The sequence below is a fragment of the Microchirus variegatus genome (assembly GCF_963457635.1).
Source record: "Microchirus variegatus genome assembly, chromosome: 7".
Classification (NCBI taxonomy): domain Eukaryota; kingdom Metazoa; phylum Chordata; class Actinopteri; order Pleuronectiformes; family Soleidae; genus Microchirus; species Microchirus variegatus.
In genome coordinates, this window is record NC_139808.1 from 5,480,264 (window position 1) to 5,552,352 (window position 72,089).

Here is a 72,089-nt window from a genome sequence, read left to right on the forward strand (position 1 = left end):
GAGACTCGTGGGGCAGGGCGGTGTGGAATGTGGGGTTGTCACTGTGCCCGACAAAGAAGTCACCTTTCGAAGGGATATGAATCTTAATAAGGTGGGGGGAGGAAGTAGAGGAGGTGGAAGCAGATGCATGCTTGCTGCTGCTGTTACACTCTGTGTGTATTTGTGCGTGCGTGCGTGTGTGTGTGTGTGTGTGTGTGTGTGTGTGTGTGTGTGTGTGTGTGTGTGTGTGTGTGTGTGTGTGTGTGTGTGTGTGTGTGTGTGTGTGTGTGTGTGTGTGTGTGTGTGTGTGTGTGTGTGTGTGTGTGTGTGTGTGTGTGTGTGTGTGACAGATGGGGAGTTGTGGAGTGCTGACAGCCCCTCTATGCTTTCCTGGCTGCCAGATTATTTTTTGGTAATTTATAACCATTGTTGCTTAAAGGTGCTTTTATCTCCAACTGTTCCTGATACAACAACAGTCCAACAGCGGCAGTGCAGTGGCCTGTCTCCATTTATTTGTGTCTTTATGCTTCCCTTTGCTTTGTGTGGTTTGTGTGTGGTACATTGCTGAGGGCAGAGGTGCTCTCACTCATAGAAATGAGATCTTTGTGAGAAGGTGTGCTGATAAAGACTGTGTGTGAATACTGAACATAAAGGCCAATTGACTTGTTTGCTTGTGATCACCGCTGTTACACAGCATGGAGTTAGTTTCACTGAAGTCACTTTTCCTTCTGCTCCGTTTATGCGTTACTATCACCGGGTCATTTTCACCACCAGCTGACTGTTAACTTTTATTCACATGCATGCAGATGTACGTGCGGTGCCACTTTTATACGCAGACTTTTCCTGTCGTAAGAAGATGACTCAGGCTATGCGCGTCAGCCGACGCCAAGTTCTACCAGTACCAGTGTTTAGCTGTCATGAGTTGTTCGAATCATGCTGATTTTATCAAGACGTGTTTTTGGGTCCAATACGAAAGAACATGTACACGACGGCTCAAAAGTTTGGGGTCACTTAGAAATGTCCTTATTTTTTTCCAATGAATATAACATTAAATGAATCAGAAATACACTCTATACATTGTTAATGTGGTAAACGACTATTCTAGCTGCAAACGTCTGGTTTTTAATGGAATATGTACATGGGTGTATAGAGGCCCATTTCCAGTGTTCTAAGGGTACATTGTGTTTACTAATCGTGTTAAAAGGCTATTGGATGAATAATAATCATTCTTTCTTATTATTTTCTATTCATTTTGCAACTCTTTTGATGAATAAAAGTGTAACTTTTAACGGAAAACACAGACAAATTGTGAGCCCAAACTTTTGAACGGTCGTGTATGTGGTTTTAAAATAGCTGCAGTGAAACAGGTATATTATGCCTGGTGTATTTATTACATACACATGTGAAACTCATTGACCAAATTTCAGTCACATCATCCTCATCCGAAACACTGGCAGTTCTTTGATAACTGAATCTCTTTTCCTATGTTTATCTATTTATTTATTTCAAAATTCCATCCATTCATTATCTATTCTGCTTTTACTTTGAAGGTCACTGGGGAGCTGGAGTCAGTCACAGCTGACACTGGGTGAGAGACGGGGTTCAGCCAGATCGGGTCACCAGTCTATCACAAGAAGAACAGGTAAATTCCACTCAGACACATAATATAAACCAAGAATCTTCTTACCTCTAACCACTGACAAACCGTGTCATTTCCTTTTGTTAACCTTCCTTCAAAAAGATAATTTGGCCACAGCCTCTGTTTTAGCGCAAATGTATCATTCTGGCGTGCCCAGGCATTCATACCTGAGCCCACATTCTATTTCGCTCCAGTATTTTTGTCATACCTGAAGCATGCAGAGTCAAAGTATGTGGTCTGCATGGTCAAAGATTCTCAGGCTGCAGGTGGGTTCCCTCACAGGGTTCAATGCATGCCGTCACAGACGCGGGTGAATGTGGAAATTAGCATCATGAGAACCATAGCAGACACAGAAACTGTCCTTCACTGGGTCCTGGGTCTTGTTTCACCTTTGTCTTAATTCGTGAAATGTGTCATATTTAGCGACAAGAGAAGAGGTGATGTCATGTTGGAAACCTGAGCTTCCACGTTGTGTTAATGACACTCTGAAGAAATTCCATTACCAGCACCAGACGTTTTATCCGCCACAGAACAACACACATAACCTACAAAACAGCAGAAATCAAATTTAAGCGCCGTAGAAAATGCAGTGTATTTTAGAGTCAGACGGAGTAATGTGATTAGCTTTGATCAAAGTGATTTTTAGATTTATTTACACTTATCAGACATTGAGAATGATGGATGACCAACGCGTTGACAGGTGAGTGTGATGTTGTACACGGTCTGATGCATTTGGACACATCATCGATGTAACTTGAGGTCACTGAGTGTTTAGAGAGAGCTTTCAACATTAGACGGGCCGAAAGCAATCAGATCCCGGGCCTGTGTCCAAATCTTGTCTGTTACTCCAGGTATGAGCCTTCATTATCCATGGCCGTCTGACAGCCTTTAAGAACATCGGATGATATTTCTTTTGAAAAACACACACGAAAAACAGACGTTTGTCTTTAGTTGGTTATTAGTTTCAGAGTTTGAAGTCAACACAAAAAAAAAACTTTTCTCATGTTGTTTCTGTCTGTGAAAAAACAAGCATGCATCCCACAGTAAACATTTTACTGCTGCCAATACATAGAGGCATAAGATGTATTGTATTGGGTACATGTGCACCATGTGATTGACAGCTAGTGTCATCCAAAACAAACCTGGTTGCAGGTGTCACTCGACTCCCCTCACTCCCCACTTTTCACAGCTCTGACCAAAATGCTAAACTCAATGCCTCAATGTTTACAGGTTTCTGGTTTCAAGGTAAGGTTCTACTTTCCGGGTCACATAGCATTAGAAATAACTTATGTCAATAAGTTTTCAATCTGATGGTCCTATTTGGATATTTAATGTTTCACGTCTACCTGAAGCAATATTCCTCCACCAGGTTCTGCATTACTGATGTTGATGCCAACATGCTCAAAGAATCAAAAGTCATACTTACAGTATATACTGTTAGCCCAATGATGCTGCTAGGCTAGAAATAAAAAATGCTGACATTTTGCATTTCTAACGTTAATGACATTCAGCATCAAATGTAATGGAGAAGAAGAAGAATAGCCTTAGCAAACAAAATAAGCACCAAGCTGGAGAGCTAAAATCTGCTGCACCCCTGCACGCCGCCATCTTGAACATGTCAAGCTAATGGGTTAGCTTGCGATGGGATCGTCCCTATGTTTTCCGGGTCCTATGTTCCCCACATTCCCCCAAAAGGACCCGCATGGAGAAGGCAGTGCGGGTAGGTTTAGGGCCAGGATGACATAGGGAGGCCATGTAACCATGGAAATGATGGTGGAAAAAATAATCCCTATATATTATTGGAGCTAGTGTATTGGACCCGTTAAGGAATAGCGGGGAACATAGGACCTGGGGAACATATAGTAGGCACGCTCCCCTTGCAGAGATAATAACTACTTACCACTGAACACTAGGTGACGTTGAATATCAATAACTTTATAATGTTGCACATGTTACAGGATCACCAAAGGTTAGCTCATAGGGTTTTGAGTCGTTTCCCGTCTCCGTCGTCTTTACGGCGAACTTTTTAAAAACGGCAAAGAAAAAGATTGTCTACGTTTCGTGCCGTTTCCGTCTGGACGTGGCCTAAAGTCTGGGATCCCCGAACACATCCTCTGGTTGTTAGGACATCTGCATATGTTTGGGCCAAAGCAGTGGGATGACATATCACGGTTGAGCCAGAAAAACAATGCGAGGACAATTATCATTCCAAAAGTTCCTTCGCATCGGACCAACTTCACAGCGAGGCATGCACATTGTGACACTGTGAAAATAATTCCAGCTGCATATTATGTCCTGTCCTGCTCTGACAGACAGACGTAATCAAATCCAATTATTCCACTTCTCCCTTTGCTCCCCATTACAGCTCATCTCCTATTCCCCTCTCAAATTCCCTTCCTGCAACAAATCATTTGAATGACAATGGCACACAGTCCTGACACCCACAACAGACACGCTGCTCATGTACCTCTTTCTCGCCCTCTATCCATCCACACGTTCCCCTTTTCTGAAATCGATAGAAAGGGAAAACAAAATGACAGGGTTTCATATCATATCTGTGATACCCCGAGACTACACAGGGAAATTACTATTTCCACACACAAAAGGCTCCATTACTGCTCGGCGACCTCTCATCATTGTGTTCCTTAACCTCGGAGTTAGACACCCCAGGATCAGCGTTTCGATGTATGTGTTAGCAGGTGTGTGTCTTTGTGTCTTTTGTGTGTGTGTGTGTGTGTGTGTTCGTGACTGAGCAATGTAATTGTGTATGTACCACGGCGCTTCATGCACTGACAAGGAATCTGTCATTCATTCTGACTTTTTCCCCCCTCACACTCTATTTGCTGTCATTCCTGCGATGACTGCACATCCGTCTATTTTTAGCAATAAATATTTCAGCCTTTAAAAAATGTCAGAAATCCACGGCTAATTACACTTTGTCTCTGTCCGTGCAGCTACTCGTGGTTATGTTGATTAAATGTCTTGAGCTCATTAAGAGCACAGTGGACTTTGCTTTTACTTGAGTGTTTTCCAACTCTGCAAATGTGACTAATGTTGCTTCAGTAAGTTTTATAGGCACTGGCACTGGGTTGATGTAGTTTAGAAATAACACAAAAATAATGTTTTGGTTTAACCTTAATGTCAGGCTGATTTTCACATTCTTTTGCTACTTCTTCCTTTACCTCCATCTCCACCTCTCCCACTCCTTTCCTACTTCTTTTGCTTTGTCCCTATTATCCCATTGTTTCATCAAGCTCACAGTCATTAAAAGAAGGTGTTTAGTGTGTAGATACCTGTTGTTGACTCACCCTATGTTTCCAAGTGTGTAGGAGAACCTTCACCAGGCCAGAGTTTAGCCCAATTTATACTCCTGCGTTAAGTGCTCTGCGTCGGTTACGGAGACCCCTCTATGTCGCCGGAGAGCCTGTCGGAGAGCCTCTCCGTCGTCTCCGGCTGCATGAAATATTTTTTAAGTGTCCGTCAACGGGACAACGGAGACAACAAGGGCTGCGATTGGTCCTCAGGACAGGCCGAGATAACGCATGCTCTGTGCCGGCCACTGTTCACGCCGAGCGTCCACAGAGGCGGAGCTGATCACCGCCGACAACGTCGCTGCCAAACTATAAATACGTCATATCTTAATACACAAACACACGTTTAGACTCTTAATGGCTAATTTCTCGCCTCAAACGATCTTAAAACTGAGTTCCGGGACACTGAAAAATATTTATTTAAGGTGAGAAACGGCCACTGTTTCAATGTTATTCAGCTGCAACAACAACAACAACAGCCTTTCTCTCTCAGACGCCATTGCTCATTGTAGCCAGAAGCACAACAACTTTGCGTAGCGACCCCTACTGATCGGGCGGGAAATTGCAGCGCGTATCCGGCACCACGACGGAGAAGTGTGAAGGCTCGAGGGGGTCTCCGTGGTTACACAGTCGGATAACGCATTACGCAGTCAGAGAAGTATCGTCGTATAGTGTCAATGATTGCTTTGTCCATTCCTGGAACCAAACACTAATGAAAACATACTTCTGTGACTGTGAACTGTGAAGGATATATTCTATTTCTGCCTCAAAATGGGGTTTTGTTATTTTTAATTTAATTAAAGAACAGGAAGCTTTCCTTTACCTTGTTACCTGGACTTTTGTTTTGCTCATAAAAGGGCCGGAAATGTTCTGTGAGTAAGTGCTTATGCCCATTTTCTTTTAGCAGAATAACTTTCAATATCTGTCAGTTTTTTATAATTTACAATTTACTGCGTGTTAAAATAGGGCAACTACAGTATGTACAGGTGTTTTTCCAACTCTCTCCTCTCTGGTGACAAAGACGCTGATTTGCCGGCTTCCTGCAAAAGGATGAGTGAAATTATGTAAATATGTATTTGATGTGCAGCTTTCAGACACCGTTGGAATTTTTCCGATAGCGCCAACCATCGCATAATTAAGGTTAAGCAAATGTGTGCTTGTGCAAAAGTGTCATCTGTGATACACTCAGTGTACGCCATATGTACGATTTATCCCGTCTAAATTCAGCCTCATGTGTTTCCTTCTGTCCCTCCCTCTTCTCACATGTTGTGACCTCTTTACCACGGCAGCATTCGTCCTCTCGACTCCCTTTCTACTTCTCGCTTTCCTGTTCCAGCCTGCTTCCATCATACTCTGAATGTTGTCCTCCTCACAGATCCTTCTTCACCAACCCTGTCCCCCCTCCACCTGCTCTTCTGCTTAATCCGTCAAAAAAAGAGCTAATGGTTACGTGGTTTTATTGAGCACATAGTGTGTGTGTGTGTGTGTGGAAGACAAGATGCCCTTGGTCAAGGCTGGAATGTATGGTCTTGTATTATACAAACTTGTAATTTCTTCCCAAAGTTGAAGTCTATAACCACGAGCGGCTGCAAAGTGTGCAAGTTTGGAGCTGCACGTCTAAACTTTCTCCAGATATTTGGAGAGGAACAAGAGGAATAGTGACGCGACGATGATATTTGCGAAAAGCAGATGCATTCGGCTCTCGCTCGGCGCGTGTTCATTCATTTAGTATAACCATGTGGCAACCGAGAGACTCGGAGCAAGAGCATTGCCGCTAAGTGGAACAGAGAAGGGGAGCAGCTGGGCAAAATTCACCTGCCACTTCCAATGTGGATCAGAAATTGCTCTCACACCAGCGTCGCTGCTCCAGTAGTCGGGCGAAAAAATTAGGGGAAACTGGAGGACAGACTGTGCTGTGGCCATACAAATCACAGACTGCAGATTGAAAAAAAAAAAAGGCCTGTGATGGAAACGGGAAATGGTCGCGTTCTTTGAGGCCAGCTGTGCTTGATAGACAGGTTTTCATGGTCGACTGAAGATGAAGCAGTGGGTGTAACACACTGATTTACAGCAGCTGGAAGACTGACATAAACCAAAATGGTACTGAGACGTTTTTTTATTCGTTATAATAGAGGAAACATTAAGTTGTGTCACTTCTTTGAGATTTATTCCCACCCATTCTCCTTTGGTATTGTATTTCTGGACCTCATTCGTTTGACCAAATACACGATAAGAGGAGCTGTCATTTCTTCTTGTACGGAGGCAACTAATTGGTAAGAGGTGTTTAAAGCTCGAGTCTGCGATTTGTTTCTGAAACACTTTGCATTTGCTGAACTTATTTTCTTGCCCTGATTGCAATCAGTAAATAAAGTTGGGGGGGGGACAAAAACATCGTAATGTCATGTTTCTGCACAGATTATCATATTAATGCTCGTGTTTTTGACACTTTTTAAGAAGCAAAACAACACTTTATGAGTTGAGCAAACAAAAATGAACCAAAAATATTTTATTTTGAAAACACACTTTTTGTTTGCAATGATCGGAATTTTCTTTGCTCCACCTCCGACAGCTCAATGGACCGGAAGTAGTCACAGGCTTGTGGAGAGGCTGTACGTCTGGAACTCTTTCCCTGGGATTTCCCGCTCGACATCCGGCAGAAATGGTAAGTATCTAACTTTTATAATCTGACAAACTTGAAAGGCGCCATATGTAAGAATGTGGCCAAAAACGGTTACTGCACTCAAATTCAAAATACCGAGGTCTTTTAGGTTTTTTCGTTTTCTCCGCCATTGTAGCTCGGACGTAACTGGCAACCCGTGGTTGCTCGGCAGTTGAGATTCTACTGACTGCAATGATTGATAAACGGCGGTAGGTGGCGCCACATGCCAAAACAGGATTTCAAAACATAAACATGATTTGCCGTCCGCAAAATATATATATTTTTTGTACTGTTGTTGTAGGTGAGTTCAGTTTGTTATATGAACATTATTCCTGAGTCTCTGTGACATATTAGGAGGATTTTATGGCCAGTTGCTTTAAGTTTATTACATAACGCACCTTTAAGCTACTTACAATTATTTTGTAGGAGTTCCAGACAGACATCGACTCCAAGTCCGTGACTACTTCCGGTCCATTGAGCTAATGCACCAAAACTCAGTAGCCAATCAGCAGGCCGCATCCTAAGTCCCGCCCAGGGTCAGAATCGCAAACAAAAATAACAAATCAGGGAGCGCAAAGAAATGTTTTGATTTTGTGGTTCATTTGTATTTGCTGAATTCATTACATGTTGCTTGACACAAATCTATTTCCATATTCTTGCCGGTGATTCAGACTTGATGAAGTCGACAAAGCTGTCGTCGCATCGCTCTCTCTCTCTCTCCTCGACTCTGCGTCTCGCGGTTGTCAGGCAGCGCACGTTTTACGTGTTTTGAAGCTAATGGTTTTGACAGGAAAGGGGGCGGAGCGTTGCACGAGTCGCAAGTTTAACTTGCTGATGTTGGCTTTTCCAGGCATGTGGACCCAGCTTTAACAAAACCCAGGATCCACGTCTCATGTTTCGTTTGAGTTACTAATGCCTGACTGTGTGCAGTGGGTTTACGAGCTTATTGTTTTTGGTGCCTTCACGCGATTAATCACGCTTTTGTTTTCTCCCAAGAGAAGAATTTCATGGGAAGGGAAAGAATTTAAAGGGGGAAAGACGGGCACTTTACAACTTGTACGGCATCATATAAACGGGCGTTTAAAAGGGCACGCAGGAGTGATCCTTCTCCTGTAAAACTACGAGCAAATTACTCTGAATACTTACTCAGCCACTTAAAATGTGTATATCACTGTTACTGGATCTTAGAGGACCACCTTTAAATAATTACACTGGAAGAACAATGGTTTCATGGCTGCACAACTGAAACTGTGCTACTAGGAAGGACTGTGTGCTTCAGCATAGATTTTTTTGTATATCATACCCTAACTAAGTCTGAAATATGTTGTCCTCCTCCCTCCCTGGTGGAGGACACAGCGGTGTGTTTGCCTCAGCCTGCAGTGACTCCTCGTCTCGCAGGGAGGCAGCGCTGCGTCACTCACGCTGCCGAGAGCCGCACATGAGCTGCAAGAGCGTCTGCATCTCAAAGAGTGATAACAGTTTGCTAACACACAAATACATATACAGTGACACATCACCTCCTGCAAAGTGGCCCCCACTCACCCACCACCCATCTCCATCTGTGACCCACCACCTTCACCACCTCACCAGCACCGTGTGAACACGGCATGCCTGTCAATGCGATGACTTATAAAGAAGTGTGAGGAGATTCCACAGGTGAGCAACAATAATCCCTCAAGAGAAGAAGAAAAAGAAGAAGCTACTGCAATGTTTGCGGTTGATCTGTAGATCTCTATCGGCCAAAATCTGTTGTTTGTATTCACAGGAGAGATTAAATCTACAGCAGACATTTAGAGAAAAGGGGAGGAGAGAGCACAGAGCAGTCGGAAATTGAATCCTCATGGGTGAGAGAGGAGAATAAGTGCACTTGTGGGAATGGTTCTGCATATGAGCAATAAAGATCAGGTAAAGTTGGAGATGGAGGGGGGGAAACAGATGCTGAAGACAGCGAGAGAGAGATGTGTTGAAGAAAAGTGACATTTGGGAAAACAAAGAGGCGTTCAGCCGGTCACTCAGCCGCTCTTACGATCATAACGAAGGCGCATGCTTTATCTTACGCTGACAGAAAGTCGAGATGAAAGTGATTATGTTTATAAAGGAGAGGTCTGCCAGCTCGGTCACATAATACATGACTGATTCACGGAGTTACACAATGCTACACAGCGACACACACCTGCGCTGATCTGCACACAGAATAACTTGCGAGACAAGCAATTGAACAGCATGCATTCCCCACATCAGTCCATGTTTAAGGATGGCCCAGGCAGGCAGCAGCTGGGCCTGGCCATCAGGGAGAGATGTGGGGGCCACGCTGACCTAATATATCCAAGCAACATTAATATTTCAAAATTGTTTTTCGGGGAATTTATAGTCTGGCTAGCTTGTGCTGTTCGTCAACCGCTCGCTCGCACAAAGCTGTCAAGGTTCTTGTCTCTGTGTGAGATAATTGTTCTGCGTTTGATGAAACCTAGGACAGTTTTTTTTTTTGTTGCCACACAGCGAGGCAGAGTCACAGATTTGTGGTGTGAACTCCAGTGACACATACTGTTCTAATTCTCCAGCTGCTGGTGCGGAGGCTTCAGCTCGAGATGTTCTTAATTAGTTATTTTTATTTGACGTCTCGTGTATGATTGTTTTTTTTGCACAAAGGGACCTGCGAATAATAAACACTTTGAGAAGTTGAAATTCAGCATTTATATCAGTTATTAACGCACAGATGATGTTTCATGTTGATTGAGTCTTGTCGACGTTGTATGTATTAGAACTGCAGAATTGATGAAAGTTAGTGGCTAATGAAGTTGTAGCTATTTTAGATTAATCTTAAAACTAATTCTCGTCTTAATGGTGTCACCAAGCCAAACATATTCACTTTATTATCATTAAGCAATGAATCATCATCACATTGAACATGAGTGGTGCATTTGGCATTTCGACTTAAATAATGACCTCAGTACTATTATTATTTTATTACGGAAGAGTGTTAGTGCCACGTTTAAAAACAATTAAATAAAACACCATGAGTTCTGAGATTATAGTCAGAATTCTGACTTACTTTTTTTCCTCAGAATTCTGACTTTAATCTCAGAATTCAGACTTTAATCTGAGAATTCTGATTGACTTATCTCAGAATTCTGACTGACATTAATCTGAAAATTCTGACTTTAATCTGAGAATCCTTACTTTAATCTGAGAATTATTATTTTAATCTGAGAATTCTAACTTTAATCTCAGAATCTGACTGACTTTAATGTCAGAATTCTGACTGACTATAATCTCAGAATTCTGGCTGACTTTAATCTGAGAATTCTGACTATAATCTCATAATTCTGACTGACTATAATCTCACAATTCGAATGACTTTAATATCAGAATGCTGAGTATAATCTCAGAATTCTGACTTTAATCTCAGAATTAATTCTGATTTACTATAATCTCAGAATTCTGACTCTAATCTCAGAATTAATTCTTGATTGACTATTATCTCAGTATTCTGACTTTAATCTCAGAATTAATTCTGATTGACTATAATCTCAGAATTCTGACGTTAATATCGGTATTCTGACCGACTTTAGTCTCGGATTTCTGACTTTAATCTCAGACTTCTGACTGATTTTAATCTCATAATTCGACTGACTTTAATCTCATAATTCTGACTATAATCTCATAATTCTGACTGACTATAATCTCACAATTCGACTGACTTTAATCTCATAATTCTGACTATAATCTAACAAACCTAACAAATCTAATTGCCTGATATTTCCACATGAAGCACATGAAACAGTTAATGCTATATTTTAAGGCAACATTAACGAGGTTAAACACGGTTAGTGGCTTCCTTCCTGATTTAGTTCCTGGATAAATGTTTAACCTCATCATCTAAACACCGGCGGGAAAGTGATCTGCGTGCAGTTGCGGTCAGTGTGGTGTGGTGTGTGTGTGGATGAGCTGCTGTGCGCCGTAGCGCGCGCGTGGAGAGGGAGTGGAGGGGCGTCAAGGAGAGAGAGAGAGAGAGAGAGAGAGAGAGAGGTAGAGTGCGAGAGAGAGAGAGAGATAGGGGGGGACGGTGAGAGCGAGATCTCGTCTCTCCAAATCCACCACCACTCACTGTCCTAAAACACAAGAAAGCGCATGTGATCTTCAGTCAGAGCCGCTCTTCGCCTTCACCTTCCCAAACTAAAGCCACGTCTCCGCGCAAACTTCCAGCCTGAGCGAAGGCAAACACCATGGATGTGCCACACGAGGCGGAGCGGAGCAGCTGAAGCCACCGCTCAAAGTTTTGCCAGTAGAAATCCGACAGTGACCGAACAAATACTCAACTTTTACGCGCGCTGTCCCTTGTGTGTGTGTGTTTTTTTTGCCCTGACACTTTTTTGTGTGTTTTTTTTTTTTTTTTTTTTTACTTGTAGCAGCTGTCACCTGGGATTGCTTGGATTCCGCGTTGTGTCTTTTTTTTTTTTTTATGTTCCGCAGGGGAGACGTGTAGTTTTTTTCGGGGTGGTCCGCTCTCAAGGAAGGTGACATGCAGGTGCTCGGTTGGACCGTAGTTCTCCTGTGCCAGTGGATCCTACGGAAGGTGAGTTTATTTCCTCTTGGGGAATAAAACACACAAAAAAAAGAGAAAGGAAAGGAAAAGAAAAACTTGGCTTGGGGGAAACACAGCATCTCTTAAAACAGACATAAGTGATTATGTTTTAAATGATTTCACAGATATGTGAATATTTGATCGCGTTTTCACCGACAGAACCGCATCTGGAACTTGACTAAAAGTTGACGTGTTCATCGTTAGTCTAAAAATGCAAATGAAAACAGAGTCAATCTTGTTTTTTTTTATCAGTTTGGAAAAAAACGCGTGTGACTTAAAGCACATGATCCCCTTCACATCCTCTGCTTTCTCCATCCTCTCTCTCCTATCTATTTATCTTCTTTTATTTTTTTTTTGCGCTCCCAGCAACTTCCTCTGATTTTTTCTTCAGAAGTCAAAAACGCGCCAGCGGCTTGTTTTATTATCTCCACATCGACGTGGCGAGGAGTTTGAACGCATATATATTTATATATATTTATATATATATAGTTTGTGCTGCTGCAGCTGCTGATTATTATGTGGATTAATATTATTATACACGTGCACGCGCGCTGACTCATTTTTGCGCACATCACATCGGTGTTCACCCCCCCACCCTCCCCCCTTTTTCCTGTTCTTCACGGACAGTAATAATGTGCATTATTATATCCATAACAGAACACAATACAATTCAATATTCACAGCACAATACAGCAGAATACTATGGAAGCCTGCCTGTCCCAGCAGATACACACCAGCTGTAGCCTGTGCTCACTATATATATATATATATATATATATATATATATATATTTATTTATTTTTTCCCTTTGGCCTCAGCAAGAAAATGAAAGAGAATAAAAACATGACCTTTCACCATGTTTCCCCATCTTCTCCTCCTCCTTCACCTCTGACACCTTCATTTTCCTCCTCCTTCCTCTTTCTTTGCTCCCCCCCCTCCTGTCTGCTCCTCTTCCATTATGGATAACTTTACCCCAACTGAGTTTCATAAAAAAAACACAATTGTGTCTTCAAATAATAATAATAATAATAGCTGACACTGTAAAATTGTCTGGTAATCTGTAAGTTTTTATTTGCACAGGAGTGTAAAAGAAGTTCAAGGAGCATAGAATTGTCACAGTGTGGTGTGAGGAGGACTGTTAAAAGAGGCGGATGGGTGGACGAAAATATATTTTCCGGCCATCATTTTTTCCTTAAACACAATTTTTGTGTTTATTTTTTATACATATATAATTCAGGAAAAGACAGGATCGGTTGTATACTAACACCTAAATCGCTTCCATTTTCTACGCTAGAACACAACTTGTGTTCAAGTGTCAGGATGGAATTCATATTACATTATATCCTCAATGCTTTTTCAGTCTTTTTCCATTTAATGTTGTGTTATTGTTGTTCTTTTTTTTTTTTTTTTTATCATTGGCCGTGCTTGGTAGATAAAACATTGATTTGCCTGACACGACGTGACACGTCGCATCCTTGGGAAGCTATAAACTATTATCTTGAGCGATGAAGAAGCGATGAGGTTGTGGACGTGGCGAAGAAAACGAGGGCAGGTGATGAATTAGTCGTCGCCCAGTAGAAGAAGTAGAAGAAGAAGAAGAAGAAGAAGAAGGAAAGATGGGGTAGTAAAGAGCGAGCGAGCGGAAGGGAAAGAAGAGAAGGTAACGCTAACCGTCGCTCTAACTTCATTCGGTGGTCTCTATGAACAAAACCTCACCCCCTCACTGGTCATTTAGAGGCCTGCTGTGAGTGCGTAAGTGAGTGTTTGTAACAGAAGATGTGAGACTATGTGAAAGCAGTACAGTCTAACATTTATTTTATGCACTATTTGGACATTTCTCAGTAGGTTCTTATACGTGTGCGTATCAGAAAATAGTTTCTGCTGCAAAAATGATAATTCTTCACATCTCGTACTTAACGGCAGTAAACAGGCGTGTTTTTTTTTATGATCTCGGAAGGAACAATAGCATTAGCCGGCATCTAAAACCTGACAAAAATCCTCTTATAAAACAACTCGCCATATATCCCCCCTGGGACATGACAGCAACTCATAATTTCATTATACATGTGTAGTTGCAACTTTGTCTGTGCTGATTCTGCATAGATTTGCATTTCAAATACACTCTCTGCACGCCTGAGTAAAAATGTGTATTAAAAGTGCAAATGTACACGTTACAGACACTTATTCGTGCCGGAAATAAACAAAGAAAAGAAAAGAATGATCATAAGAGCAGGATCAAATGTTTATTTTCCTCAGAATGCATTAAAAGGTTGGTGGTTTCCCCTCCCACTCCGCTCCTTTTGTCCATCTGTCTGTGTGTGGATCATCTGAACTGTCATGGAGGAGGAGGAGGAGGAGGAGGAGGAGGAGGAGGAGGAGGAGGCCCCCACCGTAGTCTGTAATCCGCAAATTATATTCTCTGTTCGCAAACCGATTAGATGTGTAATCTGTTGAATCGTGATGACAGAAGCAATCACATTACTGCTATATTATCTATCGCCTCTGAAAGTCTTCCCAGAGATCAAAGTGTTCTTTTAACCCAAAAAAAAAAAAAAAAATGGCACAGATTTATGCAGCATTTTAATGAATTCTAACATGGTTTGCTTAAGGTTAAGCAACGATCCATTTTTATTAATTTGCTTTCTCCCCTTTTAAGAGCCCTATGCCCCACTTTTGACAAGCCATTACTTTTAAAATAAGCCATCACTTGCTTGGTGTGGTGAACAGTTCCAACCCCAGGCTTTGTATTAACCTCGAGGAGAAAGAGCGAAATTTAATTTGAATATGAGCGGATGTCGTGTGTTTTACACTAATGTGGAATGAAATATTATACAAGCACTGGTCCTCTGCTTTGTGCCATGTATGGCTATTATTAGCGTATATGATATATAATTGTATTTATTTGAATTAAATGTTTCTTTCTCCGACGTAATTAATATTATACAGTCATATTATCATAATAATAATGGAGGCACAGAAATGACTCTACGCGGGGGTGGAATAATGGCAGTGCCAGTTACAAACGTGTGCACCTGTTTGACTGATGTTCTGGAAAAAAAAGGAGAACTATTATTTTAAGACCACGGTACAATAATAAGACAAAATAAAAATTGACTCAGGAGTAAAAACAGAGCTGCTCCTCTTGTGCGAGTTTTGTTATTTTCCTGTGGGAATCCACAGGGCGATGGTAGCTCAGAGGTAGAGCGAATCGCCTTTCAACTCAAAGGTTGCGGGTTCGATTTCTGGCTCTGCTAGCTATGTCGATGTAGACTCGTAGGTGGAAATCTTAGGCAAGACACTTAACCCCACGTTTCTCCTGACGGCTGTGTTTGATAGAAAATGTAAAGCAGCTTTGAGTGGTCATCAAGATGAGAAAAGTGCTTTATAAATGCAGACAATTTACCATGTTTATCTTTGATATACGGATGTTAAAGGTCAGAGAGGTGCACCTGCCATCCATCCTCTTATCACCTTATCTTCAACTGAAATAAATACACACACACATATATTATGTGCAAAAAGCCTAAACCAGGGGTCTCAAACTCAAATGACCTGGGGCCCAATGCGCATCTATTGTGGGCCTAGAGAACAAAAAGTGTGTGTGTGGGGGGGGGGGGGACAACTGTTACACAATATTGTATCATGATATCACACATATACTATATTTAATACTATTTATGATGTAAAGTTAATGTATTAATATGAAAAACAGACATTTATTTTAAGTTGCATGAATAATGGTGTGGAAAACTGTAATTAAAATTCGTACCAGGAGCCGTTTCGGCCACTGCCATTTGTGTCTTGGGCCCTAACAAGTGTATTTATATATGTAATTGAATGTTGTATATGATACATTTAATAATGGGATAACTATGACCAAATGTCTCATTATTACTGTTATAAAAAACACTGCTAGCAAACATATATTCTATTCTATCACCATTCTATTGTTTAAAAGACGGTGAGGTCGTGGGCCATGTTTTCATTATAACATGATATTGAGTGGGGGGGCTGCATGAGGCCCCCGGGCCGCCATTTTGAGACCCCTGGCCTAAACCCTGCCAGTTTCTGGTATAACCTCACTGCCTCTTTGTGAAGTTTTGGCTCCTGGTTGCAACATAAAGCATTGTGACTCAGAGAATCTATCCTATCTTCTATCTATTACGTCCACCTCGTCCTCCACATTAGGGTCACGGGCTGTCGCTGGTGCCAATCCCAGCTGACATAGAGCAAAAGGTATACAGTCAGTTTCTTAAAGGTGCCATATGTAAGAATGTGGCCAAAAACGGTTACTACATTAAAATTCTAAATACCGAGGTCTTTTAGGTTTCATTTTCTGACGTAACTGGCAACCCGTGGTTGCTCCCCAGCTGAGACTCTACTGACTGCAATGACTGGTAGACGGCGGTAGGTGGCGCCACATGCCAAAACATTAACATGATTTGCAGTCTGCAAAATATATTTTTTAATGCAAATATTTTGTCTGTACTGTTGTTGTTGGTGAGTTCAGTTTGTTATATGAACATTATTCCTGAGTCTCTGTGACTTTTATGGACAGTTGCTTTAGATTTATTACACAATGCACCTTTAAATTTGACTTTCAAAAAGTACAGGTTTGCCACAATAGGGTGAGAAGAAGAATAGGATGATGATGATGATGATGATCATGAGATGTTTAAGGTAAGAAAGCAGTGGATATTTCACAACCAGTCACTTAAAAATAAACGTGCCAGACACATTTTACTCACTTCAGTCAGTCTGGAACAGAACAGATGTGTCTCACTTTTGAAAGCTGGCAATAAGTTTCCTCAGGAAACAACTGGAAAAAGTCAAGGCTCAATGTGTTAGAGAGGATGAGCTCTCTAATGTCTTTAGAAACCTAAAATAGCAGTGGGACCAAATAATGACCCGTCAGAAACAATGGTGTCTGTGTTCTGGATGCTGACTCGTAATATTAACAGCCATATTTTTATTTATAACAAAGTAGAATTGCAGATATCGATGCCATCAAATTGAAATAAAACGCATAAGAATCACAATACAAATCACATCAGTACCCAATTATCGTTACACAAACGCATATCAACCTAGCCCCATATTTTACTTTATTAACCATATCCATTATGCAAAGCCTCTTATGTTGGACTTAAATGCAATAAATAAATAAAAAATAGATAATAATCCAGCGCAAACATGTCATTTGTATAATAGAACAGAAGAAAACCTTACTTTGGTCACATCAAGTGTAGTTTACATTCGATTTATTGATAAATGATACAAACAAATTCAAAGTCAACAGAGCATTTATGTCCGGAGCATAAAATACAACAAGACATGATTTTGTACATATAATCATTTTCTATTTAATTGAATGAATTTTGAGTTAACTTCCAATCCAACTTTATTTATAAAGTACCTCAAAAACAACAACAGCGGAAACAAAGTGCTGCACAGATATATAGACCTAAAAACACATAATAAAACATACAATAAAACAATAAAATACTGTACAATGTTGTGAATGCTTAATGGTCAGTTTTTACAAGACATTAGTTTGAGAACCATAAGTTATAAGGTGTAAAAAGTGCCACTTTCTGTTGAGTTTCAAAAGCTCCCGTTGATATAAAATGGTAACCATGACATCGTTTAGTACCAGTTTGTATCATAAAGTCATTGCAGTGTTGAGGTTTTACAAAAGCTTTTGCCGTTGTTTTTCGTTTTCTCCTTCACTGCCTTTGAAGTCTGAATTAAACGTTTCTGAATTTTATTAATTTATTTTGTCGTGTGTCAAATTTAAAAAGCAGTCAAAAAAAAAAGGCTTGGAAGTTTTTTGGCAGCTGTACCTGCGTATAAAAGTCGGCACATGTAACACTGTCAATTTTCACATTTTCTGGGCAGATTATGGAAATATCAGTATTGTACAGGGCAAATACTGTACATAAGACAATATAAGACGATATCTAGTCCTTTGTGTGAATGTCATTGAGGAGGCAAAGATGAACTTTGACTTTGACAAAAATCTAGGCCATCCAAAGAATAATAGTCCATTGTACGTCTCACAGGCTAAAACTCTGTCTTTTCTGGCTCCCTGATATTTGCTTGTGGTTCTGACCACTCAGTTTCCAATCAACAATGATGGACGGATGGTTCATGCAATCACTTGACGTTTCGTTTTTTGTCCTTTAGACTGTTTTGAATGATGCCTTTTTGCAGGTGGCTCTGTGGAACAAACCATCTGCCGTTTTATGTTGGCGTTGGGTTCAGTTTGTTGAACTGAACCCAACTACAAGAACCTGGTGGGAAAAGGACAGTAACCTTAAACAGTGGTACTAGTAACTGTGTTAATGAGGCTGCCTGGATTATGGATTACTGCCTGAAAAATGTTGTAATTTTTACTTTCGATATCTGGCAGTTATTCAACAGTTTAAGAATAAGCTGACGTGAATCTTGACTGTGAATGGAGGGCCGTTCCACGGAAGTCCTGAGGTTTTACCGTATTGACAAGTATATGGGCGCAAAGCTCTTTCGATTTTCTACCACTTTATCCGACACATGAGGGTCGCGCGGTGTGCTGTGGCAATCTGAGCTGATGTAAGGTGAAAAGCAGGGTCACACCCTGGACACATCGCCAGTCCATTTTCTAGATATCGCAAACAGTCTCTGTGTTACGATAATGAGAAGTATGCATGCCAAATCCTGTCAGCGACGACAGGATTTGCTAACAGAAGGGTTAAAGGCCTTGCATCATCATGCGTACTCAAGCCGTGTTTGCATAATGGCACACTTTGGTTTAATTTTGGTACAGTACAGTATGGTATGGAACGGTAAAGCCCTCGGTCAGGACAGTACCTTTACTCGGTAGGCGGGGTGTGGGCTGTACCCGATAGCCGCGTCAGTGATATACGTAGTGTTCCGTTGAACTTGTGCGCCAAAAAAAACGAACAACGACATTGAACATGACACAACAGACTACAAAGGAGGACATCCAGCAGCTCGCTGGCTGTTTGTCTCAACAAGACGTCAAGCTTTGTTTGAGAAACACCGGTCGCAAGGGAGTGATGGTTTTCTGTCGCCCAACCGTACCAATACTCTGGTACCCAAAGGAAAGGGCGACTGAAAAATGGTAGACTGGTTGAGGCCAGTTATATTGGTACAATTCCTAATGGAAACGGTAAAAAACCGTTGTACTGAACCGTTCCACTTGGTGGAAACACGCCATTAGAGTATTTGTTGGCAGTCGTTATTTTGACAGTGAGCATACAGACCTTTGTCTCTGTTCTGGATACAGTTTAATCTGTTGCTTACCAAGACAAAAATACTTTATACTTTATGTCATAATATACAATATGATCTCAAGTGAAGAAAATAGTGAGTACTCTCAACTCTCAGTTTTTAAACCCTACTGGTTTCATGAATTGCACACAGATAGCATTTCAGATGATGTGTTGAAATGGAAATTGATTCATAAGTTAAAAATTATTCCTTGACGCGTGACACCTTGTTTTTGAGCGGGGTCCCGAGACAATTGAACGGCTCTGTTCTGGCTCATAATGCACTGTTTACGAGCCATGAGGCATGAGAAGGTAAGTTCATTAATTCATTGGCGACAGTGTAAACCGTGTTCCAAGCGTCACCCAAGCACAAAATGTCACAAACATGTGAAAGGCATGAAATTAGCAGTGAGTTCTAAAAAATGAGCGAAAAAAACCCAAAAAAAACATGGTTAGACAGAGAGAGAAGAGGAAGAAGAAGAAGAGCACTGGGCTCCACATCAGACCATTGGACCAGGGTTTCTCTGCCAGGGTAATCTGGAGGAGAAAGGCAGTGGACAGCTGCTGCCTCAGCCCCACGAGGATCCCATGTCTTCTGGTCTGAGCCACCGTCCAGCCTCCGTCAAAGCTCTCTATGTAACTGCCAGCCTGGGCAGTGGAGGAGAAAGTTGTGATGACGGATTGTTTGTTGGAGATGGGATGGAGACGGAGGAGGTTTATGGGCTGATGGACACAAACAGGAAATCTACTTGTGCAAAACTTATTGTTCTATTTTTGTATTTTTTTGCAACCTTTTCTATAAATTCTGTTTTTGCCCGGGAACTGAGTTCGATCCACGCTGCAGAACAGACACGGCATTTTAATATTCCACGACAACCTCAATGAATGGGCTGTTACGACAACGTTGTGTGTGTGTGTGTGTGTGTGTGTGACTCACCAAACCTTATATACACTGTGGGAAATCACTCATTGAGATGAGCCGTTGGGGGTAAAGAGAGGAACTGTCAGAGGGAGACAATGACACCTGAAAGGGAATCAGCTTGAAAATACATAATTTGTTTGTCATGCATATACTGTGCGTAACACAGGCATTCGCGCGTGCTTAGAATGGAGATGCTGCAAATGATCTACACACACACACACACACGGACGCAGCGGCGTTTACTAAACCAAGAAGTAAAAGTGAGGAACACGAGATCCACCAGTGCTTGATTGTTCTGTGATGTCATGACCAAGGTGGGATAGACAACAGAGTCATTCATTAAACTGCAATTACCACACTGAGGTATTACAGCCATTAGAGAAGGGAGGAAGAAAATGAACACTGAAATGAAACAGATAAAGGGACATTACGCCCATGTGTCATCACGGACCTGCAAATGGTCGAGAGAGCAGAGGGAAGCAGAGCAAAACTCCACAACGTCATCCTTTTTTTAATCTGGACAATAATTCAGATCATTTCAGTACAGGTTTTTAAATGTTTGAGTTATTTTTTTTTTTTACTTTCTGTTCTCAGATTGCTCCTAGTTTGAATTTAACCCTTTAAAACTGAGCGTATCGCTCAATACAACACATTTGCACAATAACAACACAATTGCTGTAGTTACGCGACATTTTGTGCTATTGGAAAAATTCCAACAGTTTCTGAAAGTTGCACGTCAAAGCCAACATTACAGTGATTACAGTGATTTCACTTGTGCTGTTTCAGGAAGCTAGCGAAATAGTACATAGTTTCCCTTTTTTGGCCTGGTTTTGGGCATTGAGAGACTTTTGAGATTTTTTTTTATTGTAAATGTATTTTATACTGTTTAGATTAACAACTACAGTTTGTTTTTCTTCATTTTAAATTGTTAAAACAGTACCACTAAATTGCCAGATATTGAAAGTTATTCTGGAAAAATGGTCAAAGGTGTTAAAGGGTTAAATGTGCCACTTTTTAAAGTGTGTTTTTCATTGGAAACATAAATGTTCGTGTAACTCGTAAAGGGATGATAATGTCGATTGTTCTATATAACTTTATAGTCACACCGAAATGTTTCTCCATGAAATCTTTTACTTTACAAATGAGAATATTAGTGTTTTATGTTAAATGGAAACGGTATTAGCTTTAAATGTATTATCGAATATCGGCATACAAAGCAAGATCTGCAGTACACTCTTAGAAATAAGGGTTCCAAAACGGTCCTTCTACAAGAGTTGAGGTTCTACCCGGAACCATTTGCTTCTGAAAAACCCTTTCTCGAAGAAATGGTTTTTCAAGGGTTCTTGGTAACACTAATGGTTCCAGTAAGAATCGTTTTGATCCAGAGAACCCTTTAAAACCCCTTTCCTGAATAAAGGGTTTTAAAAGGGCTCTTGGTGGAACCCTCCAAAAGGTTCTCCTATGAGGACAAGCCGAAGAACCTTATATGGTTCTTCTTAGCACTTTTATTTCTAAGAGTGTAGGCTAAATAGGCCGCTACCTCCTTGACTTCTGTGCTAGCACCCTCTACAACTATTACTTTTTCTATGTATATTTATTTATTTATGAGTAAGCAAAATTTATGTTCATTTCACGACAGAAGAAACGTAAATATTCTAGTATCGGTTATCGCCACCAAGCAATCCCGATACATCGGCATACCGTATATTGACATAAGTCCAATGTCGTGCGTCCCCTAGAAAAAAGTATTATTTTGGCAATAGCATGTAAATATTTCATATTTGCATGTCATGACTCATTAAAATACTGCTGGGAATTTTTCAAAGTCTTCAATCTCCGCTCGGGTTCTTGTTGTTGTCGTCGCTCTCTGTGTTTGCACGAGGAACACGGGCAGCAGAGGGAGACTCTGGTTGTGAAGTGGTCAGCCCTACTTTAGAGAACTCCACTGATGTTGCTCTACTTTGAGAAGTCCCCAGTCATCTTCATGACGTGAGCTCTGAGTTAATCTCTCTCGCTCTCTCGCCGTCTCTTGGCTGTGACGAGCTGAATTGAGCATTGGAAATAGATCACATCAGAAGGCGGCGTTTTGGCTCCTAATGATGGGCAACATATTTGTTTCGTACATGCGTGATGAGTCGCTCTGCTCTCAGCAGGGGGCCACCAGCTATGGCATGACGCCTCTGCCCGTGGTCAGTGTGTTGCCTCGCCTCGGCTCCGTCTGCAAAGAACCACGCTGTGTTTCATTCTTTGTGATTGCAGTGTGTATATTAATGAATTCACGTGTTTACTGGTGCGAGAGACAAACATATGAAAAGACCGCAGGCTCAACGGAGCTCTGTGTTGTTGCAGAGTCTTAAGGAAATGGAAGCTGGCGTGGTTTTTTAACCCTCGAACACAAAGCGTATCGCAGACGACACGTTCGTAAAAGCGGGCTTTGCATTATCGGAAAAATTCCAACAGTTTCTGAAAGCTGAGAAGTTGCAAGTGAAAGCCAACATGTGGTTATTACGGTAATTTCACTCGTGTTGTTGCAGGAAGATGGCGAATCAGAGTCTTTGTCACCAGAGTGGAGAGAGTTGGAGAAACACCTTTATCTAGTTTCCTTTTTTTTTTTTTTTTTGGGCATTGAGACAAAAACCCAAACAAATATTATTTTAAATATGTATTATACTGTTCAAATTTCAAATTCACTACACAAAATCTGGTGTCCCTGTACAACTACAGTGTTTTTTCTCATAAAAAAAAAACTTTGTTTTTTTAAATGGTTAATTATGGAAGAGTTTTAGGGCCACGTGTTAAACAAAAATGAATGAAAGAAAAAAATATTATTATTAAAACAGCATGAATTCTGAGATAAAGACATAATTCTAATTATGTCTTTTTTCTCCCTCAGAATTCAGAGATTAAGGTCAGAATGTTGAGTTTAATCTCAGAATTGAACTCAGGAGTTTAATCTCAGAATTGAACTCAAGTTTTCAATCTCAGAATTCTGAAATTAAAGTCAAAATAAAGTTTGACTCTTTTCTCAGAATTCTGACTTCATTCCCAGAATTTAACTAGGAATTTAATCTCAGAATTCTGACTAAACTGAGATTAAACTCAAAATAAAGTCTGACTGTTTTCTCAGAATTGAACTCAGGAATTTAATCTCAGAATTCTGACTTTAATCTCAGAATTGAACTCAGGAGTTTAATCTCAGAATTGAACTCACCTCTGAGATTTAAGTCTGACTTTTTTCTCGGAATTCTCACTGTAATCTCAGAATTCATGATGTTTTTTTTCTTTTTCTTTTCTTCACTTACTGCACTTCTGTAGTTAATACACTATTTTAATATGCAGTAAATTGTAAATAACTCCCAGATATTGAAAACTATTCTGGAAAACATAGACAAAAGCACGTACATGACATTTTCTGTCCCTTTCATGCATAAGCAAAAAATGTCCAGACGGTGTAACATACTTTGTGAGCCTTGGGTTTTCGCAATGGTTTGAGATTAATAATGACACACCTGTGGGAAATACATATATAAAAATACATATATTTGTATAGAATAGTAGTTTGTGCATGTAATGAAATATGAAGGTGAAATCCGAGTGACAACAAATATCATAACTCACAGCTTCAGACGGCATGGAGAGAATGCATGAGGTCAGCTCGGCGTGAAGAGTTTTTTTTTTTTTTAATATCTGCAGCACGGCTTATAATGCATTAATTCAGACATGCATTGAATTTATTGGAGAACTGTGGCGGAGGGGAAAGAGGGACAAAGAGCCATAGGTAACCAACGGAGAACGTACAGTAAGCCTTAGTTTGCACAAAGCCTCGGCAATCACACCATCTTAATAAATAAAAGATCATGTCTAAATCTGCCGGTCAGAGAAGAATGTCAAGGATTTGATGTCGTTTCTTTGTTTATTTGTTTAGTTATTTATTTTCCATTGCGTCTTTTTTTTTTCTTTCTTTCCTTTCAGGATTCCAGCAACAGCAACATTGGATGCATTATTAAGATGAAAGCAAGACAATATGCTTGTAGAAGTGGCTCCCCGTGTTTATTTATTTATATGCTTTCTGCGGATTGTTCTCCCATGTCAAAACTTTCTTTTTTTATATTGTTTCCCCGACTCCAGCCTAATGGAAAGTGGCCGGGAGATTTCAGGGGGAGAAGCGAGCACTCGGCGCAACCATTTGTCCACAGATCTCTCTCGCCGCTGCTCTCTCTGTCTTATTTTTCCCTGTCCTGCTCTCTGGTTGTCTTTCATGTTACACCTCTCTCACCTGCCACCTGCCTGCAGAAAGAACCCCCCCCCCCCCCCCCCCCACAATCCAGGCTCTATCCTTCAGGCCGTCGCTCCACCACCCCGATTGTGATAATAATGGTCCGGCCCAGCCCCCTGATTAAAATGGAAGCCCTTGAAGAAATAAAATATGTGAGGAGAATTTTATAGGCTCAGCTCTTACAACTACTTGAGCCATTATTATAGCTTGTTCTGATGGAGAGTGGATTTGTTGTCGTTCATTTTTTCCTCCATTTTCCGGTCCTGGTGGTTCCTGGCTTCACTCGCCATGTTTCTCTCTGGGTGTATCTGGATCAGGACATGGCATGGTTTGATGCTGAATTATGTAAAATCTCAGTTTGGGTTTTAATTAATTAGCCTAAACAATGGCAAGAGGGAAGGAATGGTGTGTGTGTGTGCGTGTTTTAACTTGGTCCAAGTTGGCCCAAAGGAGGATCTTGGGGAGGGAATCCTGGCCAGCGTTGAGGAAAGAGGGCAGAGCAAGCTGAACTTGAAGCTGCATGAATGTGTGTGTGTGTGTGTTTGTGAGTGTGTGTGTGTGTGTCGTCGGCTGTCAGCGTGTGCTAGAGGACCTTGACATGTATTTTTACCACTTCATGCTTTTGACGTTATGGACTCTGATCATGAGAATTATATTTATAGGCTGTGGCTGGAAGTCACTAATAAGTGAGTAGCCTTGCAGAACCATGCCTTACACGGCTCTGACAATGCGAGGTGTCTGTTTCGCAGTGCAACAGTGTGTGTGTGTGTGTAGAAGTCGCTGATGACGATTGGATGATTGGTCATTTGCAACCTGTTTAACCCTTAAAACACAGAGCACGATGGCTGCTTTTTTCCATTATCATGATAAAACATAGAGAGGCTATAAGAATGTGCAATAATAGAGTGTCTTATATCCTTTTTTTTCAGCACAACCTATACATAATCTGGTGAAAAAGATGTACAATATAATCACACCTGAGCAAAAAGTACTCAAAATGTTTAAAATTAGATTGAATTTGTACAATTTCGAAAAATACGTCACAGTTCGAAGTTCGCTTGGCTCGTTTTTTATGAACAAAAAGAAAAGAAAAACAGTCTATTTTTGTGACTTTATATCACTACTAAAAATGCTATATAAATTAATCATAACTTTGAACACATAATAAGACAAACAAAAACACATTTTTTAAAGCCTGAATATGTGACCTATAAACACACACACCCAGGATGTCCATATAAGGAGTTGTGTATTATTCCCACGGCAAATTGCCATTAAGGGTTAAAGGGACATGTCACTCAACTGCTTGTTATTATACGACTCATATTGGGAGAATCCAATTTTTTAAACTTTCTCCACATGTTTGAAAACAATGATATCATAGGGCTCAGAGTGAGTGTCAAAATTAATTAAATACTCAGGATGAATCACAAAATGAGCAGTGACGCAATCTTGGACAATTGGACGACTGCTGGTGTGTTTCAGGACGTTAATCTCACTGGTGTGTGATTCATTAGTCCAGAGATTACCCCTCACTCTGTCCACTGACACATCTTTTCCTGTGTGCTGTTGGTAAAACTCAAAGTATATGCAAGTGTTTAGCACTGTCATGTACAACATTAATGTACTACATCATGTCATGTTTTATTATTAAAGGTCCAGTGTGTGACATTTCACTGGAATTACTTCCATTTGGCAAAACTGGCTTTTAAATGAATGATACCATGTTTTTACAGTGGCCCACAATGGACAAAATAAACACCTTTTTAGGTTTAATGCTAACCGAAGGCTGCAAAGGTTCTCTTTTTACATTGCATACATGATATTGTTATCGTTTATTCTATTTATGTTGTGTCAAACAGTTATTTACTTGCATTTGTGAACAGAAAGATTAGTTTTAGTGGTTGAGCGTTGAATAAAGCCCATTCAATTCAACAACAGATGCGGTCCCTTAGTTTTATGTAACGCTCTAAGTTTATTAGGTACACATTTTTTAATACAAATGGTGATGCATTTAGGCGTGTTAAGTTCAAAATATCTGAGCATAGAAGAAGAAGAAGCGTGACTGAACTGTTCTTGACTGTGGCATGGTTGTTGGCGCCAGATGGCCAAGTCTGAATATTTCAGAAACTGCTGATCTACTTGGATTTTTACGTATAATCATCTCTAGGAAAAGAAGAAGAAAATATCCACTGAGCAGCCGTTCTCTGCATGATTATGTCTGGCTGCTGCCAAAGGTCAGAGGAGAATGAATGGTCTGCTTGGTGTGAGATGATAGAAAAGGCAACAGCAACTCAAAAAACTATCCTGCTCATTACAACCGAGATATGCACAAGTTTTTGAAGGCACAACGTGTCAAACCTTGAACATTGAGCGGCAGAAGACCACAACGGACACTTATTCCCATCATGCCCCATTAGTTTATACCTCCACACACACATACCTTAAAAAATTGTCCAGTGAGTGTATTTTAGTTTTTTTTTTTTTTTTAAAGAAAAGAGATAAAAGAAAAAAGATTAAAATCCCAAAGTGTCAAATAAAGTATTGAGTTAGCAGCTTTTATCAAGTGTCTGACAATGGCCAATGATTATTAAAATTCTGCAAAAATCAAAAACAAATAAATACAATAATCAGCCTGTTGTCGCCGACAGGATCTGGCATGCGTCCTCCTCATTACCGTAACTCTGAGACTGTTTGTGATATCTAGAAAATTCGATCTGTCCATGCTCTGACCCCGCCTATTGCCCTATGACAGCTGAGATTGGCACAGCATTTGACCCTCATGTGGAGGATAAAGTCGTAGAACATGGATGGATAGATACTGCGAAGCAGAGAAATATCGCCCTCGGGACTTCCACGGAACGGCCGTCCAATCACAGAGAAGATATACCAGCGCGTCACACCTTCGTGGCGTCAGCTTATCCCTAAACGGTTGAATAACTGCCAGATATCGAAAGTGAAAGTTATCTCGTTGAACATTTTTTGACTATTCTACAGCCGTAAAATCAACATAAATACACACGGTCTGTTTTTTAAGTCACTTTAGATAAAAGTGTCTGCTAAATGGGTAACGGGAGTAGATGTGGTCTGCGGTTCTCCCTAAGGTGCTTTCTTTTTCCCTGTTATAAGGTTTTTTTCCCTGGTAGTTTTTCCTTACCCTGGTCGAGGGTCTAAGGACAGAACCCTGTGAAGTTCTGTGAGACAAACTGTGATTTGTAATTGTGGGCTATATAAAAAAAATTTGATTTGATTTGACAAATGCTTAAATGTAGTTTGTAGTAAAAGTAGTTTGCTTCAAAATGTCAGAAGTATTTAGATACAATTACGTAGTTGCACACATCTGTAGACATGAATAAATAAGTAATAATAAGACTTTGAGATGAGGTCCGCAGATGGAACCAGTTTCCTAAAGCCTTGGTTCACTTTGCTCAGCAGATGTCACTCTCCTCTTTGGCAAAACCCATGGACCACCCCCCCCCCCCCCCCCCCCCCCCAAACTGCATGTAGCAACATGACCAGTCAGTGACAGTGACATAGTGTGGAACCTTTTAGAAACAGGCCGGGCAGAGAATGAGGACCAGGAGGTGACAGACAGAGAATCAGACACATATGTTCCACCACAGAGAGGACGGGCATGTCACTGCAGAGTCCTGTGTTCTGGGGTTTTTTTTTTTTTGAACAATGTAATCCCTGAAGTATCAACCAGGAGATACAGACTATGCTCTCCCTCTCTACTCAGGGCAGGTCCTGTACTTACAGAATCTGCTTGAGTGAATTATTTTGCACGAGTGCTTGACGTTCAACTAACCACAGCTTCTTCTTTCACTGTGATCATTTGCCTGCTCTGTGATCCACATGACCAATCCTTTCTTTCCCTTTATAATAACAAACACTTCAGTTGAAGTCATGCCTTATTATGGCGACTGTATCTTACACTTGAAATTGAAAAAAAAAAAAAAAAAGAAAGACAGAAAAACATCTTGTGTGCTTTATTTTCAGAAAATAATGACTCTTTTCTGTGCTTGCGAGACTGCAGCTGTTTCTTTATCTGTGTAGAACATGCTGTATAATTTCGTTTGGAGCATATTAGTCGACAAAAGAGATGGACCGCTGTTCTTTTGTCTGTTAGCGGCTATACTGAGTGCTTTATTTACATGTTCACTGAGAAGCTACCCTTCAAGAACATGATTGGATATCGTCTGCATACATATACATACTACATTCTCACAAACAACAACAACAACAACCAGTACTAGAAACCATACAATGAACATTAATAAAATATAACACTGTCTCCAGAGGTGAATGAGGGGAAACATAGTTTAAAAACTTTGCTAAAGTACAAGGTTACACACACACACACACACACACACACACGGATAGATAGATCCGTCTGACACAGTCGCTGAATTAAAGTGCGGCTGAACGGGTTGTGATGTGGCTCACAATCACCGGCTTTCGGCAGCGATGTCGCTAAATACACCAGATTGCTCAATTAAATATTGAGATTTTAAACATTTCTATGCTAAATGTTAGAGGTTAACGCACGTTCCGGGGGATTTTTACGTCTTTGTAACTGAGCTACAGTTCGGCATGATTCCTGCGTCGGACGTCGCGCTCATGACTCAATCATCAGAATCAGTGGGTTTTTTTTTTCTGTTGTCACGTTTTAGTATCGGTTTAGCCTCGCCAGAGCAGGTACTAAAAAAGTTCTATCGCTAAAAGAGAAGCAAAAAAAAACTGACTGGTGAAAAAGCACCATTACCATCTCCTGAACGAACATACGCAGCATAAAATCATTAGAAATCTAGCCTGATCAAGTCCAGTGTACCCAATACTGGATTGGATCTGTTTTATCCTTTAAAAACATCTTGCGGTATTATGGTGTGTTTAAACTATATAGTACCGCCGCGGCTAGCCTTGCTTCTACATGGTGTGGTTGGTTTTCCATTACAACATAGTACCGTCTCAATGCAGGTGGAGTCATCACAGCACGGCTGCATGAAACTGCCGTGACTTCGTCTTGCACGCGACATCGCACAAACTAGTGACTTGTAAAGCAGTTGATTTCAGCGCAACTGAATCATTAGAATCAGTTCATTAAAAAGATTTATTCAGTACTTCCTCCATGACCGGAGCGCAGACTCTGACTGACACAGTCACTGGATTGAAGTACAGCGCTGTCGCAAAATACTCTTAGAAATAAAGTGCTAAGTAGAACCATATAAGGTTCTTCGGATAGTCCTCATGGGAGAACCCTTTTTGGCTCCAGGTAGAACCTTTTTATAAAGGTTCCACCTGGAACCCTTTTAAAACTCTATTCAGGAAAGGGGTTTTAAAGGGTTCTCTGGATCAAAATGGTTCTTACTGGAACCATTAGTGTTACCAAGAACCCTTGGTTTTTCAGAAGCAAATGGTTCCAGGTAGAACCTCAGCCCTTGTAGAAGGACCCTTTTGGAACCCTTATTTCTATGAGTGTAAATACACCAGACTCCTCTGTTAAATTATGACCTTTCCATGCTAAATGATGGCGGTTAAACCGCATTTTCAGGGTTGCTAAGTCCTTTTAAAGGTGAAGTAAGTAGTTTATAGTGCCATCTAGAGGAGAGGCTGAAATTTACAACAACGAACTGCTCCTCTGCTCACCCCCTCCCTTCCCTGAGCGCTACGGAATCCTCAGGTGGTCAAATGTCGACCTCGTCGTCTTTCTCCGTATCAGCAGACGAGGTTCTAGTATTTATTTAAGATGTATAAGTGCGTCTTTTGTATATCGTATCTGCTCCGTCAGTGGAGGCGGGACTTCCGCTACAAGTAAAGCGACGCTTGATTTGTTCTCTTGCGTTTGTCCTCACAGGCTTCGGTAGAAAGATGACGCCAACAGCTAAAATGTGGATTTTGGGTTATATAAAATGTGGATTTTGGGTTATATAAACCCATAAATAATACACAGTGTCCCTTTAAGTGATCTACAGTTTGTCATTGTTGACCTCACGCATAGTTTCAGCTCAGCTTGTGTAACCTCGCCCAAGCAGGTACGAAAAAAAAGTACCAGGTACTGGTTTCTAATGGAAAAGCCAAATAACCGTGCCATGCCGAGGCGAGTTGAGTCGCACAAGTGGAAACACAGCACTTGTTTTTAGACTCCGATCGTCCTTGGAGCACGGAGTCACGTCTTTCCCTGTCAGAGTTCTCCCCTCCTGTCGTTCACCGTGTCACACCTTCCTCCTCCTCCTCCTCCTCCTCCTCCTCCTCCTCCTCCTTTGCTCTTGTTGTTTTCCAGGTTTTCATTTCCTTTATGTTTCTCCCCATCGCTCCGTGGTTGGGTGTTTTCTCGTTGTCAAGATAAGGAGGCCGGCGTGATCTCATGTCTTGCTGCATCAGACAGCAGAGTATTGAGAGACCGTCGAGTCCATCGCGTTGGCCTGCTGAGTCACATAAATCAAACGCACACACACACACACACACACACACACACACACAAGGACAGACGGAAAGAAAGAGATTAAAAGATATCCATGGGTGATTGATTACTCTGTTGCCTTGTAAAATGCAACTGCCGAGACTTTAAAAAAAAAAACAACATATTACTGTTTCTACTTAACTGTGCTGTAGTCTGTTATTAAAAAACCCCGCGCAGACCTTGAATGAGTAAACCCTCAATTTGAGAAATGACACGCACTCTGAATTTATGGCGCAGCCGAACATCATTCTTGTGATCAAGTTGAGGACTTAACCTTAGTGTAATATCAAAAAATAAATAAAAAAAATGACACGGCCACAAATTGTGGCCGCGTTATTGTGTGCTCAAGGTTTAGCACGTCTCACAAAATCTCATCAGGCCCAGGCCATTTGTATTAACGGGGGGTGTGCATTATTTGGAGATTGCCACATCCACTAAATAGAGATTAAAATGAGATTTACAAATGAATGTTGCTGATAAAAGTTTATTGTAATTTCCTCAGATGTTTAATCCAGGACCCCATGACACCCATATCAATTCTGTAATTGACATTCCTCCCCCTGCATTTTTTTTTTATTATTATTATTATTATTTTAGATGAGATCCACTCCAGTTATTATCTTTTACAGGACATACTATCAATTGCAAAGCGGCTTTGGAATTCAATTTGTGGTTTTAAACAGTAGGCACACATTGTTCCTACAGTAAAACACCATCATTAGGATTTCTATATTGGTTAGAATTAACTTTTATCTATAATAACGAATAATCTTCATCTGGGATACCACCCTGGTATCTCGTCTTTGTCTAATGTAGCAGAGATTAGATTCTGTTTAGGTTTTATTACAAACCGCACAGTGTCTCCTTCCCATAGACGTTTTCCAGTGTTGTGGAGATTACGCTCTATGAATCAAATAATTTCATAGTTGTTTTACAGATTAGAGGGAATGTCAGATAAAGGGATGTCAAATCCTTTAAGACTCAGATGTTTTATGTTTTATTTTTATTTTTTTCATATGTATAAGCAATAGTGGATTTGTAGATTAAATTCCCTCTTTCAAAAGGCCGGACAGTTATTTGACGGACAGCTAATTGAATAAGATCTACAGTGTGAGGCGTGTGTGTGTGTGTGCAATGTAATGTTTAAAAGATGCAATCCAAAAAAGCAGAAAAATGGATTTGATGATATGAGATTGGCAGCGAGCAGCTGAATAAAGAGGAATCACTGACGTCAACCATCCATAATGTTCTTTTTAAACATATGACGAGAAGATACGTTAACGCTGTACTACATTGACTTCCTTTTCAGGGACAGTGTGGTTAATTTGACTAAATGTGGTATATAATGAGAAATAACATTCATACATGTAGGCTTGGTGAAATCCACATTTTTAAGACAAATTCAGTAAGGATACATAAGGAAAAGTTCAGTTTATCAAGAAATAAATGTACTATTTATGTAGTATTTTAATCTATTTTATGTTATTTTATTGTATTTCATTGTCTAACTTTTTACTTATTATGTGTTTATGTACTATGTACAGCACTGTGGTTCGTTTAAAGTACTTGGATTGGATTGGATTAGTATAGGAACATGTTCTAAAATGCAAAATTACCAAATTATTCTAGTACTAGTAAATTGACTTGGTGTGAATTTATATTAATATTGGCATCATCATCATATACATAGTTATATTTTTTTTGAATGAGCAGCTAATTGCAATAGTCCAGAGGGTCAGAGGAGAGGAGTTCCTAAAATAAAGAGTGAGCTGCACTGACTCTACTGTATAGAGCTGTATTGGCAGAACAAGCACGGATTGTGTTTAGATGGTTGTGTTTGTGGGTAAATTGTTCCCTTGAGACACAGCCAAGTCAATCTGAAACAGAAATAGGTGATTTGATCTGTGTGATCTGTCAACACTGTGGAGATGACTCTGCAAGATAGAACAAGAACGTGTTCCAGTCATATATTTGGGTATAATGGGGCATAATAATATGTTTTTTAATATCATGTTGTCTCTCGTCAAGCTTCATTTAGTTTAATTGTTGAGCTACTTTAAAAGTCTGATCGGCTGAATTTATGTTCATCATTTATTAGGCTCCTACCGAGGGGTTTAGGTCTTCTGTGGATTCCTGTAGGGCACAGACCTGTCCTGAAGACATTGTGGTTGTTGTTTTGACTCTTTGCTTTGGGTCACTGTCGTGCTGAAAGGTGGTTGTCACCTCAGTCTCAGGTCACATGTGGCCTGAAGCAGATTTTCTGCCTGGACCTCTCTGTTTTTTAGCAGCAGTAATTTTACCCCCTCACTTCTGTATTCTTGTTGTCCTCAGACACAACACCAGGCTTCATTGCAGGCATTAGCCAGTTGATGATGAGTGTTCTGGTGTTCATCAGACATAATGTGTGAACTGGTCTTTCTTTATATTCTCAATGTTCATGATATGCGGTTGGTTAAGTTGGGCTGTTTTATCCCTTTAATCCCTTTAACACACACATTTTGAGGCAAAATGCTTGAAAAATGATATCCGAAATATGTTTTAGACCAGGGGCCTCAAACTCAAAATTACCTGTGGGCCAGTAAACTTCCAGTCTGGTCAGGTGGGGCCAGGTCAAGTGAAAAGAGTCCAACAATTCGGGAAAAATTAATGGTTAAGTGATTAAAAATTAAAATGATATTTTGATAATCGGGCCCACAGTTCGTGTAGTGGTTAGCACTCTTGCCTTTGCAGCAAGAAGACCTGGGTTCCTGGGTTCAAGCCCCGTTTGGAACAACTTGGAACAAGGGCCTTTCTGCAAGGAGTTTGCATGCTCTCCCCGTGTGTGAGTGGGTTTTCTCCGGGTTCTCCTGTCCAGGGTGTATCACGCCTATCGCCCATTGTCAGCTGAGATGGGCACAGCACCCCCCGCGTCCCTCTGGCAGAGGATAAAGCAGTAGATAATGGATGGATGGATGGATAATCCATCATGATGTTGCAATTACAAATATTTAGGATGATATTGCACACCATTGCAAAGTAAAAGTGTTTGTTTTGATGGATAGTTCAGACAAAAAAAAAACCCAAACGCAAGATTAATCTGTAAATAACAAAAACAGACAGAATTAAAACATTAACTCAAAATATACATGTAGACAATTGTAATTAAAACACTAGACAGGCTTATATATAATTAAATGTGGAATTTTTTAATTTCAAAATAAGTGTAGGGCCGCTGGACATCGAGCGAGTTTGAGACGCCTGTTTTAGACTCTTCGAATTTCATCTTCAACTACAGAGTTTTTTTGTAAATACAAAATAGTTTTTCTTGACTTTAAACTGTTAATATGCTCTTTTAATATGCAGTCAATTGTAAATTACTGCCTGCTTTTGAACGTGTTCTGGGAAAATGGGCAAAAATAAGGACATTTTCTGGCAACTTTTATGGTTACAATAAGCAAAAAAAAAAAGTCCAGAAAGACATTTTGAGACTTAGGTGTTAAAGGGTCAAGTCAATGTGCTGCCGTCTTACCACTTAGCAGCAGCACTGCATCAGATTTGCCTTTGTTGCAATGTTCTCCCATCTCAGCAGAAGATTTTCTCGACCTCTGTTCAGAAAGAACAACTGGATCTCTCTGGTTTGCAGCTCCTTTGCATAGATGTGTGGTTTACAGTGGCAAATCAAGATGAGGACTAAACAGCGATCAGCGTCAGTGTCTTATTTTACTGTATGAATCTATTTTTGCATGCTTCTAATTGTCCCTGACAGTTAAATTATGATTTGAATTCTCAGGAGAGGCTAGAGACTAGAAAAACATGACAAAAAAAAAAAAACCCTACCTGCTTCACAAACCTATCCATTATTTGTAAGCAGCACAGGATGCCGCCTCATTTGCATGCATCGCTGCCCTCCCCGTGCCCCTGTGGTTGGGCTTGCCCCCCAGATTGGGAACCACTGTTTGTTTTCCTAAAAGTGTGCACGGTGCACAATGTCATCACCGATTCAGTCGGCAGAGGAAGAGCGGAAATGAGCGGAGCAGGAGGAGTGAAATAAAACTCCAGCTAAAATTAAAGAAATGCCACAGAATGAAATAAAGATGACTGCTCCGCTGAGCCGCACAGACTGGATATAAAAGACAATCCTGTGAAATATACATGGCTGAGAGGAGAGGTGAGCAGAATGCTAAGCTCCAAACTATACCAACAGCCTCCGGTGCCGACACTCATCCTGAGCCTGTTGATCATCCCACAGCATTTAGGAATCAAGTTGGGCTGCTACAGTCATTCCAGCAGAGCGGCTTCCGGCTCACCTAGGCAACAAGAGACAGGGGAGAAAAAAAAAACACACACACAACGGAAGAGACCAATTCCCGATATTTAATAAGATTTAGTGTTCATTTTCCCCCGTCCGTAATGCCTTTATTATTGCAGATTGGCTTAGCTGTGAAAGGTATTGATTGTAAGCCAGAGCTTCAGCAGGGACTGAAGAGAAAGATACAGAGATGCAGGGTGTGGGCTTTTACTGGAAGGTGATTTGTATGTGGTAACAAATTTTTTTAACCCCCTTTTGAATGAGGTGTTATTTTGCAGCATACTTTACATACATGAGCATGTTCTGTTTTTTCTTATTTGAATAAATGAAAGCAATTTTTACCTGGGAAATGTAACTGCAACTACAGGTGAATTTCTAAAAATAAAAAAACGACTGACAGGAAAAAGACGCACGTGACGTCATGTTTACGTGCAGCGACACCGGAGTCCAGGCACCGTTTACCAGTTAGCTCCGTTAGCTGCATTAGCTGCATTAGCTCGTTTAGCGCCGTTAGCACGCCTACAGTCGAACTGGAGTGGTCTGTTTATTTAACGAAAAGAGCAGCGCTACAAATAACCAGCATGTTTTCTTGAATTGAATAAATGAAAGCGATTATATCGACTTTTTCCTTTGAAATGTAACTGTAACTACAGGTGAATTTTTAAAAATACACCTGTAACATGTTATATCGTCTAAAACAGAGGTACCTGGGTACTGGACCTACAGAAAGATTTAATAAAAATATATATGTTATTGATTATCAGAGTCTGAAAGGTCGTTCGTCTCGGTGCCAAAATAGGCTACGTCAAAAATGTAGCCTACAAGCTAGCAAAAATTAGCAAAAACCAAACGTCTTTGGAGAGGAGCCTTCCAAGAAAAAGAAAGCTGCATTAAATAGACAGTATAAGGATTCTTACTTAAAATACGGGTTTATCTTACAGGTGAATCTCACTCACCAAGCTAAGGCTAGCAAACGAGGCTATGAAGCGTCATAAAACAAGCTCAGGGCTCCCACTAATTCAGCAGAATGGTGAGTTGTATTTTTACTAGTGCTGGGCACTAGGTTAACGCACGACGCGAAAAAGACGCGTGTGATGTCATGTTTACGTGCCGCGATACCGGAGTCCAGGCGGCGTTTACCGGTTAGCTCCGTTAGCTGCATTAGCTCGTTTAGCGCTATTAGCGCGCCTACAGTCGAACTGGAGTGGTCTGTTTTATTAAACGAAAAAGAGCAGCGCTACAAATAACCCGCGTACCTGTGTACTGCGTATGTACCTCTGTTTTTAAAGTTTAGAGTTACTGTAGAGACTCATTTTTACAATCCGGAGTCAAGTAAACATGACGTCACGTGCGTCTTTTTACGGTCTGTCGTCATGGAAACGCGTTATGCATTACGTTGACGCCGTTAACCGCCGAGCACTAATTTTTACGCAATTTCAGACCCCTGATCTAAAAGATTAGTTAAGTTTATTTTTGTAAAAAAGAAAGCCAATTAATACAGTTCATGATGAACAATGGTTGTATTCATCAAAGCAGCTTATTCAGTCTCACTTGTACAACAGTGGGATATTTGTTTAATTATTTCTTGAATGGAAAAAAAAAAGACCTGGAATAAGAAGAAAGCAAAAACACACACACAGAGAGAGAGAGAGAGATATGGAGATGATGAGTAAGTGATTGTGTTCATGCTCCTATTCTTAGCTTTGCAGTGGGGAAGCAGGACTAATGATGCTTCCTGACCTTAATGCCGAGCACTCAAGGTCAGTCCTCCACTGATGCATCATGGGCAAGGTGTCCCGCACCACAGAGGAGCCGTGCCAGACTGAGTTTGCTGTTGTTGTTTTCTTTGACTTTGCACCAGAATCTATCACCGCTGTTCCTGAAAGCATTAAAAGAAAAAAAGATTTAAAAAAAAAAAACGTATACAACAGAGAACCTACTCAGCAGCAGAGCACTTGCTCTGCAAATTATACACCCAATTACCCGCTGGTTCTTCATGTTACTGTGGACGGGCACAGGTTTTCTCACCAAGAAAACATGTAAGAAACACAAAGGATGGCAGGACGTTTGTAATTTAACAACACGGCTCTCTTCACTAATAACTCCTCTACACCCGTGGCAGCGTTATAAACGCGTCTTTTTCGAAATTTACGCGTCTCGACAGTTAACTGTGTTTCACCATTTCCATAACTATGGCAACAAGGCTGAACAACTGGATTACACGTACACACAGACGACGGGAACATATTTGGCTCGTCTGCGGTCAAAAGTCAACGCCTACAACAATTAAAGCCAGTGAAGCTGAAGGTTGGTTTGTCTCCACTGAATCAGAGCACTGCTTTTGGAGAAAGAAAGAAAAACAGGACTTCTTACATCATATTCATCAAAGCTATTATCCTCTAGAAGGCAAATGTTTAATATATATATATATGTATGTGTGTATATATGTGTTTATATATACATATGTATGTGTTTATATATATGTGTATATATATATATATATACATATGTATGTGTGTATATATGTGTATATATATATATACATATGTATGTGTGTATATATGTGTATATATATATACATATTTATGTGTGTATAGATGTGTATATATATACATATGTATGTGTTATATATTATATATGTGTATATATATACATATGTATGTGTGTATATATGTGTATATATATACATATGTATGTGTGTATATATATGTGTATATATATACATATGTGTGTGTGTATATATGTGTATATATATACATATGTATGTGTGTATATATATACATATGTATGTGTTTATATATATGTGTATATATATAAACATATGTATGTGTGTATATATATGTGTATATATATACATATGTATGTGTGTATATATGTGTATACATATACATATGTATGTGTTATATATTATATATGTGTATATATATACATATGTATGTGTGTATATATGTGTATATATATACATATGTATGTGTGTATATATATATCTACATATGTATGTGTATATATATACATATGTGTATGTGTATATATGTATGTATGTATATATATAAACATAAATATATTGTACATATATTTATATTAATATAAGTAAAATAGATTTCATGGAAAATTTGACTTAACGCAACACTGCACTGGTGCTAAACAGATTTGTAGTTGCATATTATTATATTATTATACATAGAGGTTATAATCTCTATCTAGGTCTCGACTAAAATATCTTGAAAAAAAATGTTCAAATGAGTTACATTAGTATCAATATTCCAATGATGAAATGGGTAAAAGGTGATGAAAATGTGTTTTTAGTTGTGTTTTCTAGCTAAAACAGACACTTTTACAAATGTGAGGAAAAATAAAATGACATTGCAGTAATTATGGATGCTGAATTATTGTCCAGCACTGTCTCTATCTGTATTTGATTCAGTGAACCGTGTCACCACAGTTCCGCTTCCCAGGTTCAGCTGTTGTGTGATATTTAGAACACAAAAAAAAAACCCTAAGTATGGAAATTGCAGAACGCTCGCTGACATATTCCGAAAGCTTTGTGTATGCACAGCATTCTAAAAGTGTTTCTCTCACCTGTCTCGAGAGCAGGAGAACGATGTGAGGAGAAGCCAGCGCAGAGGCAGCTGTGTTCGGGGGCAAGACTTACTGTTGACTAGCGTGAGGAAGGAGCAGCCTGTCTCACGAGCTCGGATCATTAATTTATCTTCTAATTAACAAGAATGCCACAGTTGGAAAGTGACGCGTATAAGAGCATGTGATGTGTGTGTGTGTTTTGTGTTGCATGTGTGTGTGTGTGTGTGTGTCTCCCGTGCCTGTGACCTGCCCTGGCTTTAAGTCTCCTGGCTTGTTAGAAATGACAGATTGGCGCTTTCCTGCATTCCCCCACTACCCACCAGGCCAACTCACCCACCTCACCCCATCTGCTCTGGAAACCTGCCAGATCTTTACAGCCATCTCGTGTGTACACTTGTGCTCTTTAGTGTGTGTGTGTGTGTGTGTGTGTGTGTGTGTCTGTTCACTTTGTCATTGTTACCAGAAACGCCAAGACTACGTTCTTTCTGTTGGAATAAGCAGTTTTGCCATTGCAGCACCTATTGTCCAACGCAGGCTCAGTGAATGATGCTTATTATGAATCCTTGGAGTCAAATTCACAAAAGACCAGTTGCCAGCTGAGTAAATGTATACATCCATTTTGGAAATGCTTAAAATCCTCACCCTCTGAGTGTTTGTTAGAAAGACCTACAATATAAATTCAGTCATTTCCCCCCTGTTTTCTCTCTCTCTCTCTCTTTGTGAATAGACTTTACTTCAGCCAGGCTTTCCATCAGCTGTTCACTGTTAAAAACCCAGACAGTGCAGAGCGAAAGCCTCTCTTTCTCCCAGTGGCATTAAAACATTCATTTAGATAGTGCCAATATCCAATCTTCCAATGTGTTTCTCCTGGACTTAAAAGTGAGAAAAAAAACACAAGGGTGAGCAATCTATCAGCGTTGATATCCTTTTAGTCAGCGCTGTGTGTATTTATATCTTTGTGACGTCCAAATAAAGCCCCATACAGACCTATCTTTGTGGGGACGTTTTGTCTGAGCCCCGCGACTTTAAAGGGCTTTTTCAGGGTTGAAACAGGGTTTTAGGGTTAAAGTGTTGTTTAGGTTAGGGTAAGGCACTTTGGCGACTATAGGGAATGCATTATGTCAATGATGTGTCCACACTAAGATATAAAACAAGTGTGTGTGTGTGTCTGTGTCTGTGTGTGTTTAGTGAAGCTATTCCAGTAAAGTATCTAGCCCAGGGACACAGGGACAGAGATCTGCCCCTCGCCATAATTGAACCTCAGAACCAGCTGGACCATTTGTCACAAGTGTTGCTCTGTTCAGAGGCTTTTTGTCACCTGTTAAATCACCTGAAGCAGTGTAAATAAGAGCAGGTCAGTGATACAAATGTAGCTTTCATAGCAGTGACTTGGAAAACTCTCAGGTTTGCTGTTCGCAGGAGTCACACAAAGCTAGGATTACCAAGTTGTCCATTTAAAGACAATTGTGGTTTCAGACAACTATGCTGTGTTATTTATGCAATACCTGTTCATACCTGCACTTATCTTTATCAATTAACAATTATCAGCAACGTTCTGGGAAGATAAACTTTCAATTTAACTACAAGTGAAGCATATTTGATAGTCTGATTACTATCCAAGGACAGAACTACACACTCACCAAAGGTTTTTACTGAAATTCTGCGTATTCACTTTGATTGGGCTGCGTCACACATTGCTGAATTCCATCATGGATCTGTTGCTTTGCTTTGTTGCATGTAGTGGAAGATGCTAAATGTTCAACTTTTCAAGTGACAGCACAATTGTTAGCCAATCAACAATCACTCGAACAAAGCTGCTCTTAGAAATAAAAGTGCTTAGTAGAACCAAATAAGGTTCTTCAGCTTGTCCTCATAGGAGAACCCTTTTTGGCTCCAGGTAGAACATTTTTATAAAGGTTCCACCTGGAAACCTTTTGTAGGGTTCCACCAAGAACTCTTTTAAAACCCTTTATCCAGGAAAGGGGTTTTAAAGGGTTCCCTGGATCAAAATGGTTCTTACTGGAACCATCAGTGTTACCAAGAACCCTTGAAAAACCCTTTCTTCGGGAAAGGGTTTTTCAGAAGCAAATGGATCCAGGTAGAACCTCAGCCCTTGTAGAAGGACCCTTTTGGATTCCTCATTTCTAAGAGTCTCGGGTGCACCAACAACAGTGGACACCATGTGGCCGTCGTTTTAGCAATATTAGCATCTCTTGCCATAAAGTAGGCCACGACAAACACCACCAACACTAAGCGTCTGTCATGTCCACTGTCAAGTGGATGGCTGAGCGCAGTCAAACAGACAGACAGGTAGGTAGTTTAGATCAGTTGATCGACATGCAAACAGACAGATGAGCATTGCCTCGATTTGCAGGCGCTGCCTTCTTTGGAGAGTGCATTTAAAGGCAGATTGCATCGACAGTGCCGCAACTGTGTCTGTCCCATTTTCAAGGCTCGTCCAAATGTGGCTGACAAATGCGTTCTTCTGTCCCTCAGCAACAAAGAATGAAATGGGTGGGTGGGGGAGAGGGGGGGGGGGTTATTTTACGGCTCAGCTCATTGCAGCATTCATTGTGCATGAGAAGCAAATGTTTTGACACAATAATAATGGCTGCCTGTATAGAGTCAGAATATCACAACATAGTTTTAAAGTAATGGCACTTTTCCACTATATACACTCTTAGAAATAAAAGTGCTAAGTAAAACCATATAAGGTTCTTCGGCTTGTCCTAATAGGAGAACCCTTTTTGCTACTGGAACCCTTTTGGAGGGTTCCACCAAGAACCCTTTTAAACCCCTTTATTAGGGAAAGGGGTTTTAAAAGGGTTCTCTGGATCAAAATGGTTCTTACTGGAACCATTAGTGTTACCAAGAACCCTTGAAAAAATGGTTTTTCAGAAGCGAATGGTTCCAGGTAGAACCCCGGCCCTTGTAGAAGGACCATTTTGGCACCCTTATTCGGCACAGCCCGGCTCCACGTCTACTGGGTTTGGTATCATTTTCCATTGCAATATAGAACCTCCTCAACGTGGGAGGAGTTATCATAGCATGGCTGCATGACACGGTACAAAAACACATTCAGTTGTTTTCGGTACTGAATCATGAGAATGAGTTAATTAAAAAGATTAATTCAGTACTTCCCAATTGACCGGAGCACAGACTCCTTCTGACACAGTCACTGAACTAAAATTAGCAAAAAATATTGAGATTTTAGACATTTCCTTGCCAAATGTTGGAGGTTAACGCATATCTTATCTGGATGTTTAAGTCTTTTTAACTGATCTGCAGTTTGGCATTGTTCGGTTTGATTCCAATGTCGGACGTCACACTCGTGACACACTCTTCCAGTGCCGACACTCTCTGCCAATCAATGGCCGGCAGTCTGTCTACGTCACATTTAGTTTCAGTTCAGCTCGATTGGAACCTCGCCAGAGCAGATACTCAAAAAGTACCAGGTACTATCGACAAGTAGAGTCAAGTCGTGCTGGAACTGTGCAGTGAAAAAGTGCCAATAAGTAACTTAAAGGGACACTGTGTAGTATTTATGGGTTTATATAACCCAAAATCCACTTTTTTATACATATTATGTGCTCCTGCATTGTCTAGTCGCTGTATAATAGTTTTTGTTTCATTTTCGTAGTGTTTCAAAAAGTCATGTAAAATAACATGACCGTGGACCGTGGTTGCATAACCACTGTTAGCAGCAAGACGCCATGTTTCTACCGGAGCCTGTAAGGACAAACGCGAGAGAACAAAACAAGCGTCTCTTTACTTGTAGCGGAAGTCCCGCCTCCACTCTCTCCGCTTCGTCTGCTACGGCCGCGGTAGCTCGCCCTCTCCCTCGCCTCACGAACCTCATCTGCTGACACGGAGAAAGACGACGAGGACGACATTTGACCGGCTGAGGATACCGTAGCGCTCAGGGAAGGGAGGGGGTGAGCAGAGCAGCAGGTCTTTGTTGTAAATTTCAGCCTCTCCTCTAGATGGCACTATAAACTACTTATTTCCCCTTTAAGGGTCCTTCCAACTGTAATTATTGTTTTAATTGTTATACCAGTGATCTGCATCACATCCAGCTGCAGTCTCATATCCGTCACAGTCTCCTCTGAAATACCTGAAAACACCTATATTGCGTCACAGCTTCCAGACTGACAGTTTTTCCTCCTTGGGTATTTGCACTCAAGGATGATAAACATGTAGGTTAACCAGTTCAGACGTGTGCATGTGGCGGTGGACGTTGAGATGACCTGAGCTGAGACAAAGTGACTGTCCTGTCTAATAGACGCAGATGAGGAGAAATCCTCCCGTCCTCAGTTGGATGTTTTTGGCCTTGAGGAAAGTCAACGGACAGGCGGCAGGGAGATACAGGTCCGCTCACACCGCTGGATAGCATGACTCAAATAACACGTGTTTCTCATTTCTGTTCATATCTGCTTTGATATTGGCTCTCAGAGTGTGAAACTAAGTCGAATGATGGAGGGTCTGCTGTCTCGGGAGGAGGGCGAGCAAGTGGGAGAGTAAGAATGTGAACGAGTGCTTCGAACAGTTCTGGATGAGCAGAGACATTTGAGAGCTTCTCTTGCGTCTGTTTGTCTGTATCGGCCTCTCTCTCTCTCTGTCTTTCTCTATCTCATTCCCCTCTCAAAATATGCTGCCTTCATCCAATTTTACTTTGCTCCAGAGAAAAATGTTAAACGAAGTCTGGCACATGCTAAGCAGTCGTTGGGCTGATAAGGGTTCATATCTACAGTGCACACCCCACCCCACCGCACGTCTTGTGGCTCTTCCAGAGGAACAGAATGAGAGCAGGGCTGCTGGTCAGCACTCTGGTTTTTCTGTGTCCAGATGGTGGATGTGAAAGATCCCAGTTAGGGGTCCCAAAGCTGCGTCCTTGAAGCCGGGTGATTTATACGCCGGCAAAGGCATCCAAGAGGCAAGAGATGAGAAAAGTCTCTATACATTATGTTCTCTTATTAGTTTTTTTCCCCCCTCTTAATACGAACCTTGATTTTAGTCTGTCGTGACCCTGTCACTTCAGCCTCAGTTAGCAGGTGTGTGCTGTTGAGCGTGTGCATGACCTTGACGTGAACAGGGGGGAATGTCACCGTGCCCTGCTGCCACCGTTCTCCGAGGGGTTTTTAATTCACTGGCACCTCCCACTGTTTTCTTTCCAATTAAGTCTCTCATCAGCCCCAGCAGTGAAGTCGGCGAAAAACTCCTTCCAGCTCCTCTCGGCTCGGGCCTTTGCACACATGTCGAGCATCCTGCTTTGCAGCGGGGCGGGAGGAGCGGCGGACGACACAGAAAACGTAATCTCTTCATTTTTGTCTAATTATTCCGTCACGTTCCAAAGCCGAGGTGACTCCGAGGAAGATATGGAGAGAGGAGGATGGGTGGATGGAAATAAGGGTGGGGTTTTTAGGAGCTGGGTGGAAGATGATCAGGATAGAAAGGAACGGGTGGGTGACAGAAAATAGGGAAGACATAAAGTAAGAAAATATGGAAAGAGGTGAAATTGAAGGATGAAACAGTCTCCTCATTGAGTGAGAGAATAGATCGATCACCAGAAGGGAGGGAATATCAGAAGTTTAAAGGGATGGGGAAATTAAAAGGTAAAAAAAAAAGACGAATGGAATTAAAACTCTTTAAAGGTGCCATATGTAAGAATGTGGCCAAAAACAGTTACTACATTCAAATTCAAAATACCGAGGTCTTTTAGGTTTCGTTTTCTGACGTAACTGGCAACCCGTGGTTGCTCGGCAGCTGAGACTCTACTGACTGCAATGATTGGTAGACAGTGGTAGGTGGCGCCACATGCCAAAACATGATTTTAAAACATAAACATGATTTGCAGTCTGCAAAATATGTTTTTTAAAGCAAATATTTTGTCTGTAGTTGTTGGTGAGTTCAGTTTGTTATATGAACATTATTCTCTGTGACATGATTTTATGGCCAGTTGCTTTAGATTTATTATTTTATTTACTTATGATAACAATAATGACAATCATTATATATATATATTATTTTTTTTATTATTATTAAATTTTTTTTAATTAGACCCTACAGTATTTCAGATACAGGCCTCTACCAAACGGTTGAGACGTCTGTTCATAATGAACCTGGTTTGCATAATACATAAAGAACAACATTCACAAGTCACATTAATTTAGTGTTAGTGAGTTCAGCTTGATGCATTTTTCAATGAGATATAGTGACTTAAAGTGTGGTCGACCAAATGGTTGAGTAGTACCTTAAAGGGTTAAGGAAAAGGAATGAACAAAGAAAATGAAGGCTATGTCAGGGGCAACATCAGAATGTTGTTCCTCATTAATGGAACTGAAGGACACAAGAATGTAAAAGGCATGAAAAGTTCCACTTTTATTAAATATTGAGAGGAAAATGTAGGAATGATGGCGTTGTGAAGCAATGGGCAACGACGAGGAATGAAAGCAAGGGAGGAAAGTATCAAAAGCCCATTTCTCACAGCGAGGACCAAGGACACCGAGACAAGGTTATGGATTAAAGAGAAATATGGGAGATTTAATTCTTGTCAAATTATGCCTGAGAACAAATGTGAAGAGAAAATATCCAAACTCGATAATCTGCCACAAGCGCACGAGACAAATCGCCGAGGCGCACAAAAGACGGATTGGGATGATTTGATATGGGTGTGTGTGTATGCAGTGGGACTGTAAGGTGTGGCTGGAGAAAAAGGAAGGGAAAAGAGCAGGTCTTTATTATTGTGAGTAACTGACACACTCATGTTGTGCTCAGTGCCAGTCCATCTGTCATCCAGCTCTCCTACTGATGAGCACTGGAAACAAATCTGAGGAAACTGGGCTCTATTTTGCTGCCTGGGTGACTTGTCGAAGTCGTCACAGACTCAAACTCACGTCTCCCAGGCTCAGTTTCACCGCTGGGATCTCTCTCCTCCTCCCTCCTCCCTCCTCTTCTCCATCACATTTTATTCATTATGCAGATTTCTTCTTCTTCTTCTCCTTCTCCTTCTTTGCCAGTCCCTTGTGTTTATTGGATTCCTTGTTTATATCAAATGTTTCTGCTGTTTTATGTGTTTGTGGAGTGTGTGTAAATATACGCTTGATAAGTTGCAAAATGCAGAGGGCATCAATCACTGTCACTTAGCTGCTGAATAAGTCGCCCGTGCTGCCAGAGCCCGAATACCCACAACTTCCTCCAAACCTTTTTTTCTTCTTCTTCTTCTTCTTCTACCCTCAATGAATTTTAAACTCTTTCAATACATAAATATTTGAGCGAGAGGAATAAGGGTGGGCGGCGATGTGGACAGGCACTTTTGTGCTTTGGCAATCTGAGTCAAATATATGTTTACACGTTCACAAATGAGAAATCCAAGAAGCACCACGTCACTTCTCATATCCCGCCCCCCCCCCCCACCCCTTCACCCATGGCAGCCTGTCCGCCGCCGAAGCCGCCGCCTCCTCCAGCACCGCGTATCCCTGCAACAGTTATTTAGATGAATGATTAGAGTTAAGGCACAGCCAGCAAGAGTCTCACCGCCCTTATTTAAGGAAGAATGCAAGACTTGTCATCTTTTGATGCATTGCCTGCCGTCCTGCATGCAAAAACGAGACGCCATCAGGCCGCTGATTCCCCCTCACACCTTTCGCTCCCTCCCTCCCTCTCAGATGGGTCCCTGAAGACTTGTCTCGGGTTGTGATTGATCAGGTGCTGCTGTGGCATCATCGTAGACACGTAGGAAGTCTGCCCACCCACCCAGCCAGCAAGCCAGCCGGGCCAGGCAAAAACACTCCAGCATGCTGATCCACTGTGATCAGTGAGATAGCAGGAACAAGAACTAGTGCACACAGTTGATCTATGGCCAGTGAAGTCGGGCTTCTGGGAGCAAAAGCTTCTAATGGCTTTGTAGATAAAGCTTCTGCCGGCTTGTGTTAACCCTCTCTGTTGTTTTCCTTTGTGCAGATGCCACAGAAAGAGGTTTTTTACCAAGTTTGCATTCTCGTGTTCATTTTCATTCTCCCAGGTGTTGTCCTACACTAAGTCCTGGAGAGTCATTCAAACATTATGAATGATCTCATAGTTTCACACTGAGATCTTGGCCCTTCATGCGGCACGGATCTGCATTGCAGGTGCACCCAATTAAAGTGCTAAGTAGAACCATATAAGGTGCTTTCGGCGTGTCCTCATAGGAGAACCCTTTTTGGCTCCAGATAGAACCTTTTTATAAAGGTTCCACCTGGAACCCTTTTGGAGGGTTCTACCAAGAACCCTTTTAAAACCTTTTATTCAGGAAAGGGGTTTGGATTTAATGGTTCCAGGTAGAACCTCAGCCCTCGTAGAATGACCCTTTTGGAACCCTTATTTCTAAGAGTGTGGTAATTTGCCGTGGGAATAGTCCTTATATGGACATCCTGGGTGTGTGTGTTTATAGGCTTTTTAAAAAAAAAATGTTTTGTCTTCTTATGTGTTGTTGAGTCAAAGTTATGATTAGTTTTTTCACAATTTTATTAGTGACAGAAAGTAGCAGCGATTGTGCAGAAGTCACAAAAAACAAAAGTTTTTCCTTTTCTTTTTGTTCATAAAAACGAGCCAAATGAACTTTGAACTGTGATGCATTTCCAAATTTCACTAATTCAATCCGATCTTAAACACGTTGAGCACTTTTTGCTCAGGTGTGTTTATATAGTTAGTGAAAAAGTGAAGTTTTTTTTTCATCAGATTGCCTATAGGTTGTGCTGAAAAAAAGGATATAAGACTATTTATTGCACAATACTCAATGTTATAAATATAATAATGTTTAAAAAAGCAGCCAAATGCACTGTGTTCTAAGAGTTTAACATCCACACTCCTATCATCTTATTTATCTGCTTTTTACTCAAAATGTGATGCGCACACAGTTACTTATCTTGTATTATGTGACATCTGAGCTTTTGCATGAAAAGGTACAACGGCCTCAGCTACAGTTCTAAAACTTTCTAACTGGTTGCACGACTGCTTTGTGGATTAGTAACGCTGACGGTCGTCTATAGTTGATTTCACCTCAGTGAGGTAACTCGGCTGCGCATCTCATTAGATTAAGAGTTTTCCACACCGCTGATATTGTCGTCAAATGCCTGTTCTTCAATAATCCCAACACGCTCAGTGCCAAAGAGATTTTTGTGAGATTAACATTTTGTTGCCACAGATACTATCAGTGTAAGTTCAGCTGCGTTTTTTCTTCCATTATTCATATTATATTACTCTTTGTTTTTTTAAGTGGTTACATGTTATTTTTTTACTTAAGACCCACCTTTTTAATCTGGCTTTTACCTGAGATTTATTATGTATTTTTACTCTTTTATTTTAAGTACTTATTCACCTAAACTCTTAGAAATAAGGGTTCCAAAAGGGTTCTTCTTCAAGGGCTGGGGTTCTACCTGGAACCATTTGCTTTCCCAAAGAAAAGGTTTTTCAAGGGTTCTTGGTAACACTAATGGTTCCAGTAAGAACCATTTTGATCCAGAGAACCCTTAAAACCCCTTTCCTGAATAAAGGGTTTTAAAAGGGTTCTTGGTGGAACCCTCCAAAAGGAAGGCACAAAAAATGGTTCTCCCATGAGGACAAGCCGAAGAACCTCACATGGTTCTACTTAGCACTTTGTGTATATTATCTATTTCATTACATTTTATCTGCTGCTCCTTATGTTTTATTACGTTCTCTTTTTTTTTTACTTCCTGTTCAGATCACACGTTAGTATTTTAGTCTCCAGTATTTTCCCTCGCGGCTGTTTGTGCGTTCCATGATTGTGTTTCCTCACTTCCTCACCTCCTTTCTTCTCTTCTTTCCTTCACTACCTTCCTCACTTCTTCACTTCTCCTTTGCTTTCTTTTCTTCTTTTTTGTGTTTTTTTTTTTACATAATACCAGCCAGTTGCGTTGTCATGAGGTTTTTTTTTGGTCATCTTCTTATAAACTTTTATCTCTTTACTTCTACTATGTAGGCTTTTGTTTTAGTCACATATAGCATGGATTTGTTCTTGCCGCATAATTCTGCAGCTGGATTATTATTCACCATCGTCCCCATATGATTGGATGAATTCTGTATTTTGTAAGGATGGTGGCCTGTATGGACATGCAAATGAGTTTTTACTTTACCGTTGCTCTAAATGAGGCAGCGATGTTGTTTCCCAAGTATCGGCTTAAAAAACATTCCACGTCAGCGTGTTTATTTGTGTGACTGTCTTCATTCTCCCGATGTGCACCGGAGTGTTTACAGCTGCAAAAACTAATATGGTTTTTCTATTTAGCTGCAGAAAAACCTGTCTGACTTCTGTTGGCCTCGGTACCTTCACCGCATCTGTGTTGCAGACTCTCTGCTGAACAACCCTCTGTGGCTATCACAGAGGATTCACCACTAAAGTGTCTTTTTGTGACAGCAGCTATGTAAATAAGTTGATCTCGCTCAGCAGTTAAATGCTACGTTTTCGAAATAGTTGAAATCTTTCTGGACTGTACATGAAACACAGAAGGGAAACTGATGCAGAACACCTCACTGAGCATTGCAGCGGTGTTTGTTGAGCAGCACGTTTGAGTTTTTACAGAGTGTAAGCCACCACACGGAGAGAATCTCTGCATTTCCCTGTCAGTCCAATCTTAGTGGCATCTGCAATATCTTGCAATATTGTCAGCACACAATACCTTCATACTGTAAATCCTTTTATGTAGACATCAAATGGCAGAGAAACAGTGTCTCACGTATTCTCCTCTTTCTCTCTCTCTCTGTTTCTGAAGCTCTTATCTCTTTCCTCAGCAGATGCTGCATCCAAACAACATTTCAGTATAGTTTTATTTACTATATATTCCACACATCACTCCCGTATGCAAACATAAGAAAATATCTATTTTAAATGAAACTTTTGCTCTTTTATTGTACCTGATACTGTGAAAGGAGACTTTATTCCTTCTTTAAGTCAAATTATTTCAGAGCTGATCTGGTCTTTTTTGGAACAATATTGCAGATATTACTTCTCAAGAAACCTCTGATTATTCTCTATGGGGTGAAGTGATTCTCATTTTTGTCTTATTGCACTCATAATCTCACCGTGTGGCGTATATATATTGTCTTTTTACTTTTTACTTTCTTTTCCTGCACTTTTGGCTCACATTGTCTTACAGACATGTCGGCTCCCTCTACGCTCGTTCTCTTATTCGTTTTCTTCTTCTTCTTCTTCTTCTCTTTTACTGTGTTATCTGTCCTGGCTCCATTTCCTTGCTTTCTGATACTCCCTGACTCAGTAGCTTTCATTTTCATGATAATCCAGCAGCAACACCACTGGACTGCGAAATCGCTTTTACTGCCACACACACACACACACTCTCTCTCTCTCTCTCTCTCTCTCTCTCTCTCTCTCTCTCTCTCTCTCTCTCTCTCTCTCTCTCTCTCTCTCTCTCTCTCTCTCTCCCTTCCCCCCACTGGTTTATCTGTTTTTCTCCTGGCTTGATTTTGCTTTATGTAATTAAATGTCATTTTTAGTTCTCTTTTTTTTATTTATTTTTTCCAATTCCCTTTTTATAGAAGAAAGAAGAAAAAAAGGTTTTTCAAGGGTTCTTGGTAACACTAATGGTTCCAGTAAGAACCATTTTGATCCAAAGAACCCCTTTAAAACCCCTTTCCTGAAGGAAGGGTTTTAAAAGGGTTCTTGGTGGAACCCTCCAAAAGGGTTCCAAGTGGAACCTTTATAAAAAAGGAAATACTTTTCTTTTTTGTGACTTCTGCACAGTTATTGCTACTTTATATCACTACTAAAAATGTGAAATAAAATCAATCATGAATTTGACTCAACAACACATTTTTAAAAACGTACACCCAGGATGTCCAAATAAGGAGTTGTGTACTATTCCCATGGCAAATTACCACACTCTTAGAAATAAGGGTTCCAAAAGGGTCCTTCTACGAGGTCTGAGGTCCTACCTGGAACCATTACACCAAACCCCTTTCCTTTAAAAAAAAAAAAAAAAAAAAGGGTTCCAGGTGGAACCTTTATAAAAAGGTTCTACTTGAAGCCAAAAAGGGTTCTCCTATGAGGACATGCTGAATAACCTTATATGGTTCTACTTAGCACTTTTATTTCTAAGAGTGTAGAGGAATTCTTGGAAAGAAGTCCAATAGATGGGAACAGTGGACTAAAAGTACAGATACCCCTTGCTAAATTTTGCTCAAGCACAAGTAAAAGTACTACAGTCAGATGTCTACTTAAGTAAAAGTACTGAAGTACTTGTTTTTAAAAGTACTTGTGTATCAAGTGTACATTTTCTAAATATTGCATTACTACCGCCACAGTGCTTACATTTACGTATAGAAACGTCCTACGTGGAGTTCTGAAAAATGTTGATGTTAATACCTTGAAGAATGAAAAAGCAATTGAAAGTAAAATAAGTCATTTTCATCTTTTGTGATCCATCCATCCATCCATTATCTATCGCTTCATCCTCCACCAGAGGGTCTGTGTTGCTTTATTTAACATTTCTCACTTGCCCACAAGGAAATAGCACAATGGCAACGCTCTGACAAACCTCTGCTAGAGTTTGAATTGATTTTTTGCATCCACATTTGAGCCTGACTGTGTTAAACACACAGCCAGGCTCAAATGCTGAACATCAAAAACAAATGCTCAGCTTACATAAATGTGCAATATCACTGGCGGTGATGAAGTTTTGTTTTGGCAAAAACGGCAAACACTTGAAGCGAACACTGTCATTAACTTGTTCAGAAAATTGAAATAGTCTGGCGAGGTGGGGCCACGGGTTGGCACATTCCCGGGATGGACCTGCTGCGTCTTCATCCATTGTTTCGTCCATGGTTCATATCAGTTCATCTACAAAATATCTTGCCGTCTTTTATGATTTCATTGTAAATTTTGGCCAAAATCAAACCCATACTTTCCCTCAGACTCCTGGAACTATTAATACACAACTTCCTCTTCTCTCGATTGGATAACTGCGATAACCCTCCGCTCATCTTTCAGCCAATCGGCCGTCTCCCATCTTCACACTGTACAAAATACAGCAGTCATGCTCCTCATTATCACCCGTCACTGATCTCACATCATTCTCATCCTTGCATTCCTACACTGGCTCCTGCTTGAATTAATTAAAAAGTAAAAAACATCTTTTGTACTCGGTGGCATTAATGTATCTAACATGCAGTCGTACAGTGTTAACCTGAGCCATGTTCTCTAAGGCGAGTATTCCTGTCTGCCCGCTGCCTGTACCTGTTACCTGCCTGGAACCTGTTAACTTGACACTGCAACCTACCGCTGCAGTGTCTCAGTGTCGGTGAATCTAACTTCACACCGGCTTAACCTGAAAACTGATTTTTGTGTCCTGTGACTGCTCACAATCACACAGCGCTTCTGTCACTCTGCCAGAGGAAATAGGAGGTCGATGCCCGTATAGAAGCAGACAGCGGTAGAAGAATGTATAGACTTTTGAAAAGGTGGTTTGTGCCGGTGTCTCAAAGAAAGAAGGTTCTCACTTTGAATCCTGGGCTCAACTGTGGCATGTTCTTCCTTTGTTTGCCTGGGTTTTCTCTGGCTAATCCAGCTTTCTGCCACACTCTCAGGACATGGAGATTGAAGTTAGGTTGTTTGAAGACTCTAAAGTCTGCATAGGTGACACTGGGACAGTGTGAGGACCTGTTCAGGTTATATGCTGCTCTCACCCAATGTCATTTTTGATTGACCCATCAAACGGTATAAGTTGGAGATTCCTACCCCCCCCGAGTAAAAGTAAAACGAAACTCAAGGGACAGGAAATGACATCAGCCACAGAGGCTACTGGGAGCTAACAGCAGTTAGCATTTGGAAAAGTGATCATTTGCAGGCTCTAGCAGGCACATTGCCGTCATATATAACATGTATCCACTGGACAGATAAATCCTCCGAGGCTGGAAGTTTGTGTAGAACTCTGTGCTGCACTGTGGAGCCAAGAATAGAACTTTTCGCGGACTTCCGGTTTTCGGCTGCTGTTGCCCTCGCCAGCACTCTCGCGCGTTTTACGAACAAAGGAGCTCCGCGAGACAACAATTCCAGGAATTTAGCGCATTGTGTCGTCCCAGTGAGTGCGGAAGTCAACATCGTGTGTTTCATCTGCTGTACTTAGACTGAGGAGGACCACAAAAACGTGACTGAGTCATCTTTTTTCACACTTTGGCGACTGATAGGACCTCCAGAGTCCCAAATATAAGTATTTAAATGATTAAAAAGTTGATTTTGCATAATATGGGACCTTTAACATGTTATTAATGGTAGATTACCAGCAGCTCTGCAGTGCCCCCTTTCACCCACCAGTCCATAAGAAATATGACTTTTATTCAGTCCTTGCAGTCAAAAAGGTTTTTGTAACTGATGTAGATAAAAGATGGATGGGTGGAAATAAAATCCCAGCAGCTGGTATTGAAGTATGTGGTTTTGTAGTGTGGTAGCAATGGAACTGTACATTTGACTCCTCTCTGTGACAGCGGATCAATGCGGCCCGGAGCGCAGATAGAAATGAATTGATTGTCACCAATAAAACTCCAATTAAACAAAGGAACAAGCCTGAAGAGAGCTCTGAGGCAAGCTGCTCTCATCTGCTCATCAGTCCTCAGGGAAAGGTTGAGAAGGTGGGGTCAGGAAATGGAGTCAGACGTGGGCTGCTGAGTGAGGAGAGCCCTATCCTTTTAAACGCTCACGCTGCCAAGGAGGAGTGCAAGTAACGGCTAAATATGAGAGTGAGAGAGCGGCAGACGGAGGATCAGATCAGAGCTCATAGATAGAGAGTGTGAAAGACAGGGAAAGCAGATACAGAGGCGCTTCCATTGATCCAAAGCTTCCTTAATGATGAAAAGAGATCTCAGTAGTGGTGGCATACGATACTCCAGGTTTCAGCAGTCAATTCTATTGCACACCTGACCTTCTCCTACTTAATAAGTTAGCGTGAAACCCTCACTGCGCAGTCTGTCTTTCACTTTCTCTCCGTAAATCCCTTTCTATGCGGCTGCATGTGCATCTCATCGTTTCATATCTGTCACTTTTATCTGTGTCTGAGCTGCGCTCATAATCTCCTCATTCAACAATCCCTACATTTCATACTTGCATGTACTTCCAGGTAGGTTATACCCAGGCCTCCCATCCATGCAGCGAAGATGCTTAAGGATGCTTTTTGCTCATATGAACCGTGTGAAATGAAGTTAAAGATGATTAATGTTCCCCCCATTCCTCGAAAATGTACAAGATCCCCTTACTCTCTCTTCTCCCCGTCTCACTTCCCTGTTAATAACATTTTCCTCACTATCTCCCTCTATCTCCCAAGCTCTGTAATCTGATTGTTCTTTCCGTGATTGTGCTGTTATTGAATTGTCTGTATCATACATATGTATAAGTCCACCGCGATGCTTATTCCATCATCCGCTATAATTTTCCTCCAGCGTCCGACCGAACATGCGTCTCATACCTACAGGGAGAAACCATTAACGTCATGTTGACACATGTAAAGCGTCAGTGTGGGAACTATGGCAGGTTGGGATTACTAAATGCTGAGGACTCAAACTCTTCCCCCAAGCTGAGTTTTCACTGGCATCTATGTAAATTGGAGTTGGCTGAATGGGTTGAAAATGACACATTCAACCTGCATGGTTTTCTATTTATTTATTTATTTATTTATTATTTATGCTTTTTTTTCTGCTTTTAAAGGTCAATATTTTTAATGTGATAGTACAGTGATTCTCATACTTTTTATACCAAGTACCAGCTGAGAAAATATTAACCCTATACTATTTTAAAACATATATACAGTATATACAGAGGCTATAAGATGTTATAATGTGCAATATAGAGAGTCTTATATCCTTTTTTTTTCAGCACAACCTAGGCAATCTGATGAAAAATAATATTATATTACTATTACTAAATACTACTATATAAACACACCTAAGAAAAAAGTACTCAATATGTTTAAAATCGGATTAAATTTGTGAAATTTGTGAAATACGTCACGGTTGTTTATGAACAAAAACAATAGAAAAACGGTCTAATTTTGTGACTTCTGCACAATTATTGCTCATTTATATCGCTACTAAAAAAGCGTGGTATAAAATTAATCATCACTGACTCAACAACACATAAGAAGATGAAAAAAAAACAAATTTTTAAAGCCTGAATATGTGACCTATAAACACACGCCCCCAGGATGTCCATATAAGGAGTTGTGATTATTCCCAATAAGCTGATTTGCTCTCTCATCATCCTCGTCTTCCTCACGTGTACGCTGGTCATTTGTAGCGCTGTTCTTTTCCTTTAATAAACAGACCGCTCCAGTTCGACTATAGGCGCGCTAACCGGAGCTAAAAGGAGCTAATGCAGCTAACAGAGCTAACTGGTAAACGGTGCCTGGACTCCGGTGTTGCGGCATGAGCGTCTCTTTCCGGTCAGTCATCGTGGAAACGTGTCATGCGTATGGTATATACAGTGATTTTCCTCCGAATACCCCCAGAGGAAGCTTGCGTACCACTAGTGGTGCGCGTACCACAGTTTGAGAACCAAGGTTGATGGCAGACATTGAAAAAATAAGGCATTCGTGGTCTGAAACTTCATTGTTTCCTGAAGAGTACACCCTAAAGCTGCTTTTTTTTTTTTTACCAGTAATGCCATATCTGATTTTAGTGCAGATCAATTGTTCACTCATCCTGTTCTATCTCTCTAATTTATTGCCATAATATTCTCTACAGGTATTGATTCTTTCGGTTTTTTTTACCCACACACAAATAATTATGCAGACTTTGGTGATCTCTCCCTGACTTTTTGCTGTAGCGGCACCACGTGGTTGACATTTGTGGCTTTGGATGAAATGTCTCACAACATTATTGTATCGATTGCAATGCAATTTGATTCAAATGACATGAGCTTGCGTTGTAATTCATCGGGGTTTAGCGTTAGCGAGTAAAGGTTTTCAAAGACAAAGATGGCAAAAGACAATATAATCCGTACCTTACGATCATGCCAGTAACGTATGTAGTTGACTAACTAATTGTGTGAATATATCACGTATGGACTATGTTTTTGTATTTGTGTACACACACCTCTTCATCACCCCCGTCGTCTCCTGGCTGTTGCTCCACCAGCCTCCTTCTCGCTCATCGTAACGTAACAGAATAGACGGCGAGGAGGAAAAAAAAGGGGAGAGAAGCCGTGTTTTTCAATCTGTCAATGTGTCGCGAGTTGCTGCAGCCTGATATGACCTTATAGCAAACATCCGCTGTTTTGCAAAAAGTCTATAGCTTATGGATTTCGTGTCAGGAGGAAATATCTGATATTTCTTCTAACAAATCCTCACCCTTTAAATAGATTTACTGTCGAGCACAAAAAAAAAATGTCATATTTATGCTAATAGAAAGTCCATCTATTTATTGGCTTCTCCTGGCATTTTATTACTTTTGCGCCACAGAAGAAGAAGAAGCCTTCTCCACGTACTCATCTTTTTCCAGTCAGTCGATGTTCGGCTAAAGGTGCTGACTGTGTTCAGTTGCTTCCCCCCCCAACATGAAATCATTCTTGAGCTTCATACACTTGACCCCGAAAGGCTGAGTTGAGGTCCATGTTGTGATGTTGCTGCTGAAGATGGTCGAGGATTATGATGATGGCGCTAGTTCCGGCTCTGTGCCATCAGCCGGAGAAGTGATTAGGGCTGCACCAGCCGAGTGTTGGCCTGACAGATGGCAGCGCGCGGAGCTAGCTGACAGCACTGCTGACAGCGCACGGAGCAGGAAGTCCCCGTCCTGCATTCACTGTACGCTTTGCTTGCTTTAACGTATTCTGATGTTTTCTGCCATTCACTGTGTATTATTCCTACCTGTCACATTGCCAATTCACAAACTTAAAATATGCAACACCCTGTCACGGAGAAGGTGGGGGTCAGCGTCTGGTCGAAGTCTTGTGGTTCATTATCCCAGTCGGGGCTCATTTTTCAGCATCTTTCTTCTTCTTTTTTTTTTTTTGGGTAATTCGTTCCTTCGTTGATCGATACGTTTTCAGTTATTTTGCCCTCAATCAATCCGCTCGGCTCGGGCCGCCGTGTTAATGAATGGCCAGCAGAAATAGATATGTTAATTGAATGACTGAATGCATTAAGAGCCGTATTGAGCGCTGCACTGTTGCCTCCGTGAGCAGCGACGTGGAGTTGTTATTAGGCGGAGTGATTGATGAAAGATGAGGAAGGCTTCGGCACAACGCTGTCCGTTCCGCTGCCCCGGATTGAAATGGAGACACAGAAACAGTCCTTGTATTATTATTATAAAAAAAAAAAAAATCCTAATCCTTTATTTTTTTCCTGCTGTCACTGCATGGCAGTTTCTCGTGTGTACGCGTACATTCAGAACATGCATATGGATGGAAGCGCGTGGCAGTAATGTGATTGATGTGATGACATGAAACAGAGCAGAGGAGGATTTCCAGTCAATCAACCCGGTGAATAACGACCAAGCCTGTGGATTAAAGGCAGAGAGAGAGGTGCCCGAACAAACAAAGGCTCACATCCATTACTTTACATTCAGAGTGTTCTTTTTCACCTTTTTCTCATTTGTTTTTTTTTTATCTCTCCAATGCGACAATGACAACAACATTTAAGTGTGCTAATAAAAATAGACGATTGTGTCGTCTTGAATTTGAGAGATGAAACATAGCGGCATCCACGTGGGGGTTAAAAATAGCTTTTCAAAAAAAGAGTGACCTTTACAGCAGTTAAGATTATAATAATGTGAATATAACTAAAAAATATCTTAAGTTATAATATCTGTACAAGTACAGTTCAGGTTAATGACTTATCCTTGTGACTTAGAGCTTAATAAACTGGCCGAACTATTCTGCCCTTTAGAATGACATAAAGAACTGTTCTCTGAACTGGTTCAGACAGCATCATTGGTCAGTGCTGTTAAAAAGTCACTTGAGTTCGAGACTTTCATTGTCATGACAAATGATCAAAGGACAAAAGAATCCAAACCCGAATGAAACAAAAGAGGCCGTGGTTCCCAATGCAGAGTTGGTGTTTCTTTAAAAAACACAATTAATTGTCTTGAGCGCTTTGTTGATACTTTTCCTCCATCTCTTTATATCTTTCCTCAGGTCCAAGGGTTAGAGAAGCAAGTGGACTTCTCAGATCTGGCTCCAGTGGGGTCGGCGATGAAAACGCTTCCGTATGGCATGGGTGGAGGAGGTACAGTTGGAGGAGCGACAGGAGGAGTCGTTAAACCGCCGTACCAAACCCGCATCTTCTCCACTTCCATCGACCAGACGCCCATGAAGACCAAGCCGCCCACTTACAGTTTCTATAACCCGTACGACACGACTAGAAACCAGTCCCTGCTCATGGACCAGACAGGATACCGCTCTAAGCGCAAGCCCTCGCTAAAGACGGCCATGAAGACCAAGAAGATCTTCGGCTGGGGCGATTTCTACTTCAATGTCAGGACCATGAAGTTCAGCTTGTTGGTGACGGGGAAGATCGTGGACCACATCAATGGAACGTTCACCGTGTACTTCCGCCACAACTCTTCCAGCCTGGGAAACGTTTCGGTCAGCATCGTGCCGCCGACCAAAGTGGTGGAGTTCGAGGTCCTCCAGCAGCAGCTGCACCCTCACAGCCAGCCAAACATCCAGATCCACGAGACCCATCAGTCCACCGTGGACCCCAAAGAGACAAAGACCTTTAACTGTCGGGTGGAGTACGAGAAAACCAACAGATCCAAGAAGCCCAAACCCTGTCTGTATGACCCGTCTCAGACCTGCTTCACAGAGCACACCCAATCCCACGCTGCCTGGCTCTGTGCCAAACCCTTCAAGGTGATCTGCATCTTCATCTCTTTCTTCAGCATCGATTACAAGCTGGTTCAGAAAGTGTGTCCAGACTACAACTTCCAAAGTGAGCACCCTTACCTTGGCTGAGTAAGTGAGACTGAACTGGAAAGAGAACGAAGAGACAATGTTAACGGCAAAGATGATGTAAACGATAATAACGATGGAAATGATAGTCATATTGATTACAGTGAAGATGCAGGGGACAGTTTTTTTTGCCTCTAAACTGCTGTGAATTGTGGATTTTAAACATGTATAATCAGAGTTTATGGATGGTTAGGAAAACGGCTGATTTCTCTGAATTATTTTTTCCCAACTTTGTGTTTGTTAACTTCAGTTTTTTTGTTCAATTCTTTTCTGTAAATAATGTACTCAAACCCAGCACAATTATTGGTTTTTTTTTGATATTTCAGTTGCAGTTTGCGGAGAACTCAGTTGTAAACGGATGGAACCATTATTATTATTATGCCCTCCGAGTACAAAAAAGCTTCTGAAGCGGCTGAATGTGCCGTTACTCTACGGCAGACGTAATGTTATGGTAGACTGACTGTTAATCATCCACCTCAACTATATGTTTCAAAAACCTGGATATAAGAGAGTTATATGTATGAGAAATGCTATGCTGGATATGCATACAATATACTGTATGAAAAAGCACATTAAAATCTCTTAAACTGTCCGTCTGTTACTGAGTGAACGTGTTCTTTTCCCGAGCCGGAGGCACGAGCTGTGCAGCATGTTCGTGTTATCAAAGGCAGCGAGGGAACTATTATAAATGAAGTTACATTTCGCTCTGATTAGAAATGCATGACCAAGCTTTCTGTGAAGATATGTGATTTTAATTTTCTAAAATATATTGAATGGAGTTTAACATGGAAAAAAAACCAGAGAGTGAAACATTCTTCAGATGACAATAGTGACGCTAAAAACTCCTTTTGAACGAGTTGGTAATGTACACTAAGGATTTTTACTTGTACATACATGCTTAAATGTAATAATGTAACTGACAGGTTCATGTTTATGTTATCATGCAGTAGAGCATGTGTCAAACTCGAGGCCCGGGGGCCAGATGTGGCCCGCCACGTCATTTTATGTGGCCCTCAAGTGATTAATTGGTCTTAAAAATCTGTGTTAAAATAGGTCTATGCTGCTTTAAGGTTGACCATAAACTACATTTCCCACAATGCATGGCGATTGCGTTACCCGCAAATAATGCTAGCTTTATTGTGGCTGAAGAAATGGCCCGTGCTTCAAAGCATTTTTTGGAGGGCGAGTTTTTGAAGATACAGACTTTTAAAACTGTTAGTTTGTCAAGAAACACCATCGGGGACTGGGTTACATCTATAATGCATCATATTTGTAACTTGAATAAGTAATAAATACAGAAAGTTATTTAGCAATATGTTACCTTTATTTTACATTTGATTTACATTTGATTACATTTAGTTACATTTATACTGACAGTTACATGTGGCCCTTAGAGGGTAACCATTATGCTGATGTGGCCCTCAGTGAAAATGAGTTTGACACCCCTGCAGTAAAGGAAGGATTGCACATCCACCTAAAACCTTCATTAACTGTTGTATTACTGCTATCATCTCAGCGACCTAATGCCTGTTTTATCTTAGTTTGCTTTCTGCTAAAAAAACGACATTATCGTACTGTATGCGAAGATAAAGCAGGATTCTGTCAACATTACCCGAGGTAAATTAAACACTCCTTAAAAACATCCATGACCCTTCAGGCTATCTTTGACTTGATTTCTCTCTCTCCGCTCAGCTCAGCTCGGCGTCGTCAGGTCCTTTGCTCTTAACACTTTTGATGTGACAATAATGGCCGCTCGGAATTTCATTAGATAACACGCAGTCGATGTTAATTGAATCTTCAGCTCGGCCCTGCTCAATACCCCATTACGGTCCTGATCGATGACATGGAGATGGAGGTCCACGCGGAGGTCCGTGTGTCTTACACAAGTTGCCGTGGACACTTGGATTGATGGAGTCGGTGCAGCCCAGAGTCACCACTTTTTTTTTTTTTTTCCCTTGGATGATCTAAATTTGTTTGGTGAAGAATCCTTGAGTGTGTATCTGTGAACCTTAGACCTACGTCTGTGTGTGCATGCAGAAATATCTAAACTAAAATAAGTAAAATAGTACACAACAATGAAATTATTATGCTTTTGCTCACATATATTTTACATATTTGCATATATGTGCTGCATATACTACAGTTTGTCAACACAAAAGTGTGTAACAAAGGCAGGATTTGCAAACTTTGGCCTGGAAATGACTATGTTTCTACCATATAACCAATATTACACCATAATCTATGGGCATTGACACGTAAAGATAAAAATGTGCAACCACGTTGAACAATTCTCTGGAATGTTTATGTCGCAAAAAAAGGAATCTTGTGCTTACCGCCAAATGTATTGCCTTTTATCCAAATGTTTGTGTCATTTTATGAAAGCAGGAGATAGATGATGACAAGTAATATTATGCAATAAAGCCCCATCACTGAAGCCAAACTTGGGTTATTGAATTTCATGGTTGTCACCTTATCCCCCCACCTACCCACTAAGGTACCCCACTTATTTCTATTGTGCAGTAACAGTGTCTTTCTCAGCATCCAGTGGTTATACAGGAAAATACACCCGATACTACAGTATTTACATGTTTTAATAGAAACGGAAGGAAAAACACAGTCCTGGAGCTGACTTTTATTATTGGAGACAAACAGGAAAAATGTGCATTCTGGTGTTAAAATATACAAATCTGTTCAAATTGACCACTAAACAAAGCCTTAATCGCTTACATGAAGATTTACCTCAAGGTTAGAGTGCATTGTCCATGAGCAATGTGTACTGCACTGCAAATTATCCATCGCAGACATAATATTTTAATGTCTATTCACATGGGGCATAAACAATACCGCTCATAGCCTATGCTAATTTGCGGTGGCTGTTCCTAGAGAGTAGGCCTGTCAAATACAAAACATTAACTGCAAAACACGCTACGGTGCAATTAAAGTACTATAGAACGATGAGGACTCGATACAGGAGAGGGGAAAAGACAGGAAAGTCAAAGCTGCCAATCAAATTAACTAATAATAAGAGTGAACCCTACATTTTAAAGTGCATCTACCCCATGTTTGATGAAATTATCACATTTCTGCTTTTTCAATAAGTAAGTTGAAAGGTGTGGTCTACATTCTTAACATGTACAAGCTGAATGAATGGACAGATACAACATAAACATAATAATTGATTAGTATTTGTTTATTTTAGTATTTGTTTATTTTACACAACAATGACAACTTTTTTTTAATTAATTAGATCTATACATTTCTATATTTGGAGCATATATTAATAATAGATAATTGAATAATTGGACAAATGAAAAACAAATAAACAGTTTTTATAACCTAAATAATTTTTTTTTATATAAAAAAATATATAAATATAAATATATATATATATATATAAATTGTCATGAATTGTATTTAGTTTTGTAGTAATTGTGTAAAATCCGTCTCTGTTGTTTTAAATGTCTCTGTGCAGCACCTTCAATCTGCCCATATTTACGCACAACCGCAACTGCCTACAATTCCCATCCACCCTTGCGGCAGGATAAACGTCACAAGCCGTTGCCAACAACGTGAGGCAGCCTTTTCCGGAGCCAGTCAGCAGAGTGCGGTGTGTGCGTGTGTGTGTGTGTCTGTCTGTCTGCGACACTTGACTCTCCGCCGGACCAGACACCTGGAAGCATGCTGTCGTTTGCGAGGCAACTCACACGGGTCTGTAATTTATCAACACACATGATGTGTGTCATTTGTGTCCCTTGTTGTGTTTGTGTTAGCTTACAGCCGAGCTGCTAACGAGGTTCACGTTAATGTTGGTCAGTGGTCAATTGGTGGTGTTTTGTTTTAGTTACTGCTATAGAATGTTGGTGTAAAAATATAAAACAATTAATTCGTGGACAATGTTACTGTTAGTTGTGTTTACACGTTTGTCCTGCTCCTTTAGCCTGCTGCTCGTTAGTTAGCTGATAAGCTAGCAGGCTGTCACTACTGTGTGTTGTACAGCTACAGCTACAGCTGTGTGTCCACGTAATGATGCAACAGCGACTGCTCAGTTTCATCATGTTGAAAGACTAGCACGGTACAGTACAGCACGGCACGGTCACACGTTTCCCTTCGGGGTGGAAAAACAACTTCATTTTTCAACAAATGAACTTGATTAAAACTTCTAATTTAGTGATGCATTCCTCGCTCTTTACACATTTGTATGGATTTTCAAGAGAAGATACTAGAAATGAGTTATTCTGCACACAGTTGACCTGAAATTCACTGGGCGAGCACCAAGAAAAGATTAACTTTCTCATTGTAAGACGATTGTGTAACCGTTAAAGTTGTGTTTTTGTCTGCAGCCTCTTGGCTGTTTAATTATTTATTACCCATGTTGTAATCTTAACAAGATAATATAGATGTTATCCACATGTTGTGAATCTCAACACCAAAGTCCCCTTTACCTTATAAACTAAACTCTTGTTAATATCAAAGTGGTGGGGAAACTATTTGAAACACCCCGCAGTGTAAAATGTAATATGTTTAGTTTGTTTTGTAATATTTAGTTAAGGGATTATGTGGTGAAGCAGCACTTCTCTTTTCACTTACATTGTAAGCTTTGCAACACTGTAATTTCATTACAGTGCATACAATATACAGCAGGATTTTTGTAGTTAATCATGTTTTTAATAAGCATATATTATTTTTCCTCTGTGGAACAATTTTGAATAACAGAATAAATGCCCAGCACGTTTTGAAGAATATGCTCTGTGGGGTCTGATAAGTCACTAAATATAGTGACAGATTCACTAAGTTGGCAACACTGCCCTTAAAATACGTACATATAAGCTAATGATGGAGCCAATGTAGATGGTAGATGCCCTTTGCTATTTTAAAAGAAAACAATGAATTTTCAGTCATCACACACGTGCATCGATCTTAAACTGTCTCACGATGCATCTCTAGTGAGCTCTCTGCAGCTACAAAAATGTTTGAAAAGCAACCAAAAGTAGAATTGTCAGATGAGTATATTGGAGACTGAGGAAGTTGCAGTTAAAATCCATTCATTTAAATTCTTTATTAACAGTTGATTATTGCATGGTGTGTACAGCCACACTAACAGACATTTTAAGTGAGTTTTAAAGTATATTTTCACAATGACTTAGCACAGTTCTCCCAAGAAAATGATTCATGTGTGCTTAAATCCCATGACTGAGTCAGACCCAGTTTTTATAAGTAACTGCTGGTAAGTTTGAAGGTTCCCATTAAACTGAGTGGTTCACGTGTCTCCATGCTTTTCTTATTTATTTTAATTGGTTAATTGTGTATCTTCCTTAAATTATTAAAGGACTCACAAGACTGGCCCGTTTTGGTGAATGCATGTGGTGTCCTCATAGGGTGTTCGTGCAAATCCTTTAACTCCCTGTGCAGTTTTTCCCTTGTTACTTGCTTTGGATTGTGTGATGAATAGCTATGGAACAACCCAAAATTCTTTTGCTGTCATTGACAGGTTTGCTCTAAAATGGGCCAGTTGCTGCAGGTATACTAGATTCCTGAAATTCCAGATGTACAGGTTAACTAAGTTCCAATGCTAACAAGGCAATCAGAGATGGAAGACTACCCCCCCCCCCCCCCCATTCACGCAACAAGCCTCTGGCGGCCTCTGTTGGTACAGACACACAGAGCCACCAAAAATAATACTTTAATTCCACTCCGTGGGGTGAAGTAATTGTCAATTAGGGATGGAACGATACCACTTTTTTGTGTACAGAAAACATTTTATCTACTGATACCAATGTTGGCATACACAGCATAGTATGTTGGTCATGTTAAATTGTGAGTACAAAATGTTATTCATTTCAGTTATCATGTCAAAAAGTACCAACCTTAACATATGATGTGTCTTGCTTTAAACTGCTTATTAATCTAACGTGAATAAAAATTGCTCAAGGGTTCTTTATTTAGGTCTGTCACAAGCAGGAAAGTCAACATGACAGGGATTTAATTTGACATAAATCAATACTGAGCGATAGTCATTATTTTCTCTGACAGATGTGTTCTACCTGTCTTTGTTAAATAGTGCGTGAATAATGACAGCAGAAGCAGAAAATATAAATAATTGAAAATGAAAGTGAAACCATCTCAGAAGTCTCAGGCAGATCTGAACCCTGAGGTAAATGTCAAAAGAATAACGGAGCATTTTTATTCATAATAAAGAAGGATCAAAAAGGGTATTTATTCCTCATCAGGGCACAGGTACAAGAAAGACCACGAGCCGGACTTGACCCCCACGTCTGATAGTGTCACAAGTTAAATCTACGGCGTGCATCTACACTCCCCGAGGCTTCAGGAAGCCAAGTGAACTCTTTCACCATCTTCACAAAGTGTTGTGGAAACATTATACCATAAATGTGTCGTTTCCACTGCCTTCTGAAGATTGGCTCACTTAAGTCTCTGATTGTCACCCTCGCAACCTTTTGACCCAAATAGAGTGGAGTCGCCCCAGACTCTGCCTCCATCCCTTCACGCTACTTCACCCCACCCATATCTCTCCGTCTAGTGTCATTTAGACTGAATCACAGGGCAGTTTGTAACAGACAGCCCTGCTATTAGTCAGTGACGAGGAAAGAGGCAACTGCATCCAAGATGGACATATGCTGTTGCCCTGTTGACACTCCTACTCGTCTTGCCTTACATATCTTTCTTTGTTGTTATTCCTGGTTTTTTTTTTTTTTGTTTCTACCAGGCTGATTGCTATTTGCTGATGAGCAGCAGTCATCTGTAAAATTGACTTTCGTTGGGAGTTTCATCAGGAAATAGGCAACAATAATACAGAAGCAGGATTATGAAATGATTTTCTGTCTTCCTGTTATTTCTTCTCTGCCATGTCATTCTGGGCGCAGATGTTTGACAGGAAGGGCAAACCACTGACAGTTACCTTATCATTGTCATGCAGATGCAGCACATCTGTGACATTATCCTGGTTGATGTGACCTATCCTGTCCCCTTGCTCACGGCAGATTTTTCGTCAAGTTCACCTTCAAACGACAGCATAAACTGGTGCCAAATATAGTCCCTCTTTGACATAGTGGTTCTTGTGACTTGGATCTCACATTTTTTTGGACCGGTTTATCTTGTGTTTATGAATTAGTCTCCTTTAATGAGCACAGCTGTGAATTGAGGCAGAGGAAGATTAGAGAAGCTGACCTGTGTGTTTGTTTATGCCCAGAGCTGTCCCATTTGGAAGCCATGGAGGTGTTATGGATGACAAGAGGAAGTAATAAAAATGCCACACAAGGGCAACTTTGGCAGTGTGCGCTTAGCAGCGCAGGGTGACATGATGGGGACAGGAGGATGGAGAAATGAAAAAGCAGAGTATAATGTGAAGGCGAGGAGGCAGGAGAGGGACTCGTCTCTGTTTCGCAGTCATCAGTTGCGTTGTAGCTATGGCAGTGTTGGGTTTTTCCTGCGACTCTGGTGTGTCCTACTAAAAATTCAGACAGCAAAGGACAGTTCCCATCAAGGTTTAATGACCCATGTGTTTTTTTTTGTTTTGTTTTTTTAAAGCGAGAAATGTGTCCTCTGAGGCAACGCGACCTGTTTTCATAGGCTCTCGTCTCTTTCAGAACCCTGGGGTCCCCTCTCCCCTTCTCCACCTTGTCCACCGCCACTGTTGACAGAAGGCGATGGTAGAGAGCGTTAGAAATTGGCCATTAATTTACCTCTCGCCTCCCCGAGTGTGTCTGTAGTGTCCCCTCTGCCCCCCGGATGTGGTAGAGTGGATTGGGCAAACGGTGCTAAAGTAAATAGTAGTATATCTAATTCTAAAGGTATAGGTCAGGTTTTATGACGTATGGTTGTATGAGGTATCGACACATTGACTTTGCTAAGCATACCATTAAATGTGCTCGGACCAAACCCAGAGACACAGATGCTCAGGAAAACAGTTGCACTTGCACACACTGCAGACAAAGAGTTGTCAGCATGTTCTTTCCGCGTCTGAGTGAGAGGAGATTACTGTCCTTAGCAGGTGGTGGCGGCAGTCTGTATTTGTCATTGAAAAGGGGAAACCTGAGCACCTATTTATCAGCAGTGTGCAATAAACTGCAGCATTTGTTTTCTCACTAATTCATCAGGTGGATGGACTCGTAATGGCGCAGCGACTTCAACTTTGAAGATGTCTGGGAAGAAGAAGGAGTGTTGTGTTGTCACATCTTGGTGTTTTTCTTATGGAAGAAAAAAAGTACTCATAGTTGTTTGCTTGCTTCGTCATTTCCGTGTGTCTTATCTTCCGATCGGCGAGAGCGCTAAATATCCAATCATAGTGAACCATCTCTCTCCTATCACCTCATCTTATTAAACTTTGATATACACAGCCTATTCTGTCAACGTGAACAGGGTTTGGCAAATAGTTTTTGCACATTTGTCGATGGCCACTTCTGAGTTTTTGGGTGTTGATGGAGTAGCTACACTGTGGTGACACTTTTACTGCAGGTGTGTGTGGATTAAGTCTAATACCCTTCTTTAATGGATTCAGTAATGCATAAAATGTGTCTTAATTTTTGTAGATTTAAGATATACGTGTCAGTAGGTAGTTGAACCATTACACCTACACATACACATTTCCTTCACAGCTGGTTCCTGGTGATGCCTGCATAGATGTCTCGCCATTTAGAGTAGTATAGAAGTTTTGGTGTACACTAATATCCATTATTTATTCCCTTAAAATCTCTTTTCACTTTCTTTGTTGGATTTATGCTGCACTGGAGCCGCTACAAAAGATGAAGTGCTCAAGTGTTTTTTGTCTTATGGGTGTCCTCAGTCAGTCTTGAGCATTGTGTTAATTGCTTTTTAATGGTGCTATTAAAGAGAGGTTGTCCCTCACACCCCAGCACACCTGCGCAGATGATAACTATAGGTTGGCTGTTGTGGGAATGATCTCGGCACAGAGTCATCATCATATTGTTGATTAAGTGATGGTAGCGAGCCAGTTTGTTCTGAGTGCAATCAACCTGTCCAGGACTTTTTTTTTTCTTAACCTCTGATTGTTCTTCCACACTGTGCTCTGCCTGTTGATTGGAACTGTAAAGAGGACTTTTGCACTCAAGGGTACATGTGCAGCTGTAACATTTAATTATCTATGTTAATCATTTACTGTCATTCCAGGCCAGACTTAGTGCATAGTATACGTGCTAAAAAAAAAACCTGGACTGAACTCAATATTCACTAAGATTAATTTTTAACAAAACAAAAGATACATGGCTTGTAAAAATCCCATGGACTCTCACTGCGCTCGCTCACATGATCAGGCAATGCAGCAGCGGCAGAAGAGGAACTCGCCAGTCCCGGCCCAGATTAGATAAGCAGGAAGTGCTGAATCTCTTCTCTATATGCCTTGTTTCATTCACTGAGGCTGTAAAAGTCAGTCCTTCAGTTTGTAGAAGTGCTGATGGAGGCATAATTGAACAACCATGCTGATATTTGATAATTGATATTATGCAAACATGCCAGCTTCTAGCCAGTCTACATATTAGCCTGTGATGAACAGAGGCAAAGCCAAGACGCTTCAAATGTGTCTGTGCTTAAAATGACTACTGGATTTGTCCTGGAAAAGTAAATAAGTAAAGTTTGCATAAGTTAATTTGCTTAATCCACCCTACGGCCAAATACAAGACAAATCTTTTCTGTTCTCCTGACAGTATCTTCTGACAATTTTGTTTCAAATGGTGTGATGGAATTCTAGGCTGTATACATAGAGCATAAAGAACATAAAGTTCAAATTTGAACCCCCCACGCCACCCTGACTGATTTAGAATGAATTTTTTTTTTAAAAAGGACTGATTATTCAGAGACATAATAAGGTTATTATCCTGTCATTAACCCTTTCACTTCTTTTCTGACCATAGCCCCTGTGCCAGAGAGCCCCACTTTGTCTCAGCCTACGTGGGCAGCAGTCCCACGCTGCCACTCATTCAGTAAATGAAGACCGACCATGGACGGGCCAGGATAGTCTGGCTCAGGAAGACCCCGAGATGTGGGATCTTCTGCGTAAAGAGAAAGACAGGCAGTGCCGTGGCCTGGAGCTCATTGCCTCTGAGGTAAAGCACTTTTCATATGCATTTATGTATGTAAAATAATGTCATTTTGTATATTTTAATTGGTAGTAGCAGTGAATTAGTCAGTTTTGTCAGGTGTAACAGTGGCATTCTGCCTTCGACATACACATTTTAAAATGGATACCATAAGCTCTGATAAGTGATAGCTGAAGTGTTCGTTTTTTGTTTGTTTTTATTTTATATATAACACATTTAAATTGCCCCATGCATTCATAATTCACCCACTGACTTGTGCTACTGTCATTCGTTTCTACTTGACTTGAATATCTTGCGGCACATATATGAAAAATCTCCTTTTTAACGCCAAGGCTGGGTGCCATGAAATGTAAAAAAATTTACTCTTCAAAAGAGCAGACAAGGTTTTATCTTGCTTTGTTCTTTCTCTCTCCTGTTTCTTCTCTGCCACAGTAGTTGTTCAGTGGAGTATATCAGCTCCCTCTCAGCACAAAGCCTGACCAGTGTAGTGTGAGATAAAGTTGATATCTTTATTCTGCCTCCTTCGCTCCTCTTTCTACAAGGCACTTGTATTCTGGTGCCCTCTTTTTTTTTAATGTGTTTTGCACACTGAAAAAATTTATTTCACTGCAGAAAGGACTAAATGACGTCTGCATTTGGGCTCAGCTCTTGTACAGCTCTGCTAGTGAGGACACTCGTAGACAAAATGCATTCCCTAGCCCCTTAACCAGAACAACTACATGCCTAACCCAGTTCTAACTCCAAAACCAAGTCTTAACCTTCAAACATCCATTTGTAGTTGTGAGGAACTTAAATGTTTAATTCTAGTTATAAAGGACAATTCATATAAAAGGCCTGGACATGATTCAAGGAAAAATATGATAATAAAGTTGCACGCCGGACTTCATCCACCCAGTGGATTAATGCGCGTTCGGCCTGAAGTCCCCATCAAGATATAAAAACAAACAATGCAAAGCAAATGCAATTATTTTTCTAATATATGCACAGTCATCAGAATGACAGACGGACGCAGCAGAGAGCTGTTATCTCCCCGATCTTCTCTTGGCTCCCAGGTGAAACATTAGCATAAACACACACACACGGCAACTGTAATGACAGGGAGAGTGGAGAGGAGACTGTGGGGTTTTTCTATGTGACCCCTTTTACTGCCCAGTGTGGTAATATCTATTACAGTGTTGTGTCAGGAGGTCGTGCTGAAAGTGGTGTCTGTCTTCAGTCACACACACATTTTACTCACAGATTCTCATCATGTCACTTTCACTGTCAAGTTACGAGCTCACATTGTATTTTTTTGCCCACAATCTGAATCTGTGAAAATGTAATATTGTTTTTCTTAATCACATTTTAATATATTCTTCCCACTTAATGCTTCTGGCTGTAAACATGGAGCTCAACATTTTGCCTCTCGGAGGTTTATTAAAAAAAAAAAAAAAAAAAAATGTAGATGAATGTGTTCTTTTGCAACAAACCATTGTACACTAAAGTATATTATCTTCAAACACAGATTGCAAAATGATGAAAAACAGGCTCACCAATGTGTCTCAGTGTGTGTAGAAAAGTTAATTACATCACTTGTATCCTCAAGCAGCACGTTGATAAGCATTGTGGAGTGCCGAGTGTTAGTCTATGGAAGTCCACAGGTTCAATACTGTAATGATTGCCTTTGGCTGCAGGCGGATTTCTCACTATCACTTAACAGACTTTAATTTGCCATCCTTGTCCCTTTTGTCCACTGGTACTATTGATCTAAGTGTGTGTTTGCCTGTTTGTGTGTGTGCGTCTGACCATCACAGAATTTCTGCAGTCGAGCTGCTCTGGAAGCTCAGGGCTCCTGTCTTAACAACAAATACTCTGAAGGCTACCCAGGAAGAAGGTGAGCATTTATTCAGCCAGCCCAGATTATTAACACTGGTGATATTCTCTGCTTTAGGGATATTTGTCACAGGCGTGCACACACCAAAACACACACACATATAGGCACACACTGATTACACTGTGCATTCAAGCTTACCCTATGACTGTGCCAAACACATAGCAAATAATCCACAGCCTCTGCCTTGGCAAAGAAGATTCTTTAGGGGATACATTGGAAGAATTGGGTGCCAGGCGAATAGTTGCTCTTTTTTTTTCACTTTCTCTCTTTTATTTGATTTCCCTTGTATAATTTACATTTAACAGCTGTAAACAGAGCTAATTTGTCCTCATTTTATGCATCTAAGTTCGGGATTATGAGTCGACCATAAATCTCCCTCCCTATGAATATGATAATTCTTCAGCACATGCTACATATCCGCTGTTTTACATTTTAATGTAATGGCCTAAATTGATGAAACTAAAAGAATGATCTCACTGAATGAGATGTTTGTACAATATCCATCTGTTACTACTTCAGCTTTAATTCCACTGAAAAGCGATGATGAGCATTTTCACCAGCTTTATCTGATGTCAAGGCAACATGTGTCGCTTGTTGCTTGAGATTTTTGTGACCAGCACTTGAACTGAATAATCTAGCCGGAGAAAATCATGTTTCAGTTTCTCTTCCCCTCTGACTTCTGTCACCCGTGAATCCACAGATACTACGGTGGAGCAGAAGTGGTCGACCAAATTGAGCTGCTGTGCCAGAAGCGAGCTTTGGAGGCTTTTAACCTGGACCCAGACCTGTGGGGTGTGAATGTCCAGCCGTACTCGGGCTCACCTGCTAACTTTGCCGCATACACTGCTGTGCTGAACCCTCATGACCGCATCATGGGCCTGGACCTGCCTGACGGAGGACAGTCAGTACTCTTTGTTTTCTTTTTAATCACTACACTGTTATGCATTTTCTCACACATTCATAAACTGCTCAAGGCTGTGCAGACTCGAGCAGGCACATTGCCGTCATATATAGTATGTTGTAATTGAGTGTTTTTGTTTTTTCTCACCCAAGTCTGACACATGGCTACATGTCGGATGTAAAGAGGATCTCAGCTACCTCCATCTATTTCGAGTCTATGCCCTACAAGCTAAATGTAAGTACAAACCCCTCTTCTGATATCAACTAAGATTTCTGTCTGAATAAATGAGGGTTCTCAAAAATTGTGAATAAAACTGGTCATGTGCAGGTGC

At 40.7% G+C, this 72,089-nt stretch overlaps 2 protein-coding genes across 2 annotated transcripts in view; both read left to right on the forward strand.

Annotated features, from left to right (window-relative positions):
* Window positions 1–12,110: 12,110 nt before the first annotated feature.
* Window positions 12,111–58,917, forward strand: nxph4 (neurexophilin 4; the record flags this gene model as incomplete). The annotated part of the gene is made up of 2 exons (XM_083892822.1): window positions 12,111–12,164; window positions 58,099–58,917. 2 exons carry the CDS (start codon window positions 12,111–12,113, stop codon window positions 58,915–58,917), a joined length of 873 nt encoding a protein of 290 aa, XP_083748948.1.
* A 3,598-nt stretch (window positions 58,918–62,515) lies between these two features.
* Window positions 62,516–72,089, forward strand: part of LOC310929634 (serine hydroxymethyltransferase, mitochondrial-like) — a 17,984-nt gene continuing 8,410 nt past the window's right edge. Inside the window, exons 1-5 of the mRNA XM_083892451.1 lie at window positions 62,516–62,622; window positions 68,799–68,990; window positions 70,778–70,857; window positions 71,558–71,758; window positions 71,911–71,992. Coding sequence (XP_083748577.1) covers window positions 62,593–62,622; window positions 68,799–68,990; window positions 70,778–70,857; window positions 71,558–71,758; window positions 71,911–71,992 — 585 coding nt within the window. The 5' untranslated portion in view covers window positions 62,516–62,592. The remainder of the gene's footprint in view (window positions 62,623–68,798; window positions 68,991–70,777; window positions 70,858–71,557; window positions 71,759–71,910; window positions 71,993–72,089) is intronic.